Source organism: Sus scrofa, chromosome 7 (genome assembly GCF_054392235.1).
Source record: "Sus scrofa isolate SSC_HxYL_T2T_F1_AM1 chromosome 7, Sscrofa_HxYL_maternal_Yorkshire_Landrace_v2.0, whole genome shotgun sequence".
Lineage (NCBI taxonomy): Eukaryota > Metazoa > Chordata > Mammalia > Artiodactyla > Suidae > Sus > Sus scrofa.
The window spans coordinates 118,345,946-118,418,034 of NC_139389.1; positions in this window are offsets into that span (position 1 = coordinate 118,345,946).

Below are 72,089 nucleotides of genomic sequence, written 5' to 3' on the forward strand. Positions count from 1 at the left end.
TTACTTCACTTTTCCTCCCTTTGGCCATGCCTGCAGCATGTGGAATTTCCCTGGGCCAGAGACTGAACCGGTCCCACAGTAGTAACTCTGGGAACAGCAGTGACAACACCAGATCTTTAAGCCGTTGAGCCACTGGGTACTCCTTGACTTGAGTTTACTTAGAAAATCTAGACTTAATTACAGCCCAAGTCTGAAAACTCTGCATTTCCTATGCCGTTTGATAGAACTTTCACTTGCACTTCTGCTATTGCCTCACCCTTCCCATGTTTTTGTATCTGCTAATTCTAGCCCTAAATAGTTCTCAGATTTCTTCCCTGCTTTTCCTTTCAACCACCTCCACATGACTCCTGAAATTCATCCCCTCCTATACAATTTCTTCTTCTTCCTAATTCTTACACAGCAGCATTTCTTTACCCAGCTTGGAGCTGAGGCAATTATGCCATGCCCATGGTGCAAGGAATATTCTCGACCTTGTCAGTAAGCAAAAGGCCCTTCACAGGTGGTCTCTGGATTTTCTCACCAACTCATCTCAGCTACTCTAGCTTCTACCGTAGTTATCTTGTACCCAAGCCACTCTGAAGTTTTTAACAATTCCTACACACACTTGACCCTTTCATGCTACTGAGCATGCTTGATAAGATATATTTCTCCTTCCCACGTGATGAAATCCTACCAAGATAGTCCTTGTAAAGCAAGGACTATAATAATAGGACTGTTTTTCTAGGAGTGGTATACTGATAAAACACTAAGTTAGTACATATGTGATGCTTACAAGAGTGTTTTGTACTTAGTCTATGTTTAATAAATTATTACAAGATTCGGTTCTCTTACCTCTCTATAAAGTCTTTATTCAACCCCCCTGGCCCAAGGCAACCAGAAGAGCAAGTGCCTCTCACTTATGTTCCCATAACAATCTGTTCATATATCTGTTGTGACACTTATCAGATTGCACTCTAACTAGCTATTTGTGTGTTTAGCTTTCCTAAATACCGTGAGCTCCCTTAGGTCAAGAATTGTATCACATTCCTCTTTGCAAACAATCAGACTGGAAACAACTACGGTGCTTCAGGACAAGGTAGCATTCAGTAGCACGTGTTTGCAAAAGAAAAGAATAATGATGAATGGGTAGATGCATCAATGGACGAAGAAATGATGGGTAAATCAAACACAGACCCTAGATTTTGTATCTCAAGGTCACCCTGTAGTAAGAAATAATTAGGAAAGTTACCTAAGCCCAGCACTGTAGAAGAGTCGCATATAGGATATAATCTCAGGCAATCAAAGAGGCTCTTATCCACAAACACCTCCTTGTGAGTGCTTTGATACTTGTAAGTCTTTAAAATAGAGCAAAGGTTTTCATTAAATAATTAGGAAAGAAGTTAAATTTAAAAACACCTCAGTCACCAATTCACAGTGTAATGTCCACAATGAAGTTAATCTCTACCCCTTATAGAATATTACTATACAATATACTACAGATTTTTTTTTTTTTAGAATATTACTGCCTGAGTTTAAGACTAAACTCATCAAAGTACTGACTTGACTAATTCGTGGATCTTTCTGTGCCTTGGTTTTCTCATATGTAAAGCAAAGACTATAATAATAGGACTGTTTTTCTAGGAGTGGTATACTGATAAAACACTGTTAGTACATGTGTGATGCTTACAAGAGTGTTTTGTACTTAGTCTGTGTTTAATAGATTATTATTTTTAGTTGTCAGTAATTTATAATTGATATAAGAGCTTCTCTGGAGGAAAATTTATAAAGAGAGATAGAATTAGTTTCTTTGTAGTAGTAGAATAGTGAGGGATGCTACAGAAGGGAGAAAAACCATCAAGGAAGATAGAACCAAAGTGGTCAAATGTACTCTTTCTCCCCATAAGTATGCTAGAGACTCTATCCCAATTCATAATAATGGCACAGTAATTATTATTTCATTTGATTTTCAGGACCTAGTAAGATGCTTTATTACAGTAATAAGGTTGGGTATTGCTGGAAAATAAAAAAGACCCAGTTTTAAAGTACTTTGTATTTTCTGGAGAAAACAATATTGAAGAAATATTTACAAGACATTCATCCACAGTTGTAAAGGAAATAGACACTATTAAAAGCAACACCAACAAAACATGTACGATAAGATGGAAAGTAGGAAGAAAAAGACCTGAGTAACTCTGCGTGAGTTAGGAAGAGCGAGGAATGCTATTGAAAATGTCAAACACAGGTGTAATTTTGTAAAAGGCCATTAACCTATTGGAATGCTGTGGAAGAAGGCAAAAAGTCCCTCACCCAAAGAATGAGAAATCTATGCTCAGGTTTTATTTTTAGTGTTAGAGATGTTCAAATGAAGCAGAGGGAAGAAAATAAAAGTGGATAAATAATATTGAAAACATTCAAAAGATAAACTCAAAGGCTTTTTGCAATCAACTGGGCTGGTTTCAGTCGCATGGATCCTATGGCAATAAAATAACCTGCCATTTATTTCTCTCTGCCCCATTCTCTTCAAACAAATGAAGATAAGGAACAAGACATAAGTCCCCCCACCGCCAACCTTCGCGTAAAAAAGACCAAAATAGTTGTACAAAGGACCTAGTCCATGTCTTCAGTTTGCGTTCATCCCAATAGGAAAGATTTTCAGGGGACAAACAGCTTTAATTTTAGATCCTTATCATGTGAACATGATTCACTCTGATTGGCCCCCTTCAGATTAGCAGGAAATTAGGGCCAGATTGGTGGAAATATATAAATATAATCCATATACTATTTATTCAGTATAAAAGACTATGTATAACTAAATGTAATATAATATATTTTGAATGTAAAATTCTGAAATGTATAAAGGGGAAATCTGACAGATTAAGTCAAAGGAAAAACAGGAAAAAGTTATAAGAGATCAAAAACAAAAATTCAAGACACATAAGCAGACTGAGACTAGTGAGAAAACAGGGACATCTCTAGCTGCAGAATGACAATACTGTATTATCTTAGAGACTAATACAATAATAGATATCCACACTTACAAAATTATGGCTTCACAGAAAGGTTGAATTATAAAGAATAAATGCAGGAGTTCCCATTATGGCACAGAGGAAACGAATCTGACTAGTATCTATGAGAGTGCAGGTTCAATGCCTGGCCTGGCTCAGTGGGTTAAGGATCTGGTGCTGCTGCGAGCTGTGGTGTAGGTTGCAGATGTGGCTTGGATTCCGCGTTGCTGTGGCTGTGGTGGAGGTTGGCAGCTGTAGCTCTGATTTGACCCCTAGAGCCTGGAAACTTCCATATGTCCTGTATACGGCCCTAAAAAAAAAAAAGACAAAAAAAGAGTAAATGCAAAATATTTGTAAAAGATGTCTGCTTTTTATTGTTAGATTTTGTATTGTCTATGTAGAAAATGCATCTATATGAAATATTCCATTTGAAGATAATAGAAACATGAAATACTACTCTATTTATCGGTACTATTATGATCATGGCAAGATTGTAAATTGCCTTTCTCATAGTCTAAGTCATCAAAACAGCTGAGCTGCTACTGATCTCTTTCTATTCGGGCCAGTTTTAATGAAGAATATTAGGTTAGGGATAAGTGAAAAACAAATAGGCACTACAGATTATCATTTCGAAATACCTAAATCTTGAAAAATCTTTCTTTCATTTAACTTAAACAGAAATTCACTGAAATTCAATGAGGAAAAAAAAAAAAGGATTTCAGTATAACTTCTAATAATAAAGACCTTCAAAAGAGTAAAAGGAAACCTAGGTGACAGGCTGGGGGCAAAAACCCTTGCATTTCACCACTTCCCCAACCTCTGAATGTTTTCTTCCATTCAGTATAAAAAATACATGTTGTGAGAAGCCCTTCACACTATTTGGATCAATCAAGGAACTCTTGAAGGCAAAGAAACACAGGACAAAATGCTGTTATAAATCTGTACTGTGGGCTAGGTATGGGCTAGCTATGGCTGAGACAAATAGTCGAAGCCCACCCACAAATCACTGAAGGTCTAATCTAAAAGTTTCCTATCAATCACTAACCCATTAATAAAATATACCAAACAACAGCACTAAAGAGATGGCTATGTGTTCACTAAAATTCCTTCTTCCCTGTGGTCAAATAACTTGATTACTTTACTAGCCTCCCTTGAGGCTGGGAGTCTTCATGCAACTAGGTCGTCTCTAAAGGAACATAAGCAAAAGTCAAATTCATACCTGGCTTGTGATGTCCCCTCAAGGATGCTCCCCAAATCTCTATCCTTCCTCTGGAAGTAGGGACCATGGTAAGATCCTACCTAGGTGGTGGCTAAGCTTCAAGACCCAAGGAGCCGTGGTCTGTGCGTGATCATCATACAGGAGGAGCAGTCCAGCCCATCACTCTCCTTGAGTGAAAAATAGCCAGTGGGTTAAACCACTGACATTTGCTGTCAATGAGTCCTGATTGCCTACTTACCCTAATTAATTCAAATGGTTAAGTAGAGAGCTTGCTAGATAAATCTAACTTTCAGTCACCACTCTCTATTTATTGAACGTGTGGATTTAGGTAAGTCTTTCAAACTTTGAAAGCCTCCATTCCTTCACCTTTCAAAAGAGAAAAAGTAATACACCGTATGCACGTCCAGCTTCTCCATCATCACATAGACACTCAGAGTGTCATTGTGATTATTAAATGAGATAATAATATATGATAAATTTTTAGCATGTTGTCTACCAAAATATTTAGTAAATGAGAATTATGATTTTGTTTGGTAATAAAGTACCATAAGTACTATTTAAGATAAAGAAAATGAATTCCTGAATAGCTTTTAGGTTTCATATATGTAAGTGTAGACTCTCACCTCAGTTGCCAAATGGCAATTCAATTTCCTTTGTCAGAAAATTGCATAGCAAAGTCATCCTTATACGTTGATAGGTTTAAATTATTATTTTTTTTTAACAACTGCACCTGTGCACATGGAAGGACGTTCTCCAGCTGGTGGGGCTGGGGGGAATCAGAGCTGCGGCTGAGGCTTATGCTACAGCCAGGGCAACACCAGATCTGAGCCGCATCTGCGAGCTATGCTGCAGCTTGTGGCAACACTGGATCCTTAACCCACTGAGCAAGGTCAGGGACTGAACCCACATCCTCATGGAGACTATGCTGAGTCCTTAACCAGCTGAGCCACGATGGGAGCTCTGATTTAAATATTTTTAAATTCAAAGTCACAATATCAAACATGATCTAGACTCCTCAAAGCAAGGAATTAGGTCCATCTTTATGGGTTACCTAACACACAAATGCTCACACACACACACACACACACACACACACACACAACCTATTTAGTGAAGATCTTTCCAAGAAGACACCCTTATTCCATTTTATTCAGTGAAGCTAAAATGCCTTAAAAGAGATAAAACAACGACTTCACTGTTCCTATGAGGAAAAGCCGTATAATATATTTGAAGTTCATGAAGGTGAAACCCTAGTTCTTAGTTGTGTTCTGTTTGTTCCACAAACTAAAAAGAAGAAAGGGAACACACAGACCACTAAAGGCAAAGAATCATCCCATATCACCCTCACATCAACAACACTTTAAAATAACTGTTTCTATAAATGGGAGACTCAACATTATAATTTTATTGCTCCTAGGTCTCATGTACACTGGAATTATGTTCAATTCCAAAATGTAAGAAGAGTGAAATAAGCAAGACCTTTCTCCTCTTTTTAAAAATGTTTCTATAATAAATTGCAACATGCCATTGTCGTCATCTTTCTTTAGTTTTATTAGTGCTATTTTGGATTGTTAAAATCTTTATCCCAGCCCACCAGCTCCTCTCACCCCCACCCCTTTGCCTTTTCTTTCTTCACCATTGTTCCTCTAAACTACAAGACCATCTGTTCACTTGGCAGATGCAAGTCAGTTCTATAATTGTTGTCATTCTTAGCATAGTGCAAACCCTGCACAATCAAGAGGACGAGAAGTACTACATTCATGAGTTAGCCAAATGTATATTGTTGTCGAAATTACTTGTCAAAACGTCAAAGGGAACAATATTTGATTTTCAAAGCACAGCATACATCTACCCAGATTACAATGTGAGGGCTCTATTATGCTGTTCCTTATGCAATGCATCATTCAGATTTTGACTAAAGTAAATGGCACGAGCTCTCACAGGCTTTGATTTCTATTGTGTTAAAGGAGTATAGAGTTAGTTACAAAATCCTTTGTTCAAGCAGTGAGTTGAGGGGTTTTTCTGAAGTATATCAAATGCACACATTTGGAAGACAGAAATCTCTAGTCTCAATGCATGTCACTTTTAAACAACGCCAATGTAAAATAATCAGGATTTAAATATAGAATATATTAAAATGTGGAATTGGGGGATTTTTCAAGATGAAAGGCAATAAGGTATTGTATCAGATTTTTACTGCTACTGTAACACATTGCCACAAACCTAGTGGTTTAAAACCACATGAATTTATTATCTTAAATTTCCGTCCAAGAGTCTTCTTGGACTAATATCAAACCCCAGCGAGGCTGCTTTCTTTTTAGAAATTCTAACAAACAATTCATTTTCTTGGGTCTTCCAGCTTCTACAGGGGCTATCCATTCTTTGGCTGGGATCTTCTTCTGTCTTCAAAGCCAGCAACGTTGTCTAATCTCTCTGACCATTCTGCCATAGTGGCATCTCCCTCCCTGACAATAGCCAGGGAAGGTTCTCTGCTCTTAAAAAAATCATGTGATTAGATTGGGCTCATCTGGATAAACCAAAATAATTTCCCCAACTCAGAGTCCTTAACTTTAATCACATCTACAAAATCCCCTTTTCCAGTGAAGATAATATAGCCTCAGGTTCTAGGGGCTGGTGTATCTCTGGGAAATATTATTCTGCCAACCACAGCTATGATCCATCTCAAGCTCATCTTTTACAAATGACAAAATATATAATATGGGTCATATTATCTCTCAGTCAAACAAATACTGAAAAATTAAAACTATAACCCTAAAACCCCAGTCCCTGCTCTTGTAACTAAAATATACCATTTTTCTTCATAATTTGACATGATTCATCTTGTGAAAAAGAAATGAACCTAAAGGTCCTCTAAATAGCATTTGCACGTCATGACTCTAATAGCAAACTTCGACTATTATTTGAGGATCCAAAGGATCCAAATCAATTTTACATGCAAATTTTCAGCAATGAATAGACCTCCCAGATTTAGAGTAGGTGTTTGATTAATATATATGTGTATATACGTGTGTGTGTGTGTGTGCGCGCATGCGTGTGTCTTGTGGGTTACCACAGTGATTTCATATTACAACACACTCCCTGAGGCTCTAGAAATGTTTTTAATTTCCAACTGATTTATGAAGTAATCTTAACATACACACGCTGAGGATAGAAGAGTGAGAAACCAACTGATTAGAATGTCTGCATATGTAAACCTTTTAGAAATATTTATTAATGGCAACTTCATGCTATATGTTGAACTAGATGCTGGAAATAAAGGATAAATAGGTCATGGAACTGCCCTGAATTAACTTGGAGTTATCATGTACCATGGTCTCTCATAAGAGTGCAAGAAAGATGAATCATGGAAGAAGTAGCTATAGCCAGAAGGGACATGAACAGAGAAAGTGGCATTTGAGATTAATTTTGAAGGATAATTGAGATTTTATACATTCAGATAGATAGTAAAAGGCTTTCCTTTATTTTCTCAGGAAACATAAAATGTTATCAGGTTAATCAAATCAAAACTCCAGCAAAATTAGCCTTGAGGAAACTGACTTGCCTCACATCATATTTTCCTCCCAACTTTTCTTCTATATTTAAAAACTTAAGTCTGTAGTTCCCATTGTGGTGCAGCGGAAATGAATCCAACTAGTATCCATGAGGATGTGGGTTGGATCCAGCATTGCTATGAGCTGTAGTGTAGATCGCAGACACGGTTCAGATCAGGATGGCAGCTGTAGCTTCAATTCGACCCCTAGCCTGGGAAATTCCATATATCACGAGTATAGTCCTAAAAACAGAAAAAAAGAAAAAATGTAAGTCTGGAGTTCCCTGACTGTGCAGCAGGTTAAGAATCTGGCGTTGTCACTGCAGCAGCTCTGGTTGCTGCTGTGGTATGGGTTCAATCCCTGGCCCAAGAACTTCCACATGCCATAGGCACTGCCAAAAATAAAATAAAATAAAATATAATAAAAATAAAATAAAATAAAATAAAATAAAATAAAATAAAATAAAATAAAAATAAAATGTAAGTCTGAAGATGGACAATAGCACACTCTGCAAGCAGACCATCCAACTATTTTCTGCAGTTAGCAGTCTTGAGCTCTTGAGATGAGTGTGTATCTTCTCTGCTCCATAAATGCTTTAGGGCAGATGTAAGGCCCTCATCTGCAAATTTGCTGTCACATGAAATACAAGTTTCAGCTCTGGAGAATTTCCAAACAGATGCCCTTTCATAAAATGTTGACTTGTTTTCAAGAACTGTTAAGTGACATCAAAGCTAGGCACTTTAATTTGGGAATATTCAACAAATAATAATATCATTAATAATGACTAAGAGTTTGTGGAATTTGGGAAAAAGTAACAGTATTTCAGTATATCTTTAAGTATTCAATAAATAATTTTTAACCTGCCACTATGTGTCAGGCACTCTTGAAAGAGTGAGAAAACAAAGTCCTTCCTCTCTGCAAAAGGTGCTATATAAAATAGCAGATGATAAAAAGTGTTATAGAGAAGGTTAAAAGTTGGATAAGGTAATAAGAAAAATGGTATCTCTGTGTTTTTATTCCTTGGTTTTTCTAGGGAAACCCACTCTCATGGAATACTTGAGCACATTAATGAGTAAGGTAAATGAAGAATCCATGAAAAGGAACAGAAAGTACAAAAGCCATGGAGAAGAAGAGTACAGTGTTTTCTGTTTTTTTGTTTTCTAATTTTTTTAAAAAAATTATGGTTGATTTTCAATGCTGTGCCAATTTCTGCTGTACAGCAAAGTGACTCAGTCATACATGTATATAATGTTATTTTTCACCGTGGTCTATCCCAGGAGATTGGATGTAGTTCTCTGTGCTATACAGAAGGACCTTGTTTTCCATCCATTCTTTTTTTTTTTGTCTTTTTGCCATTTCTTGGGCCACTCCCACAGCATATGGAGGTTCCAAGGCTAGGTGTCTAATCTGAGCTGTCTGTGACCAACACCACAGCTCATGGCAATGCTGGAACCCCAACCCACTGAAAAAGGCCAGGGACTGAATCCACAACCTCATGGTTCCTAGTTGGATTCGTTAACCACTGAACCACGATGGGAACTCCCTCTATCCATTCTAAATGTAACAGTTTGCAGATACTAACCCCAAGCTCGCAGTCTATTCCACTCTCTTCCCCCCGCCTTGACAACTACAAATCTGTCCTCTATTTCTATGAGTTTGTTTCTGCTTAATAGATAGGTTCATTTGTGCCATATTTTATATTCCACATATAAGTGAAATCATATGGTATCTGTCTTTCTCTTTCTGACTTACTTCACTTAGTATGAGAATCTCTAGTTGCATCATGTTGTTGTGAATGGGATTATTTTGTTCTTTTTAATGGCTGAGTAGTATTCCATTGTGCATATATATACCACATTTTCTTAATCTACTCATCTGTCTATGAACATTTAGATTGTTTCCATGTCTTGGCCATTGTGAATAAAGTTTTGATGTCTATCAACAAAAGCAGTGAGACAAGAACAGTGTAAACAGGATAAATGTGAAAGGAAATGAAGGCAGAGAAGTGGCTGCAGATGTTCCATGTAGGGCCCTAATGGATTTTATTTCGAGTCCTTTTGGATGTTACTAATAATTTTGAACAGAATTTGTCTGGCTTCTGTTTTGCAAGGGGGTCAGCAAAAACATGATTAGGAATCCATTACAAATTTATACCTGCAATTTTTCAAAATGGAGATTATAGATCTATCTGCCCTATGGTACTTTAAAAATAAAATTAAACCCATGTGGCCAAAAAAAGTTGTAAAACTTGTGGAATTTTGAATAGCTAGATGGGATTCTTAACCATCACAAAGACTTGAATAAAATAGTTGGAAAACTATTGTCATAAATCATTACAGTCATCATTTGTAAGGCATTGTTTAGATAATATTATCTACAGTCAATTAAGTGTTACACATTCAATAAGTTCCCTCATTTTACATATTTGTGCCGAATATTGGTTATTTTTAGTATACATTCTTATTAGTCTTCTTACTTATATTTATCTGCTATATTTAGTAACAGACACATTAGAAAAATAGTGTCTCAGAATTGCTACAACTTACATATGTTGCTAAATAACATTTTCAGATACAACAGTATTTTCTTTGGAAAAGTCAAGATTTACCACTTATTATCATAATGGCCAAAGTCTAAACAACGGTTAATGTATATTTATACAAATAAAATCACATCCCAATACATACACTTCTAAGTTACTAAGAAAGTCTTTAAAAAGTCTATATGCTTAAAATCCCCCATTCTAATGAAACATTTGTGATATTTAGTTTCTGGGCCATATGCAGAATCACTTTGGAGATTTCTTGGTACACGGATAACTTTTTTGGGGGGGGGTGTTGGGTATTGGTTGCTAAGGCAAACTTTTTTCTCTGCTATTAATGGACTATATTAGGTGTGTAATCTGAGTCTCCTGGGCACTCAGAATCTGATCACCCCAAGTCACATTTTCTAGGCCTTCTTTGTATCCAATGTCGAATTTTTAGATTCCTGCCCTGTGTCAGCTGATACTAGTCCTTTGCTAACTGTATACACCCTTGTCCTCCATGAATAAGGGCTTGTTTGTGCATCAATTACAATGGCTTATTTTACTGTTAAAGTAAATTACACAGAAATGGTATTTCCTCCCAAACAAAGAAAAATAATACCATAATAACACAAACTTGACACTTCACTAATGCTTTAATCTGACAATCTTGTCACACGTAACAAAGAGCAATTAATTAACCCTTACAAAATTCCCTTCAGGAAAGTCTGATTACACCCATTTTACAAATGAAATGCTAAGAAGTAATACAACTTGGACAAGGTTACAGAGTTTGCCTGTGGCAGACCAGGGACCTTAACCTAACAGACTTGGCCCTGGGCTCCCAGGCAGTCACCAAGCAGTCAACAGGTACTAATCAAGAAAACATACTGTTTCTGCTTATACAAACTCCCTGTTTCATAAGACTCTCTGAGTGGCTTATCACACAAAGACTTTAATCTATTTAGTCATGTTCTCATTCAAGTTTATCACTAGGAGGAAAAATTTAACTATCCCTAAGTATATCTTGTCAAAGGTACTTGTGCCTTAAAAAAAAAAAAAAAAAAAAAAAAAAAGGCTGAATCAAATGTTAACTAGTGAAATATGACCAAGAAGAGGTCTAGAAGACTGCGAGTGCCCAAAGGTGCCATCCAGGTGAGCTAGAAAGTGCAGCAGTCAATGCACTTGAACTCAATTTTCCTGATAAATTTACACCATGCCTTATAAAACTAGGAAGAGGAAGAGTTTTCTTGTGATTCACATGCACACATGGTTCAGTTTACCAGCCTCTAAAAAAGATGCAAAGCCATTTGGAAACACTGCTGGATACATCCATCCAGTCAGGAAGACTTTTTCTTTTTTCTTTTTTTTTTTTTTTTTTTTTTTTTTTTTTTTTTTTTTTGGTAAGCAATACATTTTGTGCCTCCACTTTCAGTTATGTGGCCTCATCAAAAGCTATGCCTGAAGTTAATTTGCATCCCCAAACATCGGCAGGGATGGCTAGCGTCACACTGACAAGGAGGCCGCTAAGTCTGTAATCACCAAACTTCAGTGGGTTCTTGACATCAAGGGCAGAGATCCCACATCACTCCCCTTCTCATGCTGTTCCAGAGAACATAAGCTAATCAAGCCCTTCATTAAAACTGACATTTCCTTAGAAGTGTCCTTAATGAGAATACGATTTTAGTAAAATGTATATGTGGCACCCCCTGCCTGAGACACCAGGCTTATTTAGGCGGTGGGCGATCAACAGCTGACTTGCACTTGGGCCATTATCAGAAACACTTAGTAGACTCCAACACTGCCCTTCTCCTTGACTACAGCGTCATTTCCACCTACCCCCTCTCTTGACCTGAAGGAGTCTGCTCTTCTGCCCCTCCGTGACTTTGATCCCCATTGTACTTTCCTGTCTTCCAAGTTCATCAGTCCCTTTTGGGGATCCACACCTTTAGACCTAAGCCCAGTCATCGCAAGATGTTCTCTTCAACACCCCATATTCTCTCCTTCTCCAGAGGTTACTGCTCCAGCTACTTTCCCCATTTCTAATCTCAAAGTAAGACCACAATCTGCTTTCTGCTTCTTGTCCTTATCTCTCTGCCCTTCCATTCTGTGACCTTTCATCAAACATGTGTTGATCATCTTTTACATTGTCAGGCTCTGATTTGTGACATGGGGATTCAGGGGGAATCTGTCACAGGCTGCACCCTTAGACAGCTTATGATTTAGTGGAATCACAAATGTGTTCACTCACTTTAACTACAAGATAAGAATATGCACAATGCAATAGGAAGGCATAGAAGAGGGGCAGACGATTCACTTAAGGCAAGTGGTAGGAGGAGCCAGAGGAGTAACCCCACATCTATTGACCCACATGGGCTATTCCAAGTATTTCCCACTTTCCTCAACCCTTTCTCTGCCTACTTATGGATGCTTCCTAAATGTAGATAAAAACCAAAGCCATCTAATGTGAATCCCCACAATATTTTTCCTTCCTATTTTACAGTCTCTCTCTTTGTTACCCCCTTCTGCTACTACCTCTAATACAGGGCCTTGTGCTTAGTAGGCTTTAAATAAGGGTGTACTGATGTCAACTTCACCATGAAGCTTTTCCTAATAATGCTGTGAAAATTGTAAACTCCAAATCTCCCCAATTCCCATACCCACTATTTTTTCCTTGGCACCTCTCAAAATTTAATGTACCAAACTTATTTATTTTGCAATTCTACTATCTCTTCTGACTAGAATGAAAGTTTCTTACGGGCAGGGACTTTGGACTGACTTCTGCACTGTGTGTGTAGGGCCTGTAGTAAAAGTTCAAGAGGGGTCTTTGCATAAATAATTGATCTGATTTCCACTTGTGACCTTGAGCCAATCTTGCTTTCCGGATATAAACTCCTAACAATTTTCATGACCAGATAAGACCATTGACTAAATTCCTCTGAATGCAGAGAGAGCAATATATAATAACTAATACATGTAAGCTATCAGGTTAGATAATGGTTCAGTGCTATGGTGAAAAAAAACAGTTTTGCTGTTTTATCTAGGGCAATCAAAACAGGTGCCATAAAGAGGTGACATTTTTGTAGACTCGACTGATGTAATTCAGTTCAGCACAAATTAATGTTGATTCAAGCTTCTTAAAGCTCTGGCTAAAACGCAGATTCTGTTTCAATAGGTCTGAGGTGGGGTCAGGAATTCTCCATTTTGATCAAACCTTCAGGCATTGCCCATGCTATGTGCCTGGGGAAGCAGGCTACAACTTATAAATTAGAGAAAAGTGAATTATTAAAATACGGAGATAATGTTCACATAAAAGCTGAAATTCTTATTAGATATATTAAAAAAAAGGAAATATAACGATATCTATCAGAACAAAAAGGGACTATTACAATTACTTAATAGCTATCTGGTCTCATAAGCATTTGATCATATTTTTAAAATAACGATTTTATAACATATTTCATATCCTTTATTAAAATATTAAAATACAAATGAAAAGAAAAAGAGAAATCCATTCACTAGAGATAGCATTTTGGTTTACGTGTTCCAGCATGATTTCGTTTTTGTTTTTACATCTTAGAATTATGCTACATGTGTTTTGAAACTATCATTTAAAATTTATTTTGGCCTCCACTTCTCGTCAGTAAACATTAATTTATATAAACTTTTTTTGCAATAGCAACTAACATTTTAATGACCCCCGAAAAATGCATGTTCACAATTGGAAAATTGGAAAAAGGATAAGCATAAAAAACACAGCAATCATAATATAACTGCACAAATATGTAATACATGTATTTGCATTTTTCTAGGTATATATACATATAAATATATATATAACTTAACCTTTAAGAAAAAAATTTGATAAAAAAAAACTTACTGTACAGATGATTCTTAAGTTTGCTTTGTAATTTCTAAAACATCGTTCTAAAAGGAAAACTATCCCATCACACGAAAGTACCATTCTTATTCAAACTTTTATTCAGAGTGACTCTGACTTTGGAAAAAATATCTTTGCACTCTGTGCCAATATTTTTAAGACTAAATTCTTAAAGGTGAAATTGTGTCAACTTATTTTTAAAGATTTTTTGTTTTTTTAATTTTAAATATACATGGGCAATATTGCCCTCCCAATTTTTTTTTTCATATTTAGAATTTTGCCACCAGCATATGTGGGAATGATTTTCCTATATTTTATCTAGCAATTTCCTATATTTTATCTAGCAATTTACCTAATATTTTATCTAGTCTTTTTAAAAACTCACCAATATTTTACCTAAATGATGCATTTTTATAAACTACATTTGTAGGATGGTTTATATGATTTAAATGTCTTCATATTTATTGGTCCACTGAACTTTTTCAGCGTTTTCCTGTGTATGCCAATTACTCGATTTTTTTGGAAGATTGTTTATCTTTTATTTATAATGCCTCTAACAAAATAATAATTGCTTACATCACTGAGCAGTTACTCTGTATACAGTGCTAAGACTGAAATATACATTAGTTACCTTTTCCTCTGCAATACCTGACATTGCTCAAATTTACAAATTTGAAATATTTCTTCATATAATATAAAATATTTACCATTTTCCCATCATATATGTTATTTCCCCCAATTTGTAATTACTTCTATTCTTTCTTCCTTCTTTCCTTCCTTTTGTTTTGGGAGGGTCATATAAAATTTAGAATATGTTATACAGACACAATTTTCAAAGATTTTGATGTTAGGCACAAAAATATTTTTTCAAACTTGAAATAATTAAACATTAGCTGCATTATCTTCTAGCTGGTGCATGGTTCAATTGTCTATATTTTATTGGGAGATGGGAATAACATATAGGGAATAAAATACTAGTGTATAAAATAGTATTTTTACTGTACAGCACAGGAAAATCCACTCAATAGTTTGTAATAACCTATATGGAAAAAGAATGAATATATTTATATGTATAACTGATTCACTTTGCTGTATACCTAAAAGTAATACAACATGAATTGAAATAGTAAAAAACATATATATGTTTCATTAGGATTTATTTCAGTATATGATGTAAAGAGAATTCTACATATTTACTTATAAATAATTGGTCCCAAATCTGGGTTTTCAAATAATTGATCCCATCTCCACTAATATGAGGTGACCAGATTTATCATATTTATAATTTAAGTAATAATTTTTATTATTTTGAATAATTTTGTCATTCAACTATCTTTATAATTTAATATGTAGTTTACTATAAAGGAGCATATTTGTCAATATGTTACCTTTCTTTTTTTCTGAAAAGTATTTTGCTATTACTAGAAATTAATTATTAACTAGAAATTGCTAATTTTATTCATTTATTTGGAGAAAAATAATACATTTTTATTATTAAACTTCCAATCTAAGAACATGGTTGATTTTTCTACTTATTCCAAATCCAGTAATATATTACTTTTATTATAAAACACAGAATATAATTTCATATAAAAACCATATGTATTTTTAACTTTTATTATTTCTAAGCAGTCACATTTTGGGTTGCTCTTGCAAATACCTTTTAAAATTTACTTTATGTTGTTATAGATAGCATATAGCAGGACTTAATTTGTTTAAGTATTTTACAACTAGGAGTTCCCTGGTGGCATGAGGTCCAGCGTTGTCACTGCACTAGCCCAAGTCACTGCGGTGGTGTGGGTTTGATCCTGGGCTGGAAAAGCTCTACATGCCATGGGCACTGTGAAAAAAAATTTTTGTTCAACCAGCTACCACTTTTAAGGCACCATTATAGTACTTCTCAGTTGGTTTGTTCAGTTTTTTCAATGTAGACCATAAAATTTGCCTGTGATGATAAAATATATTTCTTTCCTTCTGTCCAATTCTTATTTATTTCATTGTCTTATTATATTGGTTAGAAGTTCTAATGTGATGCCAAAAACTCAGCAATAGACATCCATAATTTATTCATGTTCCTAATGATAAAATGTTAGATTTTATAAATATTGAACTACTTTAGAATTCTTGAAATAAAATCATATGTGGTAATATTTATATATATTCCCTAATATAAAGTCTTAGTTTAGATATTTGGGTTGTAATACTACACTTAAATTCTTTGCCTTTATATTTCTATGAGGTTGTTTTTCATTTTTTTGTTTGCTTTATTATTTGACATTGTCAGATTTATCTGTAAAATGAATTGATTGAGAGGTTTTTCACTTTTTTCCCAAAACATTTAAATTATTACAGAGTATATTTCTTGAAAGTTTATTAGCAGTAGCCTGAATTAGTTTCCAAAAGCTGCTGTAACAAATCACACACACACACACAAACAGATGTGTGGCTTAAAACAACAGCAATTTATTTTCTTAGTTCTGGGGCTTGAAGTCTGAAATGCTCCCTCTGAGGATTCTAGGGAAGAATCCGTCCTTTCTTCTTTTTGGCTTTTGGTGGCACCGAATAATTCCTGACTTTTTTTTTTTTGGCTGACAGGTGCAAAAACCAATCTCTGCCTCCATCTTTATTTGGCCTGCCTACTTCCCTGTATATATCTTCATTTGTCCTTTCCTCTTCTTATTAAGAACACTGTGTTGACTTTAGGGCCCACCCTAAACCAGTATAATCTTTTCTTCACTAATTACATCTGCAAAGGGCCTATTTTCCAAATAAGATCGTATTCTGAAGTTCCAAGTGGACACTGATTTTGGATCAAGCACCATTCAATCCAGTACATGACCCATTAAAATCTCATGAATCTGGTGCTTTTTGCCTATATGTAGATGAAAACACATTATTGAAAATGAAAAGAAAATCAATTTGAATCTGTATAGTTGCTCCAGGCCTCCTATGTTTATTGTATTTGCAGATTGAGTAATTAGTCAAAAGATAGTTCAACAGAACTACGATGACTTTTTAAATTTATTACACAGTCAAGTATATAAAAGTACTTGCATTTGTTTGTAAATACAAATGAACCACGGTCAAAAATACTTTAAAGGTATGCTTAGAATTTTTCCATTTTATCTGCTCAAGAGTTTGATCAAGAAAACAAAAGCTACTCATTGTATCCTGGATAGAAAGATATTGACATTAATTAGAGCTTATGTGATCAATGGAAGAGCTGAGAGAGTAGAAGTCTGGGACGCTACCATTCAAAGTCATGGGAAAACTGCCATCAATGGTCACACAAATTGACATTAAAAATCTCAGTTGGGGAGTTCCCATCATGGCTCAGCAGTAATGAACCCAGCTAGTATACATGAGGATGTGGGTTTGATCTCTGGCCTCGCTCAGTGGGTCAGGGATCTGGTGTTGCTGTGAGCTGTGGTGTAGGATGCAGATGTGGCTTGGATTCCACATTGCTATGGCTGTGGCATAGGTTGGTAGCTGCAGTTCCAATTTGATGCCTAGCCTGGGAAATTCCACATGTTGCAGCTGTGGCCCTAAAAAGCAAAAAAAAAAAAAAAAAATTTCAACTGGATTTTAAGACCTGGTTGGAAGCCTCTCTGATTTTTTTTTGTCTACCTGCAAATATGGCTGTGATCACCTCCAGAAAATAACGGCTCTGGTTTAGTTCTTCTTTCTATGTTTAGCATGAGCACTTCTCATTGGGAATTTTCAAGCCAGAACTTCATAGGAAAGGCAACTCTGGGAAACGGTTTCGATCCTTTAAAGGAGTGGTAGTGGTGCCAGGCTGATGTTAGGTAATCTAGCATATCAGGCATCATGTAGATTAAACATCATGCAAAGTGTGGTCAGGGAATTACATGGGCAGGAATATTGGTTATTTAGCTATTGATCATTGTCTTAAAAACTGTAAAGAAAAAAAAGTTAGAATCTTACTTTTTGGTAGATGATTCACACAGACACATGCATTTTAGATCTTCAGCTCGGTCTTTGATGTTTGAAATATTGCTTGAAATGAAACATCGTTAAAAAGAAAAAAAGGGTCCTAGGACTCTTAGACAGGAAATTACATTCTGTATTCTTGCCATTATATTTGCAGAGAAATAATGTAGCGATAAGCCAAATACATTAGTTATGACAAGTGCTATATACATGAAATTTCATTCATTTCTTTGCTTAAGCATAAATATTATCAATAATATTACAGTCAATATTTACTTATGGTACACTTATATGTACCAGTCACTGCCTTAAATCCAGTAGCTTATATAATGCTCTGAGCAACTCTATTAAGAAGGTACTAAGTGTCAAAACATACCTTTTAATTATGATGATTCTGAGGATGATAAGAAATAAAGCAACTCTTAGAACTCAAAGGGTAGAATTTATCTTTCTACTGGTTGGACATATAGCTACTACTACTCATTAAGTTGCAATGAGTTAAAGGCCTAAGTAGCCCCACATGATTTGACAAAATTCTTCTTAAAAAAAATTATATGGTGAATTTGTCTGCAATATTTACATTAGAATTTATTGGTCTAAGAGTTTGTTCATTATGTATTCATCCTTTTGCACACCAAGCAACTAATTTTGCCTTTCCTAGACTAAGAACTCTTCCATAGTCAATTTTATCACTAGTGAGCAAAGGAGAAATTAAAATCATAAAAGAAATTCCAAACCTTATTTTGAAGTCTTGACCTCTTTGGAGGATAAACCAAACTGCTTTTAGCAAAGGAAAGAAAGTAAAGAGCACTCATAATTTAATGTCAGGTGTGTCAGTTTAATTGGAAATGTTCAAATCTTAATAGACAGTAAATCAGGAGATCCCATGACACAGTAATTGAGTGAACATTAGCCTTTCACCTTCATGAGATTGGGGATGAATCTGAGTTAGGTTAAGGGGAAAATTTTCTATTAATATTTGGTGTCCATTGGTCTGTGACTCAAAACTGCATTGGCCCCCTCTTTGGTTAAAGGCAGCTGACAGATGATTCTAAACACCTTGTGTCAATTTTTTCAATCACCCATAGATGTACTGACATTGGGAAGTATTAAGAAACTGAGGAGTACTAATTCAAAAGTCAGCATTCAAGTTTTAAGATTATTTTTTTCTTTTTAGGGCTGTACCCATGGCATATGGAATTTCCCAGGCTAGGGGTCAAATCAGAGCTATAGCTGCAGGCCTACACCACAGCCATAGCAATGCAGTATCCAAGCCATGCCTGCGACATATATCACAGCTCACAGCAATGCCAGACCCTTTTTTTATTTATTTTTATTTTTTTATTACTCAAATGAATTTATCACATCTGTAGTTGTAGAATGATCATAACAATCTGATTTCACAGGATTTCCATCCCACAGCCCAAGCATATCCCCCCACCCCCCAAACTGTCTCCTCCGGAGACCATAAGTTTTTCAATGTCTGTGAGTCAGCATCTGTTCAGCAAAGAAGTTCAGTCTGTCCTTTTTTCAGATTCCACATGTCAGTGAAAGCATTTGATGTTGGTGTCTCATTGTATGGCTGACTTCACTTAGCATGATAGTTTCTAGGTCCATCCATGTTGCTAAAAATGCTGGTATTTCATTCTTTTTGATGGCGGAGTAATATTCCATTGTGTATATGTACCACATCTTCTTGAGCCACTTCTCTGTCGATGGACATTTAGGTTGTTTCCGTGTCTTGGCTATTGTAAATAGTGCTGCAATGAACATTGGAGTACATGTGTCTTTGTGAGTTGTGGTTTTCTTGGGATAGATGCCTAGGAGTGGGATTGCTGGATCAAATGGTAGTTCTATGTTTAGTTCTCTGAGGAATCTCCATACTGCTTTCCACAGTGGTTGCACCAATTTACAATCCCACCAACAGTATACTAGGGTTCCTTTTTCTCCACACCCTCTCTAGCACTTATTGTTTGTAGACTTTTGGATGATGGCCATTCTGGCTGGTGTAAGGTGGTACCTCATCGTGGTTTTGATTTGCATTTCTCTAATAATAAGTGAAATGAAAAGCTGGTTCTTTGAAAAGATCAGAAAAATTGATAAACCCCTAGCCAGACTTATCAAGCAAAAAAGAGAGAGGACTCAAATCAGTCAAATTAGAAATGAAAAAGGAGAAGTAACAACGGATGCCACAGAAATACAAAGGATCATAAGAGACTACTACATGTAACTATATGCCAATAAAATGGAAAATCTAGAAGAAATGGACAAATTCTTAGAAAAGTATAATCTTCCAAGACTAAACCAAGATGAAATAGAAAAGATGAATGGACCCATCACAAGAACTGAAATTGAAACTGTGATTTAAAAACTTCCAACAAACAAAAAGTCCAGGACCAGATGGCTTCACAGGCAAATTCTATCAAACATTTAGAGAAGAGCTAACACCTCTCCTTCTGAAACTATTTCAAAAAATCGCAGAGGAAGGGATACTCCCAAATTCATTCTATGAGGCCACTGTCACCCTGGTACCAAAACCAGACAAAGATTCCACAAAAAAAGAAAACTACAGGCCAATATCACTGATGAACATCTATGCAAAAATCCTCAACAAAATACTAGCAAACCGCATCCAACAATACATTAAAAGGATTGTACATCATGATCAAGTGGGGTTTATCCCAGGGATGCAAGGGTTCTTCAATATCCACAAATCCATCAGTGTGATACAAACTGAAGAATAAAAACCATATGATCCTCTCAATAGATGCAGAAAAAGCCTTTGACAAAATCCAACACCCATTTCTGCTAAAAACCCTTCAGAAAGTGGGCATAACAGGAACCTACCTCAACATGATAAAGGCCATATAGGACAAACCCACAGCGAACATCATTCTCAATGGTGAAAAGCTGAAAGAATTCCCACTGAGATCAGGAACAAGACAAGGATGTCCGCTCTCGCCACTACTCTTCAATATAGTTCTGGAAGTCCTAGCCACAGCAGTCAGAGAAGTAAAAGAAATAAAAGGAATCCAAATTGGAAAGGAAGAAGTAAAACTATCGCTATTTGCAGATGACATGATACTATACCTAGAGAATCCTAAAGACTCTACCAAAAACTGTTAGAGCTTATCCACGAATTTGGCAAAGTTGCAGGATACAAAATCAATACACAGAAATTGATAGCGTTTCTATATACTCACAATGAAAAAGCAGAAAAGGAAATTAGGGAAGCAATCCCGTTTACCATTGCATCCAAAAGAATAAAATACCTAGGAGTAAACCTACCTAAAGAAACAAAAGACCTGTACTCTGAAAACTACAAGCCACTGATGAAAGAAATCAAAGATGACACAAAGAGATGGAAAGATATACCATGCTCGTGGATTGGAAGAGTTAATATTATCAAAATGACTATTCTACCCAAGGCAATCTACAGATTCAATGCAATCCCTATCAAATTACCCAGGACATTTTTCACAGAACTTGAACAAAATATTTCAAAGTTTGGAAGTACAAAAGACCCAGAATAGCCAAAGACATCCTGAAAAAGAAAAATGGAGCTGGAGGAATCAGGCTCCCGGACTTCAGACTATACTACAAACCATCAGTCGTCAAAACTGCACGGTACTGGCACAAAGACAGACATATAGATCAGTGGAACAGGATAGAAAGCCCAGAATTAAACCCATGCACTTACAGCCAACTAATCCATGACAAAGGAAGCAAGACTATACAATGGAGAAAGGACAGCTTGTTCAATAAGTGGTGCTGGGAAAACTGGACAGACACATGGAAAAGAATGAAATTAGAACACTCCCTAACACATACACAAAAATAAACTCCAAATGGATTCAAGACCTAGATATAAGACCAGACACTATCAAACTCCTAGAGGAAGACATAGGCCAAACACTCTCTGACATAAACGACAGCAACATCTTCTCAGATCCACCTATCAGAGTATTGACAATAAAAAGAAAAATAAACAAATGGGACCTACTCAAACTTCAAAGTTTCTGCACAGCAAAGGAAACCCTAAACAAAACAAAAAGACAACCCACAGAATGGGAGAAAATCTTTGCAAATGAATTGACTGACAAGGGATTAATCTCCAAAATTTATAAACAACTTCTGCAGCTCAATACCAAAAAAACGAATAACCCCATCCAAAAATGGGCAGAAGATCTAAACAGACAATTCTCCAAAGAAGACATACAGATGGCTGAGAAACACATGAAAAGATGTTTAGCAATGCCAGATCCTTAACCCACTGGGCGGGGCCAGGGATTGAACCTGCTTCCTCATGGACATTGGTTGAGTTTGTTACTGCTGAGCCAAGAGAGAACTCCATTGAGTGTATTTTTAAAATAAGATATATTTTAAAATTTAATCATTCAACAGGATTTTTTCAAAATAAAATTTCAGCAAATACAATGTATTTTTCTTTTATATTGTTTCTACAGTGTTAAAATCTTTTAAGTAATGTAGTCTTCAATTCCATGTGTTGAGCATGTCAAATATGTGCCCATAGCAAAGAACATGAACTGACTCACAAGTAAAAAGAAAATAAAATGGACTAAAACTACATGCAAATATATTCAAAGTTATATGTAATAAAATATACATAAATAAGCTGAAAGGGATATTATGTTTTTCCTACAAACTGACTATAGTATTCACCATTATCTGGGATTATAAAAAATTACTTTCATAAATGACAGAGATAGGTATAAGTTGGTGAAACTCTTCCGAAAATTTGTTTATCAGTATATACCCACGTAAATTACAAATTACATATTTTATACCAAGTTATTTCCTTGCAGGAAATTTTCTTAAGATAATTATCCAAAATATGTGTGTATATATATATATAAATTATATGTATGATATATTTAATTCAACATTATTATGATAAAAGTTTAATCTAAATATTCAACTAAAATTAACATAAATTACAGTACATATACATAATGAAATATGATGCAGCAAATAACAAGGGGTTAGAAAATCTTTCAAGAAAAGGAAAACATTGATAAAAAAATCATCCTGAAAAATGTAGACTAAAAATTGCTTTAAAAATATTGTCTTGCTAAGGTGGATGGATCTAGAGATTTTGATGGTAAGTGAATGAAGTAAGTCAAACAGAGGAAGACAAATAGCATATGATCTCAATTATATGTGGAATCTACAAAACAAACATATAAGACAAAATGAAAACAGACCCATAGATATAGAGCAAATGGGTGGTCGCCAAAAGGGAGGGAAGGTGGGGTAGGGAGAAATAGGTGAAAGTGAGTAAGAGGTACAAGCCTCCAGTTATAGAGTAAACAAGTCACAGGCATGTAAGATACAACATAAGGAATGCAGCCAATAATACTGTAATAACTTCGTGTGGGAACAGATGGTTACTAGACTTACAGTGATCATTTCATAACGTATGTAAATGTCAAATCCCTATCGAGTACACCTAAAACTAACATAACATTGTACATCAACTGCATTTCACTTTTAAAAAAAAGAAAATGATCTCAAAATTGTAAAATTTTAATTGAACATCTTTAGAAAATATTCAAAGGGAATTGAACAAATTTTAATAGTGACTATCTCTAACTCATTAGCTTGTGGGGATGTTTAAATTTTCTACTCGTGACATTTTGTTTTGGAAAACAAACACATGAGTATATTGCACTTTATGTTCAGAAAATAAAGACCTACCTATTAAAAATGTTTTTATTTCCCATCATTTTGTTTCAAAATGGCCCACTGGCTGAACCAATTGTCAACGGTTCAAGTATGATATTTTTAAAAATTAATAGGTAAAGCAGCAGATAAAATTACAGCAAATTGGTCAACTCAAGAGCTATCATACCATAAAGAGTAAACACAAAATGTTATAAATAAGACATATTTTCTTTGGTTCTAAATTTATTATATAAACCATCTAAGTTAAACGTATAAACCATAAGCTAAATCTATAAACCACAAATTCTTTGGTTCATTATATAGCTTCAGATATGCTCTTTTATATGTCTAAGAGCATTCTCCACATTCCTTTCTTATCTCAAGAATCATATAACTTAAACTTAGAGTGAGCTTTGTTTCTAGGACAAAGGTGCTGATTATAAAAAAGAGTAATAATAGCACAGGGAACTATATCCACTCTCCTGGGAAAGACCATAATGGAAAATAATATTAAAAAAGAACGTGTATATATACACACACATATGTGTATATATATATATATATATATATATATATATATATATATGACTGAGTCATTTTGCTGAACAGCAGAAATTGGCACAACATTTTAAATCAGCTACACTTTAATAAAAATAAAAGTAAATAAGAATTAAAAAATAAATCAGGCTCCATGACTAATTCAACCATGTATATTTGGTAAGGCACAGGACAATTTTCTTTTCATAGAGCAAAAAATATATATTATAGTTAACTAAGGGCTATTATCCACAACTAACACTGGTAGAACACTGATTACGATTCTCACCATCAATGCATTTTATCCCTAATGAAAAGCTAACGAACTACTAATGAACTACTCAGGACTCTCAGAATGACATGTCAGAAGGTCAGAGGCATACGCCCATTTGTACACCCAGGCAAAAGGCTCTATAAATATTAAAAACTTATATTTATTCCTTTTACCTGTCTCACTCAATCATTCAAGAATAATAAACTCTATAAGCCAACCCATGTGATTTTTCCATACTTAATAGTCCCTGAAAATGTTAACTACAGAAATGATAGGAATGATGATGTTAATGGAAATACTTGAAGAAGGAAAATTTGGCACAGAAAATAGATAGAAGAAAAAGAATATAAATAAGAAAAGCAGCACGTGAATTTCTTTTACTCACTTCTTGAATTGAGATTTTGAGAATATGGATAAAAGGGAAGTAGGAAAGAGGGGTTACCATCACAGGAGAAGTGATAGAAAAAGGTCAAAAGATAGATTCTTTCAGAGAGGAAAGGAGTGGATTTCTAGCATATGTATATTGTAAAAGCTCCTTTTATCTTCTCCGTACCTGAGAGAGCTTTTCAAATAGCTCAAGAAGCTGCCTGGATGCACTTACCTGGTAACAGGTGGACAGAATTAAGCACCAGTCTCAGAATGTCATCTCATATTATGTTTCCAACATGCTCATCTACTTTTAGCAAGATGGCTGTGATCAAGGTGCAAAACAAACACATTTTAGTCTGTCTCTGATTAAACTAATGATAAACCAATAACTGCTGTTAGAAGGAAAAAAAAAAAAAAACAAAAACCTAAACTAAAGTTCAGGCTGTCAGGATGCATTCTATCTCCAGTTAAAGATTTTTCATGCCTGATAAGATTTCATTTAAAGCAAAGATTAAGCCATATGTAGCTTTAGTCATTGATATTTTAATTTGCATATGCCGATCTCATGTATAGGAAAACTGTTCTAAATCAGTAGAGTGGGTGGTACTTAGCAGTTCAGAGGAAATGCAGATTGGTAGTCAAATGATTTACACAGAATTGATTTTACAAAAACCCAAATGTTGCTGTGATTGATTCTGCCCTTCTGTTATACAAATGTGCTCTCTTTCTTTAAACTCCTTGCCTAAACACTCCCCACCAAAGCTGATCAGATTGGAGAATACACAGTGTTGACTTGCTTTTTTCTCTTACCATCCATCCATCCATCCATCTAATATGTATTGAGAACATATATATTCTATACACTGGCAGAGTCAGTGGTTTGGAATGGGAAAATGAATAAAACACAGTAACTTAAGGACTTTTTAGATTAAAGACTGTTTCTATGGAAGGTGGGACAATACAATGAGAAAAGGGTACCTATGTACCTATTTATGTATTGATGTTTATATGGATATACATTTATATATCTATGTTCATATGGATATATATTTCAATATACTTACCAAATATTTAATAAGCATTTATTTTATAAGCAGAACTGTTCTAGACATAAAAGAACATTACATATATATAATATATGCTTTTTTACACACATACATATGTACATGTATATACTAGTAATATGGGATGTGAAGTACACTAGAAAAAGAGAGTAAAAAATCAGAACTTTTTTCACAGGAGTAAATGATATTGCTATCTGAGGAATGTTGGTAGCTCACTGCTACCAGAAAATTGCTATAAATGTAGTGCTAAACTTCTGGTAGATAGAGAAAAATGAAGCATATATAACAATCTTGAAAATTATCCTGCAGTTGAAAAATTTTAAGAATTCTTGGAGTTCCCATCGTGGCTCATTGGTTAATGAACCTGACTAGCATCCATGAGGATGCGGGTTAGATCCCTGGCCTCTCTCAGTGGGTTAAGGATCTGGCGTTGCCATGAGCTCTGGTGTAGGTCGCAGACCCGGCTTGGATCTGGCATTGCTGTGCTATGGCATAGGCCAGCAGCTACAGCTCCGATTTGACCCTTAGCCTGGGAACCTCCATATGCTGCAGGTGTGGCCCCCCCCAAAAAATAAAAGAATTCCATAAGTATCATTTGAAATTATGTATTCACAATTTATTGCCATTTACTGAATTTTTTGATTTATCATTTTCAAATCTCTTAGTTGTAGTCTATAAATAAAATGTGGGATTTGTAAAAAATAGCTGGAAAAGAAAACATTTAGTAGTACCATACTTTTGTGTTTTTCATTTTTTGCATAAATTTTTGAAAAAAAAGAAAAAAATAAACAACTTTTATTCACAATGATTGAAGTACATGATTATTTCCCTGACAGTAAAGATTTAGATAACCAAAATTTTCCAAAGCATCATCTAAATTATAACAAATAAATTGCCTTAGAAGAGATTTATCCCACTTGATGAAAGCAAAAACCTAGAGGCTCTATTAATTCATAAAATCCATTTTATAATTTATCCAACATTTTATTGAAAAATGTGTGGACTATCCACCTCAGAGTAATGACAATAAAAACAAAAATAAACAAATGGGACCTAATTAAACTTTAAATTTTCTGCACAGTAAAGGAAACCCTAAACAAAATGAAAAGACAACACACAGAATGGGAGAAAATATTTGCAAATGAAGCAACTGACAAAGGATTAATCTCTAAAATATATAAACACCTCCTACAGCTCAATACCAAAACAAACAAGCAAACAAACAAAACCACAACCCCATCAAAAAATGGGCAGAAGATATAAACAGACAATTCTCCAAAGAAGACATACAGATGGCCAAAAACCACATGAAATGATGTTCAACATCAGTAAGTATTAGAGAAATGCAAATCAAAACTCCTATGAGATACCACCTTACACCAAACAGATTGGTCTCCATCAAAAAGTCTACAAATGATAAATGCTGAGAGGGTATGGAAAAAGGGAAACCCTATTACACCCTCCTACATTGATGGTGGGAATGTAAATTGGTGCAACTACTATTTAAAATAGTATGGAGATTCCTCAGAAAACCAAAATTAAAATTACCATTTGATCTAGCATTCCCACTCTTAGGCATCTATCCAGAGAAAACCATGACTCAAAAAGACGCATGTACTCCAATATTCATTTCAGCACTATATGCAATAGCTAAGATATGGAAACAACCTAAATGTCCATTGACAGAGGAGTGGATAAAGAAGATGTGGTACATATACACAATGGAATATTACTCAGCCATTAAAAGGAAAGAAATAATGGCATTTGCAGCAACATGGATGGACCTAGAAATTATCATGCTAAGTGAAGTTAGTCAGACAGTGAGACACCAATGTCATATGCTATCATTTATGTGTGAAATCTAAAAAGACACAATGAACTTCTTTGCAGAACAGATGCTTACTCACAGATTTTGAAAAATTCATGGTTTCGGAAAGAGACAAGTTGGAGGTAGGGGGTGGGCTGGGGGTTTGTGATGGAAATGCTATAGAATCGGGTTGTGATGATTGTTATACAAGTATACAACTACAAATGTAATAAAATTCACTGAGTTAAAAAATGTATGGACGGTCATGCTTTAATTTTTCTTTAAGGCATATTATTTAAAGAATTTATTAGTCTATTTGCCTTTACAAAATAATCTTGCAGACTTTAAAATTTCTCCCAGGGTTCAGGATCAAGGTGATGACATAGAACTCTCCTGAATTTCCATCCTCCCACAGATGCACCAAGTATACAACTCTACGCAGAGCAATTCCCTCAGAGAGAAATCCAGAAAACAGCTGAGTGAGTCCTATATCTCAGGCAAAAAGAGAAAATTCACACATTGAAATAGGTATGAAAGGCTGAGACAGACTGATACCATTTCCCCCACCCTTGGCAGAGTGTCGATAATCAAGAGAGAATAGCCAACTCCCAGATTTTCTCTGAGGAGCAAATGGTTAAACTTCATATTTTGTTCCTCGAATTTTAAGCCTTCCATCCAAGGACTGGACCCTAAATCACCTAATTCTGAAAGCCAATGGGACTTACTTTCAAGAGTCCCATAGGACTATACTATAACAAAAAACAGTCGTTAATGGGCATATTAGCACTCCCTTTGGCTCAGTACAGAAGAATCAAATGCAAATGCCCAACATCCAAGCTTTCTCTGGAAGGGCTTTGATTGAATATGTTCCCAGATCCTGCCTAAGGGTCCAGCTACTAATCAGTCTGAATCTAGGTGCTGACTTCAATCTTCCCCTTTGAGACCCTGAGGAGTCTAAGCGCAACCTCAATTACTGGCAACCATTAAGAAAAAGAAGGCAGCTTGTGCAATTACAAAGTTTAAAGAGCAGCCTGGAGCTTGAGCCAGACCGATGAAGTTCATTTCCATGAGACCAGTCTGTCAACAATGGGAGAGGTGACGGTTTAATATGCAGAAACTGATACAGAGAGTCAAGGGGAAAAAAAGAAACAGGGAGAAATGATCAAAACAAAAGAACAAGAAAAAGCTCCAGAAACCAACCTTAATGAAATGGGGATAATGATTATTAACAATGTTCACCAAGGTCAGGAGAGCAATTCCTGAACAAATTGAGATTTTAAACAAAAATTTGGACACTATAAACAAGTACCAAATGGAAATCATAGAGCTGAAAAATGTAATAACTACAAAAGTTCAATAGAGAATTTCAATAGTCTAGATCAAGAAGAATAAAAAATCAGCAAACTCAGACAGGGTAGTGGAATTAATCTAGTCAGAGGAACAAAGAAGAACAACAGAATGAAAAAGAATAAAGTTAGTTTAAGGGACTTAGAGTACATCATTAAGTACTGAATATACATATTATAGGGGTTCCAGAAGGAGAAGACAGAGAAAAGGGGGTAGGAAGCTTAATTGAAGAAATAACAGCCAGGAAATTTTCTAACTGGGGAAAGAAACAGATCTCATCAAGGAAGCCCCAAAATACCAGATGAGTCCAAAGGGAACCATGCCAAGACACATTTAATTGTCAAAAGCTACAGACAAAGAGATAATCTTAAAAGTAGCAAGAGAAGTAGAGAGTTTTCAGGTGGTCTTGTGGTTAGGACTTGGCATTTTCACCATTGCAGCTTGGGTTTAATCCTTGGTCTGGGAACTGAGATTTCACATCAAGCACTGCACACCACAGCCAAAAACAAAACAAAACAGAAACCAATGAATGAACAACCACAAAAACAACCAAAAATAAAACAAAAATAAACCAGAAAAAAAGCATCAATTTATTACCTACATGAGAACTCCCATAAGACTATCAGTGGGTTTTTCTGCAGAAACCTTGCAGGCAAGAAGGGAGTGGGATGATATACTCAAATTGCTGAAACAAATGAAACAAAACAAACAAACAAAAACAACCAACCAAGAAATCTCTACCTGACAAAGCTGACCTTGAGATTTGAAGGAGAGTTAAAAGAGGTTTTCAGAAAAGCAGAAGTTGAAGGAATTCATTACAAGACGAACTTCACAAGAAATGTTAAAGGAATTCTTCAAGCTGAAGTTAAAAAATAGCAATTAGTAACAGGAAAACTTATGAAAGTCACTGGTAAAGGTAATTATATAGTCAAATTCAGAATACACTAACATTGTAATGGTGGTGTGTACATCATTTATAACCCTAATATATATGTTAAAAGACAAACATATTAAAAATAACTATGACTACAATAATTTGTTAATAAATATACAGTATACAAGGCTGTAAATTGCATCATCAAAACCACAAAATATGTTGGAGGGAGTATAAAAATGTGTGTGTTCGAACCTAAATTGTTAGCTTGAAATAGGTTTTTGTTGTTTGTTTGTTTGTTTTTGTCCTTTTAGGGCCGAAGCCACAGCATATGGAGGTTCCCAGGCTAGGGGTCTAATTGGAGCTATAGCCACCGGCCTATGCCACAGCCACAGCAATGCCAGATCCAACCTGCCGTCTGCAACCCACACTGCAGCGCACAGCAACACTGGATCCTTAACCCACTGAGCGAGGTCAGAGATTGAACCCGCAACCTCATGGTTCCTAGTCGGATTCGTTTCTGCTGTGCCGTGACGGGAACTCCTAAAATAGATTTTTATATAATTTAGATGTTTGAGGTAAGTGCCATGGTAAGCACAAAGCAAAAACCTATACAAGATTCATACAAGATAAAGAAAAGGAATCAAAGAAAAACACTGCAGAAAATCACCAAATCACTGAAGATGGGAGTGAGAAAGGACAGAAGGATAAAAAGGAAATGCAAAACAACCAGAAAATAATTTAACAAATGGCATTAGTAGGTATATATCTATCAATAATGACTTTAAATATAAACTAAAATCTCTAATAAAAACATAGTGGTTTAATGTATCAAATGATAAATAAATAAATACAAACCATGAACCTGACTATATATTGTATATAAGAGACTCATCTCAGTTTTAGGGACATACTGAAAGTAAATGGTTGGGAAAAGATATTCCATGCAAATGGAAATCAAAAGAAATCAGAGTGGATATATTTATTTCAGGAGAAAGAGACTTCATGCCAAAAAGAGTAAGAAAAGACAAAAAGGCCATTATGGTCAAAATCATAGGAAGATACAAAAGTTGTAAATATTCATGCTACCAATATTAGAATGGCCAATATTGAAAATAAGAGGGCCAATTTTGAAAATGAATCCCTGTTTTGCTGCTATTTTGCATCTCTAAAAAATGCATGTGCAACATTAATATTATAATTTAAACAAAGAATGAACACTACTGGCATTTTTGTCCTCCTGTCACTATACTGAGATCATGAGTTTTGACATGCCCTTTTTGTATTATCTCCTCTAGATGAGGTTTGGTGGTTTTAACTTTATGCTTTTTTTTTGTCTTTTTGCTATTTCTTTGGGCCGCTCCCGCGGCATATGGAGGTTCCCAGGCTAGGGGTCCAATCGGAGCTGTAGCCGCCAGCCTATGCCAGAGCCACAGCAACACGGGATCCGAGCCGCGTCTGCAACCTACACCACAGCTCACGGCAACGCCGGATCGTTAACCCACTGAGCAAGGGCAGGGACTGAACCCGCAACCTCATGGTTCCTAGTCGGATTCGTTAACCACTGCGCCATGACGGGAACTCCTAACTTTATGTTTCAGTCTGCATAAACAAGGGGAAATGGTATAGGGTATTGACACTGATTTCATGAAAAACCTGAATTTTATAGGCTTACCCACAGTACCATCTGATGAGTTCAAATATATAGTCTCTTCATCCACAACCTAAAATGACACTGGAATTAGTAGGATTCACAGAATAAGTTCAAATATCGCTTCCCTCCCTAATCAAAACAACCCCCCTGGAAAAGCAAATTTGAAACAGGCTCAACGTTTGGTGTCTTTCAAAAGATGCCCCCCAAAAAGGAATGAAGGCCTCAGTTTGTCCAAAATATTTTTCCACCAAAATGTGACATAATCATCAAGGCATGAAAGAGTGCCTTTTGCCCACGACTCCCACACATGCTGTGCCCTAAGGAGGAAGATGAAAAGAGTGAGGGTGAGAAGCCCTGCGTCTGGTAGTTCCCTCACTTGGAAAAGCCTCAAATCAAGAAAATGACATGTAGCTTCTTTTACAGTGGGATCAAAAGAAACCTACAGACAGCTGTGTTTTTGTGCACATGTATTATTTTAAGCAAGTTTGTAGTTTGAATTTTCGGTCTCAAAGACCAGATGTTGATGATAATAGAAACTCCCACATGCACTTGAGAGGAAGAAGGAAGAAAGAGAAAGGAGGTGCTTTACCAATTGAAAACATGTTTATTTTAAAAAATCATAAATCATAACATTAAAATATCTCACAGCGAATAGTTGCTTTAAAACATTAGGATCCACCAAGCTCTTGGTTCCAAAAACCAATAGTCAAAGTAACAGACAAAAATGATAAAAAAAAATATTGCCCATAATTTAAGCAGGTGAGCAGAATGGTCAGTGAACTTGGCTTTGAACTTCTACATAAAATATGACACTTAAATTTTATTTATTTATGTACTTTTGTTTTTTTTAACTTTTTATTCACTATTTATTATGAAAGTGGGAAAAGAGTCTTAGGAACTGGCATGAAAGAAGCTGGGAAAAGAAAGAAAAAAAATAAAAGCACCAATTTAAAGCAATGGAGTTTACAACAGGGAGACAAAACAGGTGGAAAATAGAATGGAAGCAGAGTTTGGAAGGTAGGGGGGGGTCAAACCCCATAAGAGATCAAGGGGTGAGAACAGCAACAGCTTTGATGTATAACCATGGATAGTTTTTAAATGGAAACAAAAGAATATCTGTTTTCTGAAAACTTAACGGTATTTTTATTCCCTCTCTTAAAAATATTCAATTTATGTTCACTTAATTTGGTCAGCAGTAAAACTCAACAATGGAGAGAAATGTTGTAAAAAGTATTTCCACAGATACTGTGATTTTGATTAGCATCAGATCCTTAGATCTTCACTTTGGCTTTCACAGTTCTTTTCCTTGTAGACATATAAAAACATCTGTGAAAATACACCCTTTGGTAGACTCAAAAATTGCCACTTAAAAATAATTCCAAAAAGTTATAATATTTTCCTTGAAGGCCTGCACACTGGATAACTATTCACCAAAAACAAAGCCCTTGTTTCACTTAGAAGCTAGAGGAAAAACGTTCCTCTTCAAGGAGAGCAAGACAACATACTTGGTTTCAAGTGACTCGAGCATCATTAGCTTTGTTCCCCAAATAAACTGCTATAACCTTCTGAGTTTCAGTTTGGGTGTTTTTTATTTCCCTAGAAGGTTACCTTATATGCCAAGCAAGGTTACCTTATATGCCAAACAGGGTTTTTGCAAAGACTATAGATATATATGTATATATATGAGAATATGCCTTGGAAGCAGAAACCATTGTTATATTATTAGATGGAACACTTTACAGTTAACAAAGAAGGTCACTGGTATTTGAATACCTTTTATGGTATTCAACATTAAGAACTATATGAATTGATAGACAAACTGGAGGATGGAAGGACAACTAGATAGATAGAGAGATAGTAGCTTGATATTATTGATATAGATATATGTCATTTTATTTCCCATATGTTAGGTGATATTTTGCTGGGAAAACTGGGATTTGGGAAGACTCTAGTAACTTGCTGAGGGTCATGCAGCTATAAAAACTTCTTGTCCCTAAAGCCTACTGTCTTTCCTAAATAACATATAAGTCAGAGAGTAGCTTCAAATACATACATTGATTATTTGTTAGGAAACTGTGGGTCAACCAGGAGGCTCTTCTGGCTTGGGTTGGCTCAGCTAGCCCATGGCTGGGGTTCAGCTGGCACAACTGGGCACAGTGGGTTAGCTGGGCTATCTGAATACCCCTTCCTTGTGGTTTTAGGTCCGCTTGAACTTTTTCTATGATGGCAGCGGAGTCCCATCGAATAGTAAGAAAGGCAAACCCCAGGACATAAGCGCTTTTTAAAGCTCTGCTTGTGTCACATTTACTAATGTCTTTTTAATTTAATTTAATTTAATTCATTTTGCTTTTAGGGCTGCACCTGGGGCATATGGAAGTTCCTAGGCTAGGGGTCAAATCAGAGCTACAGCTGCTGGCCTATACCACAGCCATGAGAACATGGGATCTGAGCCTCCTCTGTGACCTACACTACAGCTCATGGCAATACCAAATTCTTAGCACACTGAGTGAGGCTAGGGGTGGAACTTGTGTGTTTATGGATACTGGTCAGATTCCTTTCTGCTGAGCCACAAGGGGAACTCCTACTAATGTCTTAACAACCAAATAAGTTATATGATTAAGCCCAGATACAAGGCCAGAGAAATAAACTCTACCTCTTGATGGAGGAAGTGGCAAGTGGATGGACATATAGCAATAGAAGATTTTAAGGTTTTTTTTTTGTTTGTTTTTGTTTTTGTTGGTTTTTTTTTAAATCTACAAGACTATGATATTTACAACACTACAGAAACCACATTTATTATTTGTATGTACATGTGGATGTGGTACAGTTATGTTTACCTATTATGTATTTCTATATGTGTTTTGCTTTGGGGCCTTGGAGGCAATGAAAGGAAATTAGAAAAATGTTTCTCCAACGTCTTGTCTTGACTTATATAAAAGAACAAAGACCAATAAGGAAGCTCAGGCTGAAGTCTCATGCGTGGTAGTTGATATGTCCCTGCAAATGTATGTGTGCTTTTCATTTGCTTATTTTTTTTGCTCCCCAGGAACTGACACACACTGTTTTAATTTTGAATTATTGCTAACATTGAAAAATAAGGAGAGTGCATGTAAAACTCTGGATTTCTGGCTTTATCGGAAACAATGAAAGATCTAGTAACACTGGCTCATATGGCCACATGACCAATATTCACTGAAGATGAGAGTTCTTTAAATAAGATAGAAGCTCCAGTTTACCAGCCTCTTCAAGCATCTTCTTGTATTTCCTTCCTCGTACTGAGGCTGAAGGTCTTAGAAAGAGAGGGCATGAAAGGATGACTAGTGATCATTTTTATTTTTATTTTGTTTTTAGAGCCACACATGTGGCATATGGAAATTCCCAGACTAAGGGCTGAATCAGAGCTGAAGCTGCCAGCCTATGCCACAGCCACAGCAATGCTAGATCTGAGCCACCTCTGTGGCTCGTGGCAACATCAGATCTTTAACACACTGAGCAGGGCCAGGGATTGAACCCGCATCCTCATGCATGCTGGTCAGATTCATTACCACTGAGCCACAACAGGAACTCCTAGAGAACATTTTTAAAAGCAGTATTTCCAGCTTTATAATTAACATCAACCACAAGTCCTTTACTTCTATTTAAGAAATATTACTATATGGTTAGTAATTAACATCATTAACATCTCTCGAATCTGACATCATCAATTAATTAAAGGTAAGTTTTTGTTCTCTTGGGAATTTAGTAAATTGCATATAATAACACTTGTATGTATCTGCCAGGGGGGTGAAGAAAATTCACTTTATATGGAGGCAGAAGATGAGAGCTTCAAATAAGTTGCGTCTCTGTCAAATCTGAGCAAATCACTTAACACCAAATGATTTCCCTACCAGTTAAAAAGGAATAATAAAAGAGACTTCATAACCTTCCAGGGCTGCCTTTGGTCTTAAAAAAAAATAAGACAGATGGAATGCACATATTTTTTGGGGGGAAAGGGAGGGGAGCTGGGAATCTTAAAAGTGTGCCTCAGATTCTGCTAGATTTAGTCATGTTATTTGGATTTAGTAGCAAAATCAACACCAAGAATCTTAACCAGTATCCTGGCTTGTCAAACCTGTACTAAGCAAAATACTCAGGCTTATCTGATTGCACCTAGATTCAGGTACACAGGCACCAAATTGCCAGACCAGATCAAAGAGATTTTTTTTTTTTCTCTTTTTTAGGCAGAGTGCCATATACTTGGCCAGACAGTTTCCCACCCCACCCCACCCCACCCCACCCCACTTTTTTTTTTTTTAAGATCTCTGTTTACTGTTTCAGCATTACAGAAAGATGGCAACATTCTAAGCTTAATGTGTATGAGCTCACCCTCTAAATCTATCTCAAGGGGGAAATGTATGCATATGAACAAACACTTAAAAGATTTTTTGAACAATGCATTCCTTCCCTGTGAAACTTACCTTTTTAGCAAATGTGTCTCAGTTTATCTTTTTTAAAGGAAAATGAAGTATCATTTATTTACAACATTGTATTAGTTTCAGGTTTTATATATATACATATATTTATATATGCGCGCACACACACACACACACATATTCTTTTTTAGATTCAACTAATATATATTGCTTTGGGTCCTAGAACCAAAGTATGATACATGATGACATACGGGATTTTGGGCTCTTTGGAGCATTCAGTGTTTAAACGGAGATCAAAAATCAAACTTGCGAAAGCAGGAATTTATTCTCTAGAGCGAATTTTTTTTTTTTTTTTTTTTTTTTTTTTTTTTTTGGCCATGCCCACAGGACATAGAAGTTCCTGGGCCAGGAATCGAAATCACACCACAGCAGCCATCTGGGCTGCTGCAGTGATAAACCCAGATCCTTAACCTGCTGCTCCACAAGGGAACTCCTGGAGTGAATATTTAATCTGGTTTTGGTTTCATGAGGCTGTAGTGGATTAAAGATGGCCCCAAACTCTCTACTATTCTTTTGAAAGGTGAGACCTATTCCTCTTCCTCTTGAATTTGGGCTGATATGATGACTGGCTTTGACTAACAGAATGAGGATTTAACTCTACAGAAGTGAACCTGTGTAACTCAGGAGGCCACGCCTTAAGCGATATGAAGTATCCACTTTCAACTTTCCTGAAATCTTTTTTTTTTTTTCTTTTTTGGCCACACCTGTAGCATATGCAGTTTCCTCAGCCAGTGATCAAACCTCCACTGCTGCAGAGATAATGCCAGATCCTTAACCCCCTGTGCCACAGTGGGAACTCCTGAAATACTCCTTCTTGAAGCCCAGCGACCACGTTGTGACGAAGCCTATGCAGCCAGGTAGAGAGGGTCATGTGAAGGCAACACAGACAGGACCTCAACTCCCAGCCAGCAGCCAGTGCTATCTGCTGGGTGCAGCAAAGGCCGTTTTCGACCTCCCAGCGGTCCTTGTCCCCAGCTGATACCACATGAAGCGAGTCATCTGCAAAGTTGGACTCTGCCCATATTCGTGAACCCAGCATCACGAACAAATACAAAAATTGTTGTGACCCAGCTGATACCACTCAGTTTAGGAGTAGTTCTTACACAGCAATAGAAAACCAAAATCCTCTTCACATTTCACTGGGGCTGGTGGGCAATTGGTTACAAGCGGCTTATTCTTCTTTCTGCAAATGCGATGGTGATTAAGTTTTAGACGTCCTCCTGATGAATGACCACAGAGTGGATGAGCCTCACATCCTCTGTCTTAAACTAAAGAATCTCACAGAACTGGTCCAAGGAGTTCTTGACTTATGAAGGATATCCTTTACTCAGTCTTTGAAAAGGCGTTCTCTTGTTCTCACGTGAACTAGCTTGTTTGGAGGGGAGGGTATGTGGAGGAGGAGGGGTCAGGTCAAGCTCACTTATTTCCAAAAAGTCACTCATTTTTTTCTTTTTTCTTTTTTCTTTTTTTCTTTTTAGGACCACAGCTGAGGCATATGGAAGTTCCTGGGCTAGGGCTCCAACTGTGGCAGGAGCTGCTGGCCTGCACCACAGCCATAGCAATGCCTGATAGGAGCTGCATCTGCAACCTATGCTGCAGCTTGTGGCAACTCTAGATTCTTAACCCCCTGACCAAGCCCAGGAATCTACCCGGCCTCTTCACAAAGACAACGTTGGGTCCTTAACCTGCAGGGCCACAATGGGAACTCCAAGTCACTCATTTTTATTTTTATTTTTTGTCCTTTTTTTTTTTTTTTGTTATGGCCAAACCTGCCACATATGGAGGTTCCCAGGCTAGGAGTCCAATCGGAACTGTAGCTGCTGGCCTATGCCACAGCGCCAGATCTGAGCCACATCTGTGACCTACACCACAGCTCACAGCAACCCCGGATCCTAGCCCACTGAGCAAGGCCAGGAATCGAACTTACATCCTCATGGATACTAGTCAAATTTTTCCCATGAGCCACGATGGGAACTCCTCCAAATCATTCATTTTTTAATGGTCTTCTTGGGATCCATCTCTAGAGACATGGCCGTGGCAAACAAATCAGAAATGAGCAGTTCTGTTTTACTATATAGTCTTTTGGCAGCAACTCATGAAACCAAGAGCCTTCTTAGTATCTTCTGTCTGAAATGTGTGAAGTCCACTAGAAGGAATTCAAAGCCCAACAAAGGTGGGCAGCAGCTCTGTGAACTCATACATTCTTTCTTGTAGCCAGTAAATGAATCACATCATTATCTTCCCTTTTATATGAACATTTCAACTGAGAATAAAAAATACAGGGCGTGCAGGCAGACATTCAGGATGTAACTTTTTTTTTTTCCAAAACATAGTATTTCCAGCCTACATTATGGCATCTGCATTCACCAACTCAAAGCATAATTTGGCAGAGAACACAAATGCATTCACAGAAGCAGATGAAGCCACAAGCACGGACAGGCTGATTTCAAAGCAGGGTTTTCAGTTAATGGGTGTATTTGGCATAATGTTGACATCTACATTGTAGTGGGAACTCTGGCTTTGCAATTACTTACCTTCCCTTCTGTTGTAAACTGTTTTACTCTGCAAAACCCTCAGAGTGACAATGCTTTTGAAGTAGTGTTCAGGTATGAACCGTGCCTTGTAAATAATGGAAAGCCGAATCATCTAATAAACCAGAAGGCTGAGGCACAAACAGACACTTGACACAAGGAATTGGTGCTCACGGCCAGGGCAAACTGGAGATGCTTCTAACAGTTCAGATTCCTCTCTTTTATCTATTAAATCTAAAAATTTCTCCCCATCAATCATTTCCCACTCAAAATTGTGCAATCATTGGTTGATGCCTAAAAATAACAACTTTCTTATTATTTCTTCCTTCTACCAAGTGATAAGCCATTTTACCTTCTCCACTCTGCAGGCTGAAATTCTCTTAACTTTCATCAACAAAACCAAAGTTAAAATCAAGGGTATAATTAGTCTTGAGTAATGTTTTAATTATAAAATAAAGCATGACAGCCAAGAAAAGAAAGAAAAAATCAGCCTAGTTTTTACTTTTATGTTTTTAATGTTTTAATAAAAAATAAATTAAAATGGTGTTCAAATCCACAATGGCATTTAGTCGTGTAGCTTAGGAGTGCTTTAGCTTAAGAACTTAAAAACCACATAACTTTCTGAGCATTTGCTAGTGCTTTCCTCCCTCATTAATTTCTAATAAGAACCCACTTATCTAGAAATTCTATTTGCCTGTTCTTATAGTTGAGGAAATTGAAGCTTAGCAAGTTCACTGAGCTTGGCTAGTTTGCTGTCAGGAAAGGATAGAATTGGGATACGAACCCAGACCTCACCAACTCCAGGCTTGTGGTCTCAAGCCTTTTATTTACTGCCTTCCCATTGCTGGTAGGGACCCTGTAAACCTCTTGCCTTATCCAGATTCATTTAGTAAGTGAAAGCATCTTTATTTTCCACCTAAGGTAGGTTAAAAAAAAAAAAAAAAAAGGATCATTGGCGTCCCCTTCATGGCTCAGCAGTAGCGAAACTGTCTAGTATCCATGAGGATGAGGGTTCAATCCCTGGCCTCACTCAGTGGGTTAAGGACCTGGCATTGCCCTGAAGCTGTGGTATAGGTTGCAGATAGAGTCCAGATCCCATGTTGCTGTGGCTGTGCCGTAGGCTGGCAGCTGCAGCTCCAGATTAGACCCCTAGCCTGGGAACTTGCATATGCTGCAGGTGTGGCCCTCAAAAGAGAAAAAAAAAGGGGGGGTCACTGATTACTTAGGAAAAGCTGAAGATATCTAGTCATGAGTGATTTTAGCGAGAAATCTTAAATTCACTAAGAGTGGGGTAGTGAGTAATTTGGAGACATTTAACTTGGGGAGTGCAATCTCAAAACTGTTGCAGCATGGGTGTATTTTCTGTGTCATTTCATGTGTTCATAAGGGAATTCCATGTGATGGGAGAGTTGAAGCTGCGGCTGGAGCTCCCACAGATGCAGTTTGCAGGCCCCATGGAAATGCTGCAGGTGAGACATCATTCTGACATGCCACCATGCAGTTCTGTGGGTGCTGACCTCCTTATTCCCGAGGCTAAGGACCACTTCTGTGTTTGACATCATCATGATTTTAGGCTTGGATATTTTCAGAATGATGGAATTAATCTGGGGAAAATGCTATTAGGCATTTCAGGAATCCTAGCATTTTGGGGCACTTGAAAGGAAGAAAATAGAGCAGCTTTGTGAAGACTGACTGGCCCAGTGATGTGTGTGTGTGTGTGTGTGTGTGTGTGTGTGTGTGTGTGTGTCTCAAGTGGAAGGCTTGTCCTTGTTTGCTCCTTTAATTGCGTCTCATCAGCAGCACGAGCTGTTGTTCCTCAGCCTCTTATTGTCATAGCTGGAAGTAGAGCATCCAGCTGGCAATTTCTAACACTTGCTGTTTAGAACCAAAGTTACAGTGCTTTTCGATAAAAGACAAAAAAAGGAAAAAAAGAGAATGACATGTGGAAAACTAGTAACTGAAAAGAAAGGATATTCATTTTAGTAAGAGAATATAGCCCAGTTCCTAATGAGTAGTCAAGGTAAAAAGGTCCTAGAATGCTTAGTTAAAAAGTGTATAATAGGCTATTTATTTTCCTATGTTGCACATTAACATGATTTGAATGTATTCTCATTCTTCATCCTTAATCACAAGATTAAGAGGCCCTGACCTGCCTCTGTGTTATCTAACCATCACCCAAACACTTATTTGTCTCCAATTTTACTTCTTTCCTCAGTCCTAAACACACACATGAACTCTTGTCACTGAGAATTAGCCCTTGGTCACTGGTTTGTTTGGGGCAGCCTGCAGCTGTAGGGCTTGCTAAGTACATTGCCCAATGTTCTTTGCTTTTGATGAAATTCAGCTCTACAAAGATATATTGTTGCTCAGTGCTTGAGGTATCCTGGTTTAAAAAGTCATGCCAGCTGCCATACCAGTTTCCCAGAAGCTCTTGTGGTCAGACAGCAACTGTGAAATGGAAAGATGCTCCTTAAGGTTGGTCCAACCAAATGTTCTTCATGAAGAGACCCTTTTTCTTGGAGTATTTTTCCAAATTATCTCTTTCCTTTCTTACCTTTGAAAAAGGTAGCACAGATACAGTTTTATAGAATTCATTTTCCCCTTAAAACTTATGAAGTTTTACCAATGAGAGGTGTTTGAAGGAAAGGTCACCCTGTGAAAGAAATAATTGTTCCCTTGAAAGATTTTTTTTTTCAGAATTCTTTATTGTAGAAAAAGCTCATTGAGCACTAGTTTCTCTCTAAAGAAATTAAGCTTCTATAGCTTCTGAATTCAAATGCAGTATAGGAGAGTCCAAGACATTTTAAGATCCATTAGGTTATCAAGTCTGTCCTTCTGTAGCCTACTTTAAATTCTCTCTGCAAGGTGATTAAAAGTAACATTTAATAACAGGTCAGTTGACAAGTAATTATTTAGCACGCACAAGGTGCAGAGTTCTATTCAAAATGCACAGATTTAAAACCTTTAAAGTTACATAAAAGGAAGAGAGACAATAACGTCTTTTTCTCTGAGCATGGGAACAATATTCAGCCCTATTTTCTCCCATATTTTGGGAAGATAGACTGTCAAAAATTATGCAAAAAGATAATAATAACTTACCTTTTTACAGTATTCTCTTCTTTGTCAAATTTCTTTTATAGTTTGTTGTAGGATCCAAACACGCTTTCTATGGAGACGAGAATGCATTATGTTCCTATATTTCATACGAGGAAACTGAGGCCCAGAATGATAACTTATAAATATGCAGTAAATTCCCTGGTCAGAAATCTCTCCATCCACAATACCCTACACATATGTCTAATCTAGTTCATTCTTACTCAACCTTCAGCTTGCGGAGCTCCAAAAAATGAGATCAGAATTCTTCTATTCCAAGTTGTAACTGTTGGCTTTTTAAAAATATTGATCACTGTAGGTAAACTTTATGTGATTAATCTCAGTATAAATGATGAAAATGCCAGGGCAGGGATTATCTTTCATATTTCACTTACTCTGGCCTCTCAGTGTCTAGCATAGAAGCGAAACATTGTTAAGAGTTTAATAAACATAATCTGAGGAGTTTCGGCCATGGCGAAGTGGGTTAAGAAACCGACTGCGGTGGCTTGGGTTGATAGGAAAGCACAGGTTCGATCCCTGTTTCAGCACAGGGGGTTAAAGGATCCAGCACTGCCAGAGCTGAAGCTTTAGTGTAGGTTTCAGTGGCAGTTGGGAACTTCCATATGCCACATGTGCAGCCGTAAAAAAATGAATAAAATAAAAAATAAGTAAATATCATTTAAATGTTAAAAACATTTTGGAGGCTCCATGATTTTCACTCCAATTGGGTTGTAGGTTACCCAAAGCAATGCATTTCTGTTGTATTGCCAATCCCATTGTGTTCAGCGTATTGAAAATACTCAGTAATATTTGTTTCATGAATGAATTAATGTTGAAGGCACTTCCACATTTGACACTCTAGCGACCCTATAGGAAAGGCCATGTGGCATATTTGTCTGTGGTGAATTTCCACTGATGGCTATTATTTTGTGGTTAATTTATTTACTTATATTGGTTTGAAACATACAAACTTATCTCTGTGGTAGACAAAAACTTAAAAACAATCCATTTCGTAGAATTCATCAACTTAATACTTTCTATCACCAACTTAATTTACTTATTATGGTATATTTGTTGATAAAATAGATGAAACATACTCTACGCATTTGTTAAGACTCTAGGACTACAGAGTGAAAAACGAATATACCAATAGATTCTGTTATTTATTATATTGTCATTGAAGTAGTCTTAGCACAGTTAAATTTAGTTCTAAACTTCCTGATGAGTAAGATAAGAAAGAAAACATGATAGATTCAGACTCATCTTAGTGACCAAGTTTAAATGCTTCAATTCATTCAATTAATAATGCATTATAGGCATTCCCATCGTGACTTAGTGGCAACAAACCCGACTAGTATCCAAGAGGATACAGATTCAATCTCTGGCCTTGCTCAGTGGGTTAAGGATCTGGCATTGTGGTGAGCTGTGGTGTAGGTTACAGACATGGCTTGGATCCTGCGTTGCTGTGGCTGTGACGTAGGCCAGCAGCTACCAATACGCTTTGACCACTAGTTTGGGAACTTCCATATGCTGTGGGTGTGGCCCTAAAATCCAAAAAATATATATATATATATAAAATGTTGTGATGTTTAAGTGTTAAGTTCTACACACATAACCTTTCCATTTCCATTGGGCTTTCTCCTAGAAATCAGGACTTTGGTTTCATTCATAAATGAATATCGTACTTGGGTTAATTACCTAGATCCATCAGTACTACAAAAACCCTTTTATGAGAAGTAGATTTATTTCCAGATGAGTTGATTTAGCTTCACGGTCCATATGCATGACATTCACCAGATGACTTTGAAGTTCTGTTTTGACTCATGATCTTTGCTCAAATACGTTAATATAGCTAGAAAATGTTTCCTAGCCTTCATGGACTTAAGTATCCTGAGCTTCCTTTTGGCTTCTCTCAGTATTCCCGAAACTTTTCTTTCTTCATTCTCACTAACATTTAAACTGATCAGTTTCTCCAAAGAATATTTAAAGCCTCTGGAATTGGCTCATTAGTAATGAACCCTGACTAGTTTCCATGAGGACTCAGGTTCTGCTCAGTGGGTTAAAGATCCAGTATTGCCATGAGCCGTGGTGTAGTTCACAGAGGCGGCTCAGATCCTGCCTTGCTATGCTGTGGCCAGCAGCTGCAGTGGTGAGTTGACCCCTAGCCTGGGAACTTCTATATGCTGTGGGTACAGCCTTGAAAAGACAGAAAAAAAAAAAAAGAGCGAGCGAGCGAGCGAGCGAGCGAGAGAGAGAGAGAGAGAGAAGATTTAAATCCTTGAGTTCCAATATTCTTCCAAGATTCTATTTATTTCTACAATAAGAAGTTAAAAGAGGTGGAATGCTTTCTAATTTCTCTATATTCTAAAACAAAATTCAATGTTTGTCTTGAGATAATCAAGCATAATAGAGTCTCAAAAAAAAAAAAATGGAGGAAACAGCAATGTATAGAGAGGATTGTATTGAGTTAAACAGTAGCTTCCCCAAATCATGTCTACTCAAGAATCTGTCAATGTGACCTTATTTGGAAATAACTTTTTTCTGATATAATCAAGTGGAGATGAGGTCCTTTTGGATTAAAGCGGACCCTAATACAATGGCTGTCATCCTCATAAAAGGAGGGAAATTGGGGCAGAGCTTACTCAGAGGAAAGATGGCCTGAGAAGATGGAGGCAGAGATTAGAGCTAGGCTTCCACAAACCAAGGAGCATCAAGAAATACCATGACCACCACTGTCTAGAAGAGAAAAGGAAAGGTTCTCCCCTGGAGACTTTGGAGGGAACCTGGGCCTGGCTGACACATAGATCTCAGACTTCCAGCCTCTAGAAATGGGAAAGAATACATTTCTGTGGTTTTAAGACACTCAGTTTGTGGTAATAACAGCTTTAGGAAACTAATACTGGGGGGATAAAGTAGAAATTATGCTTTCTTTCATTTCCATTAACTAAATTTCAAGGTAAAAACAGTTCTCAGGAACATCAGGTTTTTCTCAATCTCCACCCATGAGAAGAATCACTGAAATTTGGGAGGTGACAGAACTGTAACAATTTTTGAACTTGAGGTCAAGAGTGGGTCTCAGAAGCTGTTTCTTGGATTGATAATAATACCTTACCACTGTGTAGCACTGTCTCTTAATTTGACCCTCGAAGCAGCCTCAGATGTAGGTAAGACAGCTCATCAAACTTTCAAATGGCAGATGAAGAAACTTAGGTTCAGGGGGATTAAATGATTTAAGTTGTTCAACAAATCAAGATAAAAGGCTGAAGGGGAACTTAGAGGTTCTCACTGCTTGCTTAATTTTATGGTCCAGCCATGAATTCCCAAACAGGTGTGACTAGCTTACAATTCTCTGACATGATATTTGACCTTCTGCTTAAAACTTGGGACCAGTAACCTTGCAGGCTGGGCTGTTTAACCAGGGAGGCATCCAAGGTGCAATGGAGGGAAGGGAGGGAGATTCAAGTCCTCTGAACTAACCCATATCAAACATCGGTTATAACATATACTTGAAAACACTGGAAAATGTATATTGGTTGGGAATTAGATTCCTATGCCAGGAAAAGGGCATTGAAGAAAATGAGAATGTAAAAGAAATAAAAGCATAGAGTCCGAAAGTTGCTAAAAGTGCTCTTAGGAATATGATTTATGACAAAAAACATAAAAGGTCCATAACAAACAACATGAATAAAAACCAGGGGTTCCCAACTGTCAGGCCACAGAAAAGTGCCAGGCTAAAAGCCAGAGACTCCTCTAAAGAATTTATTAAAGACAGTAAGACCAGAGCTTTTGTACAGGAGATTCTGATTGAAAACTTGAAGCGTCGCATCCTTTGGGAGATTCTGATGCTGAGGAACGTTCTGTCATTATGGGTGCAGAAGAGGTATAAGGCTGCCCCAGGAGTTTACCAGCATTGGTCCCAAGTCAAACCCTTCCTGCCCTCATCAATACCCACCCATGACTGCCTAATACCCCCATCAGCCAGGGCCCAAGGAACATCAGACACATAATAGACAGCGATGGGAAGCTGAGGCTGAGGATTTCCTTCGATGCCTCTCACATCAGTTATAGAGGCAAAACGGCCTGGGCTTTTGGTATAGTGTTTTTTAAGATTTTCATCTCTTTTTCATGAGGTGACAGAACCTTTAGGAGGGTACTCTTTGATCTGAAATCAATGAGTGGGCAAAATTTTAAAGTAGGATCTAAGGAGGACTTGTCTATGACCTCTTTTCATTCACTCCATCCATCAAAACCTTCTTTCAGCCTGTTGTGCAATATCCACTAGGCCAGCAAAGCAAGTGCAGGGGACAGGATATAGTGGGATCAATGAAGGAGTTCAAAAGAGGAAGCAAAATATTGTTGGCCTTTGGAATTCACAAGATTTATTTCATAGTTATATTATTCATTCTGAATTATATATGACCGTTATAAATGCCATACTCTTTTCATTTTTTATGGCTTCTAAATATCCTAATCAAACTTAGTCTTTAACCATTTATCAGCTACCAATCACCCCATCTTTTGGGTCTCTCTTTTCAACCACTGTTGATGTATTCAAAATGTTTGCACTCCTTCCAAAATTCAAGTTGCTTGATTAAGATTTAATAAACTAATTCACCTGGAAGAAACGTCACAGACTACCTCTTGGAGAGATGTTTGCTATACGGTACTTTCTTCTCTCCAACAGCAGCATTTTAGGCCTAATTGTTGAGTCCAAAGTATAGCTATCTTGAAGTTCTTTTGCTTTCCCTGTTCCCTTCAAATCGTACTCAAAGACAGCTACCTATCTTAGCTATTCCTGAAGTCAATTCTGAGTGCTACAGCAAACAAAAACCAAACCAAAGTGTTAATCTCAATTTTTCTTCAGTTTTAATCTGTCTTGCTAATGAGCTAGCTCTCACTGTGTGTTGTGTTATTAAAAGCTTAAATCGCTCCAGTTAAAGATATCAACTACATTCTTAATTATTAACAACCTTCAATATTGCTTTTCCAAGGATTTAAAATGATTTGATAGGAGTTCTAATAATAATCCAGGGGCTTAAAAATCTGAGGAAGCTCTAAGGCTCTGATACTCTTCAAAACTTGAGGTCTACAGAACCTCTCTCACTTGTAATTTTTGTAGTATCCACCATCTCATTGGAAACCAGAATAATTTATCAGTAGATTTTCAAGGCCTTTGGTTGCTGGTCCCAGTTACAACAAGAAAACCAAGAACCAAAGTTTTATTAACTTGGTTTTGAGAGGTGCAAAAAGTGCAGGGTATGGGATTATAGAGACAGAGTTTTTTAAAATTTTCTCTTCTTTTCCTTCTTTCACTTAACACACACACATACACAACAATATGGCTGTGCAATCAGGGAAGAAGGCAGTTAATGTCTAACTATTGCATGGATTGAAAATCACTGTAAATATTAATAAGAGAATAAATTTGGATCCTGGATCTTTAGGTTTTGGAATCTCTCCAAGACAGAGTTAGCAACAGAACAATAGGTAATACTCTAATGATGGCTAATTAGCCCTTGCTTTGGAATTGCAGTTCCCTTAGGATGTCTCTAATGATTATTTTCCACTACCATTACCTGCAGAGGGTTGTATAACTTGAAGGGCTGAAGGCGATGAAACTAGCTCCTTCCAGACTCTCTGACTTTATTATTATCAATGGGTTTTTTTTTTCTATAAAAGCAATGAAGCCCCTTTTCCTAGCTCAGACTGAGAGACTATAACAAGGTATTTCAAAGGTGTATACTGATGCTTCATGCGAGACACACATAATTGGAAATAGTTAAAAAATTTTAGAAGAAACTATCTTTTGTGAAGAAGATTGGATAGCCTAACAAGTATAAAAGACAGGCTTAAATTTTGCCCAGTATTTACAATGGAATTTGCATCTTTAGATTGGGAGAGGCCAACATGGTTAACCAGAGACCCTGTAATTTACAGTAGTCGTCTTTAATGAGGCCACTGAGAGATTTGGGAAAGCATGCAGAAAGCAGGGAGAGTGAAAGTGGTTCTATAATAGAAAACAGAGATTTCTAAATGTAGTTTGGGAAGACAGAGAAGGGTATAGTAAAAATTAGCATAACAGCCATGTCTACAGAAACATTCCTCACTTCCAAGCCTTCATTAAATCAAATACTAAGTGGCAATTATTGAAATACAATAGGCACATTCAGACTCTGACAACTCTTAAATGTTCTGGGCTTTATAAACCATTTGTCCCAGGTCACATGGTGTCCCCATCACATGAGGCAACTGTTATACCACAGGCTTCAATGCCATGTGGAACAATCTAGAGTTGTTGAATGGCTCAATTATTTTGAGGTAATTCAAGACATCTCTATTGAGGCATCCAGTATTCAACTTGGGTTTAAATAGACTCTTGGGTCCTGAAAAGCATAAACGTATGCAATGTACAAGTTGTCATCTGTTTCAGAGGGAGTCAGGCTTTGCTTCCTGAGTTAGAATTGTTCAGTTCTAGGTACACACTAGGATAATGTGCACAATGAAAAGCCTGATGCTATAAATATTTATTATACAATGGGGTTCAGGGAGTTTCAAAAATATACAAAATATGGTGAACAGTAAAATCAGCGCCCCCCTCAAAACACACACACACACGCCACTCTGCTACAATAATTTTCAATTTGTAGGCAAACTTCTTTCACCTCCCAATCCTCCAAATTCATTTGAAGCAAATCTCATGTATTTCATCACTGCATCCAAAAACATATCAGTAGCTATTTTAGAAAAGAAATACTTGAAGGCAGTTACCTATTGTTATCATACTTAAACTTAGCATTAATTCCTTGATGTCATTTAATATTGTCGATTTTGAAATCAACCATATTACTTCATATGTATTATATATATATTTCATGTATATTATTTTAAAGTTTTGTTTGATCATGTCAGAATTAGAATAGGGCTATGTATCCTAATTGGTGACTGATGTATATCTCTTAAGTGTTTTTTAAAACATCTTTCCACACAATTTTTCCTGGTATTTTTTTCTTCCTCTCCCTCTGTCTCTTTCTGTCTTTCTGTCTGTCTCTCTCTTTCTTCTTTACTATTTAATTATAAAAGAACTGGGTTGTTCTTTTGTTGCACACCATCTGGAGTTTGCTCATTGTCTTCCCAAGGTGTTATTTTATTCTTACTCTGTGGCCTGTCTTTTCTGAAAATAAATCTAGACATTCCCTCAGTGTTAGGTTTGAGCTTCTTGAAAGAAAGAAGTCATGCCACGTTCGGTAGTCTTTCTGTGAGGTGAATAGGAACATATGATTATTACCTAGATTTACTGTATCAATAGGAGTTGCAAAATGTAATATTCTAATCCTAATGTTCCTTTTTCATTTATTATGTGGACTATTTATCTTAAAAGAATCTCCTTTATCCAACTAATGTTTTACTCTGGGTACAATGTTCGTGGAAAAGGAAAGGCTAAGTGCATGATGAGGGTCACTCTCCCCTCTGAGAAGTTTCCGAAATAATGACTTGGTGCCCTAGCATCCTTCCAGGGTGACAACCGAGGCACTGTTTTTTGTTTTTTGTTTTTGTATTTATAATTTTAATAAAGGAACCAAGAAACCAACTTGAATTCGGCCATTTCTGCAGAAGGGTCTTGGTTGGTTCCTTTTCCTGGAAAATGGTATTGAAAGCCTACAATGTGGTACTGCTAGGATTTTTATACGTTTTTGATAGAGTAACCAGAAGAATATATCTGTATTTCATTTTTTAACACCTCCAAACCCCTCTTCTGAAAGATGTAGTAATTATGCACTTACATTAGCTCAAAATGCACATGCAACAGTCTTAGAATAGCAGTAGCAGCCCTACCAGAACTGATAAGATTACCAAAAAATAGTGGTCCTATTAGGTACATAGAATATCTCACTTAGCTTAATCAGCTGTAACAAAATAACAAATGCTAGGTAGCTTAAAGGATAGAATTTAATTTTCTCACGATTCTAGAGATTGGGAAGTCCAAGATGGAGGTGCAGACTGATTTGGTTCCTGATGAGAGCCCTCTTCCTGGCTTGTAAATTATCTCCTCAGTGGGTCCTTCCAGGGAGAAAGAGAGCGAGAGAGGCAGCTCTGTTGTGTCTTCCTCTTCTTATAAAGGCACTAATCCTACCATGAGGACTCTCAAGACCTCATCTCAACTAGTGATCTCCCAAAGGCCCATCTCCAAGTATTATCACACTGGAAATTAGAAATTCAACATAGCAATTTAAAGGGTTGGGTGGGGGAGCACAATGCAGTTCACAGAATATAGCTACATTATATTCTAAAGTCACTGGGGGTGTTCTGGGGTGGCCTCGTATTTAAAGATTAGGTATTCTGACTCTTCAAGGTTCAATGCCTAGCCCGGGAACTTCCACATGCTATGGGCACAGCCAAAATAAATAAATAAATAAAGTCACTTGGGGCAGATTCTCTGTTATGCAAACAACTTAAAATATAGATAGGTGAATTATTTTATTTTGCTTTAGACTTCTAGGAGACACTATTTTATTTAGTTTTATAATTATGTAGAATATTGTCATGAATACAAACTGAATTCCATAAAACGAAATCTCTGTGGCATATGGAAGCTCTCAGGCTAGGAGTCAAATCAGAGTTGCAGCTGCCAGCCTACACCACAGCCACAGGAACATTGGATCTGAGCTGCATCTGTGATCTATGCTGCACTTTGTAGGATCCTTAACTCACTGGGATGGATTGGAAGGTTCCCGGGATGCAACCCGCATCCTCATGGAAACTATATTGGGTTCTTAACCTGAAAAACCACAAGAACTCCTAGAAGATTATTTTCAATTCTTGTACCCTCTATATTATTATTCCTTCTAAGCAGAAAACATTAAAAATATGTATTGAACATGTTTAAAAGGCATATTCTTAGGACTCACTTTCAGTTAACTAAATTAGAATAATAATAATTCTACCAAGTTAGAATATCTCAGAGTGAGGCCAGGTAATTCTGATGAACAGCTCTAATTACAAATCCTACATATTCTTCATCAATAATCGCATCTATCCCATGTTCTCAGCTCTAAGTTAAAAGCCAGTGATTCAAAACACCTATTTCTAACCTTCATCCTCTGCTGGATAACAGATTATAGGAGACCCCAGCCAGATAATATGATGCCATCCTGTTTTCTTATAATCAAAGTAATCTTATTTGCAAAGGTCATCTAAGTACCTATATTGACAAATTCTTAGAAGTCCTTGATTCTTTCCTTTTTTCTTACAATCTATATCAACCTTGACATGTCTTCAAAATTGCTCAAAGCCAATCTTCTTTCTCACTTCACGGTTGTAGCCTCTGTCTGGACCCAAGTTGCTCAACCTTGGCACTATTGACACTTTGGACTTGGATAATTCTTTGTCATGAGGAGCTTTATCGTGCATTGAGAATGTTTAGCAGCATCCCTGGCCCCCATCACATGCTGGCATCCACCTCCTAGTTGTGACAAGCAGAAATGTCTTCATACAGTGCCAGGTATTGTGTGTGTGTGTGTGTGTGTGTGTGTGTATGCGCGCGTGCACGCACACGTAGGTGGATGGACCAGGGGAAGAGGAAGATGGAGAGTCTCTCCCATTTGAGAACCCCTTGCCTAAGGCTTTACATTTAGCTCTTAGACAAACCCTCTTGCTTGGCCTCCCTGCTTCTAATATCATCAGTCTTCCATATTGCTGCTAAAGTAATACTTCAGGTTACAAAGGACATTCTTGTTACTCCCATACACACATTCCATAGTAGGCTCTAAACTGCGCTTCACTCTATTTTGCCTCTCACCTCCCTACACGTATCTATGTTATTTTCAATCTCTGCTGTGGAGACAGCCGACTCCTTCCACCTCTCCAAATCCTTCATTTATTTCCGTTTAATTCCTTTATACATATGCTTTTTCTTCAGCTCTATGCCACCTATTTCTTAAGATGGAAAACCTCTAACCACTCTTTAAGATGGTTCTTCAAATTTGTATGGTGAGTGAGGTTTTTTCCTGTCACTGCACATCTTGAAAAGAGTATCAGACACATTGTATCATAACTCTACTTACACTCTACTTACACTCCCTCATTTTTCACCCAGCTCCCTAAGGGTAGCTGGCGTTAGTCACAGTGCTTAGCACAGTGCCCAAAAGATGCCTCCGCTTTTATCCTCACCTTTACCCTTCTAGAATATTCCACATCAGTAAAAGTAGAAAAAGAACTTTAGCAATTAAGGCATTCCTTGCAGCTTGCAGGCTGCTGGGTTTAAAGGGTGATTGACTGACTGCCTGTGGTCCAGAGTCCATTATAAGAAAGAAAATACCACCCAAATCACTTCTCTTAGCATTACTCCTAACTTTTTAAATGCATTTTATTACTGCTAGAATTTGAAATAAAAGTTAGTAGTCCTTAACAGAATAAAATGGCACCCATGGCATTTCTAGGACTGACTGCAGAGCACACTGGTGGTGGCAGCAAAGGTCTGTTCCTCCTGGGAGCACAGCCTCTGATCTGTAACATTGAACCTCATTACTCACCTGTGCCTTTCAGGGGTGGCTGCTGACTACTGGCCCACGCGCGCGCTTGTAAGGATTCGGGAGAGAAAATCTGGTTAATATTGAGATGTTGGCAATATGAGCCTGTCTGGAGCGAAAGTCATACTTGATGAGATGGAGATTAGGTGACCAGAAAGACATAGAGAAGTGTGGAAAAATAAATGGTATTTGAGTCCCTAGTTAAGCTGTACATGGAAAAAGAACATTTGCAATTCTTAAAAAAAGAAGTAAAATAGGGATTGACCATTTGTTAAGAGCTATCTTTCTTTATGAAAGTTTATTCTTAATTTTAGCCTTTGCTATTCTTGGTATGATAGTTATATAAGCTTCCCACCTTCTAGATAAAATAGGAAGAAAGGAAAAATGAACATTAGCTGAATATATTTTATATGCCAGCTATAATGCTGCAAAGTATGTGTAATCTCTGTTTTATTTTATTTGGAAACAGGCTCTGAGACATTAGGAATGCGCTTATGAACACAAAACTGGTGAGACTTGATTGGTAATTAAAACATGATTCTTTCTGACTCTATAGTATATACACATTTTCGTTACCTCTTCCTTTCCCCTTTCTCACTTCGGAGGCTTAGAAATAGTTCTTTGTTTCTACCTCGGTGGGGTTCAGCACACATACCTGTGTTCACTATGTCACATGGTGGAAAAATCCCCTTCAGTGTTGATTAACTTTGTTCTTCACACTTGTCTGGGATGAGGGGATCGGGAAATGAGTAAGGATTACTCAAAAAAAAAAAAAAAAAGTTCTAGTACTTGTTACCAATTAGGGAATATTAAGCATTAAGAAACTCCAATTCAAATGTGGATATCCAAGGCATGGTTAAATCTAAAAGTAGATTATGTTCTTTGGGAATGGAATTTGGCTTTGTTAGCATAGTTTTTAAATTTTGCTCACTGAGAGAAACGGACATTTCTATTAAGGGCAGAATAATCCAGTCCTTACAAATCCTTTCCTGGTTCTGCAGGTAAGACTAGGCAATACACAGCCATTGTAGTTTGTAAAAACAGGGGCCCTAAAATCAATCTTGGAAGGAAAAATCTGACATTTGATGTGAAGATTTTCGATATGGCCCACTCCCCATTTCCACTACTTCTCTGTCTTTTGTCCACTGGAAATGTAGCTTTCAACAGCATTGGTTAGTTTTTCTCATATGTCATAATTATCTCAAATGCTTGTGAAAATTACAGAATCCTAACCTTCCTCTGAATCAGTCTATTTGATAAAGAACCCCAGGAATCTGCTTTTAGTAAGCTTCCCTGCTGATTCTAGAACATGCAACTCTTTTAGAGCTTCTAATTCCATTTGTATCTTCTCAGGGCTATTTCTAGCTCTATTATTTTTGAGGTGCAACACTTAGACATACACATATGACCTGGAGCTAACTTCATCATCATATGCCCATTAGGAAGTGGGAAAGATTTAGAAAATTCCATTTACATAGAAGATCATTTCATACCTGTGGGAGTATTTAGTGGACTTAGGAATACCTGCCCATGGCTAGATTCTAGGCATGCTTAGTAAGTGCCCAGGTAACTTCCAATGCCTCCAGGTGAGGCATATCCAAAAAAACAGAATAATTCGCTTGAGGAGAAATAGATAGACCCTAAGAGTCAATCAACAACACTAAAGACTCAATTTGGAAGTAGCCATGGAGATGGGATCTGAAATCTGATACTGCCCTTAGAAATTTATCTGTGCAGATTCATAGAAATTCCTGTGGAGTAAGCAAAATTAGTATAATTATCTCTTTTTTAATAAAAGCAGACACAGAGCCTTAGAAACAAACTGACATTTCCAGAAATACAGAGTGACCATGGAGAAGACTCCAAGTCCAAGGCCATTTCCATTTGGACACTGTGATTTCACATGATTGAAAAATAGTATTTCTATTGGGTCTGGATCTTCCTGATGGTGCCTGGTATTGTATGAAGGCTACAGTGTGTTAACCAAGAAATGGTTCCTTGCTAAATTACATTTTTGGGAAAAAATAAGGTTAACCTACAAGAAATAATAGTGACAATAGGGAGTTCCTGTTGTGGCTCAGTAGTTAACAAATCCGACTAGGAACCATGAGGTTGCAGGTTTGGTCCCTGGCCTTGCTTAGTGGGTTAAGGATCTGGCGCTGCCGTGAGCTGTGGTGTAGGTTGCAGACGTGGCTCGGATCCCACGTTTCTGTGGCTCTGGCTTAGGTCGGTAGCTACAGCTCGGATTTGACCCCTAGCCTGGGAACCTCCATATGCTGCGGGAGCAGCCCTAGAAAAGGCACAAAGAAAGTACAACTTGTGGTCATTGGTAAGCCTAACAGTGATGTTCTCGGACACAATTCTTTTTTAATTCATTCAGAATTTGATGAAAGTTCTGTTGAATCTTAATTAATGCTATAAACATAACATTTAACAAGAGCTCTGGGGTAGCATTTTAAATCTACCATAGCTAATTAACTATAACCATACAATTTACCAAGACATCTATTGAAAACTCGAAGCTCTGCTGGTAGATATATCCATTTTTCACATGTACTAGCTGTTACCTCATGAAATTATTTTGTCATTTGCTAATATTTTAAGACTTTCATTATAGTTAAATCATCTGCATAAGATAAAATTTTTCTTCTTTTAAAATGACAAGAAAAGACATTTAAGGTTTGATAAATGTTACTTTATGATACTTGAAAACTAAAATTGACTGGGGATATAAAATGCTTATAAAATTCAAGCAGTTAAGAAAGTTTCCTCCAGTGACTAGCAGTCTTTCCCAGTGTGCAAAGGCCCTAAATTTTAATGATACCAACAGACAGAAACACACACAACATATATTTATTCTCTGGGGGAAAAAAATGCAAGTAATGTCTCTGCCTTCTACATGCTAAGTGTTACTATAAGATGCTCATTGTTTGTGTGTGGGTATGTGTGTGTGTATATGTGGTTTCAGTTGCTTGTTTTACTGTGTTTTCAGCATTTGAGAGCAAGAATTTTGCCTACTTTTTCTTTATAGGCACAGTTCCTAACATGTGTAGGCTCATAGTTCATATTGAATAAGTGTGTGATATTTGATTGACTAGTTCTCGATTTGGCAGTTATTATAGCTGATGGTGACATTCAGGACCACTCGAAAAACTCATGTGAATGGAGGCAGAGCTGATATAGTAATGGCAACATATAGGCAGATTATACCCGTACAGAAACCACCCTCTTGTATCTTCCCTAAATTAGCTGTTTCAAACTCTTTTTTCTTAAGGATGAATATTGATTTATTCATCTTATAGCATGTATAAAGGCCCTGAGTGAAGGGTGCTACATATGTCATGCCATTTAAATCTCAAAATAGGCTTGCCTGGAAAGTATAACATCCTCAGTTTTATAGGTAAAGATGCTTATATTCAAAGGGGCTAAGCAATTTGTCCAAGGTCAAAATCACTTCATATAGGGAAAAAAAAAAAAAAAGATGACAGCAAAGGAAAATTACGATTGCATGGCCGGCCCACAGTTCTCTTTACAGCCCATCAATTCCACCTCTTTATGTTAGCATAACATTTCCAGGCTGCAGTCCTGAAAGGAGAGGTCAAAGGAAGAGTCTATAATAAAGCAACCTGAGATTTATAAATTCACTCTGACTTCTGCTGATCGTTCTTTCCGATCACATGCTACTCTTTGAGGGAGCACAACTCCTTGTGTTCCTGAAACCGTGTCTCCTAGGTGCCTGAGCTCATTTTCCTGTTACATCATCTGACTCCTTTCACACTCCATTGTCCCAGACCTTTCCTCATTGCCCTGACTCTAGTCCATTTTTGCAACTTTGATTTGTTTATGTTCCTAACTTTGATCAATGGACCAGCTACAGGGAACTCAGCCTTTGCAACTTGAAAGAATGTCTGAGAGTATTTTTCTCCTAAAACAAAACAGAGCACCTGACTCACACTAGAGATGAATCTCGATGTCCAGGGCATCTGGATCCTTGTTCTTGATTTTGTATCACTTGAAGGACCTTCATGCTTCCCTTTTTCACTCTCCCTAACATTTCACATGTAACCCTTATGGTTCGTTCCCATTTTTATCTCTCTTGTTTCCATGTGACTTCTTCCTTTCACTGTACCAGTCACGACAATTTACACTATTCCATTTGACAGCAAAGCGCATAGGACCAGGGGATGGTTTCGTAAGAAGTTCCTCTCCAGGAGGAGTTCCAGATTTAGCAGTAAGAACTTGTTGACGGTGATCATTTAATAAATGACAACAAATACGTGTTTTGTGACTTTCAATATGCCTGGCAATTTGCTAAATGCTTAATATGCATTATGTCTTTTTAAGTTTTGTGATACTTCCAGATAGATAGTACCTCTACTATTAAAAAGTAGAAAATTGTAGCTGAAAAACACTAATTACTCAAGATCACACAGCAGAGTCAGAACTCAAACGTATGTTTATCTGAATCTAAACACCAAGCTGTTAGTCACTGAAAACTCCCTCCTTCCTTAGTATTTCTTTAAGCACTCATACTTTTCCTCATTTTACTGGAGAAAAGCACTATTAATATACTTCTAATAACATGTACAAGGCCACACAGCTGTTATGTAATAGGGTCAACATATCACCATGCCTGCCCGAATCTTTTTATGTCAGGTGAAAACATTCCAGGTAGGTGATAAGATGATACATGAAAGTATGATTGTCTTTATAAATTTGAGGTATGTTGCAATAAAACATCATAAATTCCCTAAGAATATCTAGCCTTGGTTCAAAGAAACAGCTTTTATCTCTCCCTAGAGCCACTTTACTCCACAGGCAATCTGAGTTGTCATTGCCAGCCTGGCGAATCCAGCCATTCCCATGCTTGTAGCTCTCAGTGTCTTTCACAGTCTCACTGAGTGCTTAAGTCAGAACCCTGCAAGACATGTTAATAGGCAAAGCTTTTTGGTAAAGCTAACAGGAGATATGTGAAAGGTGGCAAAGCCTCCCATGGTTCTAAGTCGTCTGCCTGTCACAGGGCTCCAGCCTCATGTTTCAGAACTGTGAGAAACAAGACTTAAGGAGGACATTATGAAGTCTTATCCCACAAACATGGGATATAGCATTTAAAGATCAATATTGTTTATTGCATTTTCCCTTGGTGTTTTGCATCTAGGCCCTCCAGAAAATAGTTCTCCTAGGCTAAGGCATATCTGCAAAAATATACAATTGCCTTTGGAGATACCTTTTAAGGGTAAGTGGCCATATGAGTCCAAGAAGAATTTGGAGGGAGCTGGCTGTTTCAGAGAACAATAGGAACATTAAATAATCCCACACTGAAACCAAAAGGCGGTTGGTCCTGGTATTGCGTATGTTTTATTTTAAACAAAACACTTGACTCATTTCCAACCTGAGAACTTTTCATTTTCTCATGATGCTTAAGTAAAGTGCAATAAAGTTTAAAAGGCAGTGGAAGATCTTAAATTCAGTAAAGGGCTAGTGAGGCTCTTTAAATATTAAGATATTTTAAGATCTTGGGCAGGATGTTTATTCTCTCAAAATCTGTTTCTTTATCTAATGTAATGAAAAAAATAATACTGTTTTCTGTTGAGTTTAAGGATTTGTACTCCAAGGCAGGCTGTGGTTGATTGATTGATTGATTGATTTTTGCTTTTTAGGGTCACACCCATGGCATATGGAGGTTCCCAGGCTAGGGGTCGAATTGGAGCTACAGCTGCCAGTCTATACCACAGCCACAGCAACGCATATTCGAGCCGTGTCTGTGACCTACACCACAGCTCACTGGAACACCAGATCCTTAACCCACTGAGCAAGGACAGGGATCGAACCTGCAACTGCATGATACACAGTCGGATTCGTTTCCGCTGTGCCACGACAGGAACTCCAGCAGGCTGTGATTTTTTTGTTGTAATGCTCAACTCAGGCCTGGCAATTCTGTGGTTCTACAGTCACTGCAGTTATAGTGACACCTGTACAGCTTATGATAGAACACCAGATCATCATTTCTTGGGCAAATGACCTTGGACTAGATCCTGAACCTCTCAGTGCCTCCATTTTTTCATCTGTAACATGGGGATAATATTAACTATCACATAGTTTCGCTATGAAGCCTAAGTAAATTAATATGTATAAAATACTCATAATAGTTTCTGGAGAAATGATGGCATATGTGCTTCTTACATAAATGTGAGTTTTTGCCCAATTTCAGGGAAAGAACTGTAGAGTCCATGCTGTGTTGACATAAGCAGAAGTGCTTGGGAGCTCCCACGAAACACAGACCCTCCAACATCCAGCTCACCTGACTCATTCTTGTTACCTGTCTGATCCTTGATACGTGCAGGCTTTTGACTTTGTGGCTCCTATCTGATCTGTTATACTTCCAAAGTCATTGCATTTTAAGTAGAGGAAGTATGTCGATTTGGCTCACATGAGAAAAATGAGGCTGTTATATTTTCATCGTTTCTAGATGCAGTGTAGGGCCCCATGCCCTAACTTGCAATTCATACACTGGCAATAGAGTCAGTCCTGCTGACTTTAATCTTGGTTTTTGCTGAATGCTGGGAGTGTAGACCATTAGCATCCAGCCATCTGCCATGAAGGTTTTAGAAATGATGCATTGGGAGGGGGTGAGAAAGGAGGAAACTAAGAAAGAATCCCCGTTTGGCTGTTAGATCTTACTTCCAATCATAATAGGAACACTTACAAGGTATCAAGCTTCATTCCGAGCGATCAATTTCTTATATTGATTTTCACAATTCTGTGAGTTAGGTACTATTATTATCCTGCTTTACAGAAAGAAGAAACTGAATCATAACAGTGTAATGTACTAAAGTCACACACTACTGAAAAATGGTAAAGCAAGATTTTGAACCCAGGAAATGCGGCTTGCACACATGAGCACACACACATTCAAACACACACAGCAAGATAGAAGTGAAGAGATAAAATGGGTATCGTCTATATATTTGGTGCATAGTCTATGGTTTTAGGGTCACCAACTTAATTTAACCCAAATATTCTTCTTACCAGCTGTAGACCTTGTGGAGGACACAATCTTTCTAGAAATGGAGAAAAAAAAATTGTGTCTGCATTTATGATATGAGACATTGTATACGAAACACACAGTAAATGCTCAAACAACTTTTTGTTATGACAATAATAATAAAGGTGTTAATAAGTAAATATGATGACTATAGTGTAAGCAAAGTGTCTAAAACAATGTTCAACTCTTAGCTAGTTACCACTATGTTTTCATTTCACCTCCTTCCAAAATGATGTGCTAATTATCCTTGTGACAGATATATTTCTGGATTACAGAATAACCTGAGGAAAATAGACTAAGACTCTCAAGGGAAGAAAAGCAGATGGGAAGGCAAGAAAGGATCACTTCTCCAGAGAGAACTCTTCGGCAGTGGGACTATCAGAGAAAGAAGTTACTTTTCATATTTAATGGATGCAAACAAATCTTCAGGATGATGATGCAATATTGAAGTCAATTCCTCTGGTCTCTTAAGGGGTTTGTATTCTTTTCCAACTGTTAAATTCTGTTCAAATACTTTCTTTTCAGGGATGAGAAAATCTAATAAGATTTTGGGTTTGGCTGATTAATAAATTCAGCAAAGTGGCAGGATATAAGATTAACATTCAGAAGTCAGTTGCATTTCTGTATACCAGCAATGAAACATTAGAAAAGGAATACAAAAAAATGATACCTTTTAAAATTGTACCTCACAAAATCAAATACCTCGGAATACACCTGACCAAAGAGGTAAAGGACCTATATGCCGAGAACTATAAAACCTTAATCAAAGAAATCAAAGAAGATGTAAAGAAATGGAAAGATATCCCATGTTCCTGGATTGGAAAAATCAATATTGTGAAAATGGCCATCCTACCCAAAGCAATCTACAGATTCAATGCAATCCCTATCAAATTACCCATGACATTGTTCACAGAACTAGAACAAACAATCCAAACATTTATATGGAACCACAAAAGACCCAGAATCTCCAAAGCAATCCTGAGAAACAAAAACCAAGCAGGAGGCATAACTCTCCCAGACTTCAAGAAATACTACAAAGCCACAGTCATCAAAACAGTGTGGTACTGGTATCAAAACAGACAGACAGACCAATGGAACAGAATAGAGAATCCGGAAATAAACCCTGACACCTATGGTCAATTAATCTTTGACAAGGGAGGCAAGAACATCAAATGGGAAAAGGAAAGTCTATTCAGCAAGCATTGCTGGGAAACCTGGACAGCTGCATGCAAAGCAATGAAACTAGAACACACCCTCACACCATGCACAAAAATAAACTCCAAATGGCTGAAAGACTTAAATATACGACAGGACACCATCAAACTCCTAGAAGAAAACATAGGCAAAACACTCTCTGACATCAACATCATGAATATTTTCTCAGGGCAGTCTCCCAAAGCAATAGAAATTAGAGCAAAAATAAACCCATGGGACCTCATCAAACTGAAAAGCTTTTGCACAGCAAAGGAAACCAAAAAGAAAACAAAAAGACAACTTACAGAATGGGAGAAAATAGTTTCAAATGATGCAACTGACAAGGGCTTAATCTCTAGAATATACAAGCAACTTATACAACTCAACAGCAAAAAAGCCAATCAATCAATGGAAAAATGGGCAAAAGACCTGAATAGACATTTCTCCAAAGAAGATATACAGATGGCCAACAAACACATGAAAAAATGCTCAACATCGCTGATTATAAGAGAAATGCAAATCAAAACTACCATGAGATACCACCTCACACCAGTCAGAATGGCCATCATTAATAAATCCACAAATAACAAGTGCTGGAGGGGCTGTGGAGAAAAGGGAACCCTCCTGCACTGCTGGTGGGAATGTAAACTGGTATAGCCACTATGGAGAACAGTCTGGAGATACCTTAGAAATCTATACATAGAACTTCCATATGACCCTGCAATCCCACTCTTGGGCATCTATCCGGACAAAGCTCTACTTAAAAGAGACACATGCACCCGCATGTTCATTGCAGCACTATTCACAATAGCCAGGACATGGAAACAATCCAAATGTCCATCGACAGATGATTGGATTCGGAAGAAGTGGTATATATACACAATGGAATACTACTCAGCCATAAAAAAGGATGACATCATGCCATTTGCAGCAACATGGATGGAACTAGAGAATCTCATACTGAGTGAAATGAGCCAGAAAGACAAAGACAAATACCATATGATATCACTTATAACTAGAATCTAATATCCAGCAGAAATGAACATCTCCTCAGAAAAGAAAATCATGGACTTGGAGAAGAGACTTGTGGTTGCCTGATGGGAGGGGGAGGGAGTGGGAGGGATCGGGAGCTTGGGCTTATCAGACACAACCTAGAATAGATTTATAAGGAGATCCTGCTGAATAGCATTGAGAACTATGTCTAGATACTCATGTCGCAACAGAAGAAAGGGTGGGGGAAAAAACTGTAACTGCAATGTATACATCTAAGGATGACCTGACCCCCTTGCTGTACAGTGGGAAAATAATAAAAAAAAAAAAAAGAAAATAAAAGAAAAAAAAAAAAGATTTTGGGTTTGGAATGCCAATGCTGCGTACAGAAACCAAGCCCAGGTAACTGTCATATCCTGAGGTGAGGCCTCCAGGACCAATTAATGGCAGAGTACTTCCTCGATTCTCATGGAATCAAGAGACAGGTAACTTCCTTATCCTCCAAAGCCCTTTAGGAAATGATCTCTATTTAAATGCAGTTTGGTGTTCATTGTTCATCCCCTTTTCTTGGTGCCTGTCACAATGCTTTGTCCAAAATGTGTGCCAGTAAATCATATTTGTAGTCATCATGTTGAGAAGAGAGCCAATTGTAGTGAAAAGCACAATTAACCAGGACTTTATACCAAGATTGCATGTTAAAAATATATCTCAAGCCATTTTCTATTGGGAATTAACATTTAGGAAGTAAAGCTTTGTTCTCTGCTGAAGGTCTTACAGTGCTGAAATCAAGATGTCACCTAGGCTGTGGTGCCTATCTATTGCTTGAGGTCCTCTGCCAAGTTCAGATGGTTTCTGGATGGAATTCTGTTTCCTTGTGGCTATAGAACTGAGGTCCCACTTTGTTCCTGCCTATCACCTGGAAGGCATTGTCAGTTTCTAGGGGTTTCTCACAGTTTCCTGCAGAAGACCCTCTCATAGACCCTTTGCCAGGCACTGTCATAACATGGTCAGTGAGAAAATTATTATGTTTATTTCCAAACTCTTTTCAGCAGAGGACCCACCTTCTTTTAAGGATTCACTTGATTTGATGAAGCCCACTTAGGATAATCTCCCTTTCAATAAACTCAAAATCAGCTAATTAGAGACCTTAATTGGACTGCAAGACCAGTCTACCTTTGCCAGGGAAGAGTAGCAAATCACGGAAGAATACTGCTTTATAAACATTGTTTTGTAGAGTCCTATGGGAACTGGAATGGAGGAGATTGAACAGGATATGAGCACCAGAGGGGTGGACTCTTGGAGGCCAATTTAGAATTCAGCCAGTTCCAGGTAGCAATAGAGCTTTGCCGGATTCAGGCTTTAAAAATCAACTAGTGGATTTTTATTTTTTTACATTATAGCTGGTTTACAGTGTTCTGCTAATTTTCTGCTGTACAGGATGGTGACCCAGTTAAAAAAAAAAAAAATCAGCTGGTGGAGTTCCCTTGGTAGCACAGTAGATTAAGGATCTAGTGTTGTCAGAGTCATTGCTATGGCTCAGGTCAGGTCTCAGCTGTGGAAAGCGTTTTATTTTTAGCCTAGAACTTCCGCTTGCTGCTGGTGCAGCAGCAGCAACAACAACAACAATAACAAAACACCTCAGCTGGTAAATATTGTGTAAGGATCCTTTACACAATATAATTTATAAATAAATAAAAACTCAATAATTGATCACAGCATTGATTGCATTCTGTTTATGAGATGAATAATTTGATCATTGATTTATTTCTTCTTTCTTTTATTTCTTATTGATTTTTATTTATTTTCTGATGTCAATTTTATTTTCTATCTTATGAAATGAAGTTTATAAATGTAGCTCTAAGCACAGCACTGGTTGCTTTACATACATTTTGTTATTTCCTAATCATTTAATTTCAAGTAATTTCTTATTTCCATTGTGATTTCTTTTGGATAAACAATTTAGAAATGTATCTCATTTCCAAATATATGGAGACTTTTTAGTCATCATTTTTTTTTGACTCACTGTAATCAGAGAATACATTCTGTATGATTTCAGTCCTATAAAGGGTATTAAAACGTGGCTTAAGTCCCAGTATGTAGGCAATTTTTATAAACATTACCTTTATATTTGAAGTGAATGTTCATGCTGCTTTCGTTACCTTCTATATATGGCAAACATATTTATATATATACAGCTCAGATGAAATATGTTAATTTAGCCATTAAACTCTTTCTTTTTCCTTAATGATTTTTGCTCTTTTATTCTATCAACAATTGTAAGATATTTCGTTTTGGATGTGGACTTGGCTTTTTCCTCTGTTTTTTTTTTTTTTAAATTCTGTCAATTTTTGCTTTATCTATTTCGAAGCTCTTAGTATGCCCACCCAAATTCAAAATTGCTAATGTTCTGGGTGGATTAAATTGTCATGTTTATAAAATGTTCTTTTGGAGTTCCCGTCTTGGTGCAGTGGAAACGAATCTGACTAGGAACCATGAGGTTGCAGGTTTGATCCCTGGCCTCACTCAGTGGGTTAAGGATCTGTTGTTGCTGTGAGCTGTGGTGTAGGTCACAAACGTGGCTCGGATCTGGCATTGCTGTAGCTCTGGTGTAGATGGGTGGCTACAGCTCCGATTAGACCCCTAGCCTGGGAACCTCCATGTGCCATGTATTATTAACTCCAGTAATTTTTTTATTAGAGTTAACACCATAAACTCAACTTCTATATTAGTTTAGCTTTATCAACTTTTTAATCATTCACACAGTATCTATATTTTCCCATTCTTTTTCTTTCAATCTTTAGTCTTATAATTTACACATATCTTATAAATAGTACGTTACTTAATTTTAATTATTAAGTAATTTATTTGATATTTGAAACATTTAAAGTAAATATAAATGATTAATATGATAAATACCCTAATTTATATCATTTGCTTTTTATTTTTTTTCTTGCTTGTTGTATGAGCTTTCTTCTTTCTTCTTTCCTTTTGAATTGTGTAAATGATGATGATGATGATGATAATTCAGTTTCTCACCTTATTAGATTTTACGCCTCTGTGATTTTTTTTTTGTATTTTCATAATGATTTTTATTTTTTCCATTATAGCTGATTTGCAGTGTTCTGTCAGTTTTCTACTGTACAGCAAGGTGACCCAGTTACACATACATGAGTACATTCTTTTTTCTCCCATTATCATGCTCCATTGTACAATGCTGGAGGGGGTGTGGAGAAAAGGAAATGCTCCTGCACTGCTGGTGGGAATGTAAGCTGGTACAGCCACTGTGGAGAAGAGCCTGGTGGCATCTTAGAAAACTATACATAGAACTACCGTATGACCCAGCAATCCCACTCTTGGGCATATATCCGGATAAAACTTTCCTTAAAAAAGACATATGAACCTGCATGTTCATTGCAGCACTATTCACAATAGCCAAGACATGGAAACAACCCAAATGTCCATCAACAGATGATTGGATTAGGAAGATGTGATATACAATGGAATACTACTCAGCCATAAAAACAACAAAATAATGCCATTTGCAGCAACATGGATGGAACTAGAGACTCTCATCCTGAGTGAAGTAAGTCAGAAAGAGAAAGACAAATACCACATAATATCACTTATATCTGGAATCTAATATATGGCACAAATGAACCTTTCCACAGAAAAGAAAATCATGGACTTGGAGAATGGACTTGTGGTTGCCAAGGGGGAAGGGGAGGGAGTGGGATGGATTGGGTGCTTGGGGTTAATAGATGCAGACTATTGCCTTTGGAATGGATTAGCAAAGAGATCCTGCTGTGTAGCGCCAGGAACTATGTCTGGTCACTTATGATATAGCATAATAATGTAAGAAAAAAGAATGTATACATGTTTGTGTAACTGGTTCACCATGCCTTTCAGTAGAAAATTGTAAACCAGCTACGATGGAAAAAAAAATCATTGTATATATATATATATATATATATATAACTGATTAGCTATAGTTCCCAGTGCTATACAGCAGGATCTCATTGCTTATCCATTCCAAGGGCAAAAAGTTTGCATCTATTAACCCCACATTCCCAATCCATCCCACTCCCTCCCTTTCCCTCTTGGCAACCACAAGTCTGTTGTGATATTAATGGAAAGGTTAAGTCTAGAGGTTACTAATAATTATCCTACCAATAAGGAATAATTACTTTTTGCTTTTGCCCTGTTAAAAAACAATGACACTATTGTAAAATGCTAACTCCATGTTCTATTTAGTTTTGTATCTCAATTCTTTATATTTTCCAAATCTCACAGGATGGTACTGTTATTGTCCTATATCAAAATCCACTGAGTTTTGACCATATTTACCCTATTCTATCACCACTCTCTGCGTCTTACTTTTCTAACCTTTTATCTGGCGTCAAATTCATTCTGTGTTCAGAACCTCCTTAATACTTCCTTTAATGTGAGTTTCCTGGCGACTAATTCTGGTATTTGTTTGTGTGAAATGTCTTTATTTTACTTTTATTCTCTTAATGTAGGTATAGATTTCTAAGTTATTTCTTTTTAGCACCTTCCAGATATTTTATGTTGTGCTAGTTTGAGCTACTATTCTTTCAATGTCAACTTACGGTAAACTGTTCTTTGAACATATTATCTGTTTCCTCTGGAAGCTTTTAATAGTGTTCTCTTTGGCTTTGGGTTTAGCAGTTTTATTACATGTGCCAAGTGTAGTTTTCTTTTCATTTATGCTTCTTGGGTTTTGAAGGCCTTCTCGAATCTGAAAGTTAATATCTTCCTAGATTTTGGAAAGTGCTGTGATTATCACTTCAAATATAGGTTCTGCTCTATTTTCTGTCCTTTTAGAATCTGGATGTCAGTTATACAGTGTGTAAACTTCTCAGGTATCCTTCTTGTCTTATGCATTCATTTATATTTCTCACCCTTTAAATTCTCATGCATCATTCTGCAAATTTTTCTTCATATTCTACTTTATCTTTTTTTTGTGTGTGTGTGTTAAGTCTGCTTCAAAACATATCCTAATTAAGGTTGTTGGATTTAGTAGATAAAAATAGAGGATACCAAGTTAAATACAAAATGTAGTTAATCAATAGATAATTTTAATATAATTATGTCTCAAATATAATGAAGGAAATTCATGTGCTGAAGTCCTAAGGACCACAGGCTGCGACTGTATTTGGGGGGGGGGCTTTTAAAGTAAAATGAGGGGTGGAAGGGTCTACAGATTATCAGACTAAGTGAAGAAAATCAGACAGAGAAAGACAACATCATATAACATCACTTCATTTGGAGTCTAAAAAAAGGATACAAATGGACTTATTTGCAAAACAGAAATAGACTCATTTCAAAAACAAACTTCTGGTTAATAGAGGGGACAGGTAGGGGGAGGAATGGATTGAAGGTTTGGGATTGGCCTATGCTCACTACTGTAGAGGAATGGATGGTCTTTGGGGACCTACTGTATAGCTCAGGGAAACCTACCCAATACTCTATGATAACCTATATGGGAAAAGAATCTGAAAAAGAATGGATGTGTGGGAAATTCCCATTGTGGCGCAGTGGAAATGAATCCAACTAGTACCTATGAGGAGGCAGGCGGGTTCAATCTGTGGCCTCGCTCAGTGGGTTGGGGATTTGGAGTTGCCGTGAGCTGTGGTGTAGGTTGCAGACATGGCTCGGATCCTGAGTTGCTGTGGCTGTGGTGTAGGCCAGCAGTTGTAGTTCCAATTCGATCCCTAGTCTGGGGAACTTCCATATGCCATGGCTGGAGCCCTAAAAAGCACACACACACAAAAAAAGATGGATATCTGCATACATGTAACTTAATTACTTTGTTGTACTGTAGAAATTATCACAATATTGCAAATCAACTACATTTCAATTGAAATTTAAAAAAAGAAAAAATGGTAAAAAAGGTAAAATGAGGGATTATGAATGGTGCCACTTCAGCATGATTAATGTACATATATAAAGAGCAGACTGGACACAGACGCAAAGAAGAAGACCATGTGAAGATGGAGAGAAGATGGCCATATGCAAGCCAAGGAGAGAGACTTCAGAAAGATCAACCTTGCCACTACATTGATCTCAGACTTCTAACTTCCAGGGCTGTGAGAAACTGCATTTCTGTTGTTTAAGCCACTTAGTCTGTATTACTTTATTCTGGCAGCTCTAACAAACTAATGCAACCATATTTTAGTTATTTTATTTAGACTCCCTATGTATTTATATTGTTTTTTCTTTTCCCTGGTTTTCATTCAATTCTTCTTGCATGCCTCCTTTTTTCCCTGTCACTGCAAAACAATTTTATATACTAGTTAAAAACAGATTTCTTTGGACTTTAGTTTTTGAAATATCACTCTTGTGAATCCATAAATAGTAAACTTTTACTCAAACAAAATGGTTATAATATTTCTACAATAATGACAACTATACATTTAAGACTGCCCTGATTTAAAAAAAATGTTAACATGTAAAAATATCCTCAAGTCAATACCTCTGTACCAATCATCTTCTTTATGATATAGAATAATTACCAGCACCACTGCAGCACCTGTGTATACATACCTGGAGATATTTCACTCCTTTATGCCAGAGAAATCTTATTCATCTCTAATTTTGTCAAATATGTTACCCTAAATAACGTAGTTTGGTAGTGTTTTAGAACTGCTCTAGAAATTAGAGTACTCATATTCTTCTCTGATTTCAGTTTTTCCATTTGATTTTTTTGTGATCTGTCCATGTTAACATCCTTAGCTGCAGTTATTATATAGTATCTCTTTGCATGTGTGTGCATGCATGTGCGTTCATATATTCTATGCTATAATTTATCAATTCTTCCATTAATTGACATTAGAGGCTACTTATAGTGTTTTGCTCTTGTACGTTATTTTGTATCAACATTCTCATAGTTGTCTCCCTGGGAAACATGTATGAGTTTCTTCAGGGTTCCTTCCTAGGAATGGAACTATTAGGCAACATGAAAGCCTTTCCTAATCTAGATGAAATTGTCCTCAAACATCAGTGTGTACATGAATACAGTATAATATCCCTTGTGCAATTGCTGCAGTTTCCCTATGTGGGTGTTAAATATTTCCACTGCATGCTTTCAATCCTGCCATATGATAACAGAGATGGGCTGCCCATGGTTATCAGGACAGCACACCTTGCAGGTCATTTCATGTTCTCCTTACCTCACTATGGTGGGCAAGCAGTCACTCTCTGCAAGTCCCCTTTCTGCCTCAGCATCACCCAGAGAGAAGTTTGGAATGACTGACAACTGAATGTGAATGCTGCTGGTACCCAACCCTTCTGTTCATGTTGCCCCAAGCTCCTGTGCACCTGGACCCAGACTTGGCCTGACACCTTGATGGAGCTACTTTTAAACCTCTCCCGCCCTCTGTGATCTATCACCACCGTGCATCACTCTGTCTTCAGCGCCCCAGCCAGCCCTTCAAGGCAAGGACACTACCCTCCCCCTAAAAGGCAGCACCACCGAGCAGCAGAGACCCCGATGAAAGCTGACCTTCTTCTTTAAAAATTAATGCCATTGCCATTAAATTTTGGACACTGTGTCTGAAAAGATGTAGAAATGATTCAGGGCTCTGTCTGTTCTTTTCCCCCAGAGACGATTCAACTTCGCTTCTGACAAAGGGTCAGGCTGAGGGACTAGTGTTCTGAGATCACTTCCATTCAACTGCAGTCCTTGCAAGTATGGCTCTACCTCCATCTTCTTTCATTTAATCATTATTATGTAATCCCATCCCAAAGTGTATGGATTTATCAGGCTCTTTCCAGTCTTGGATGGCCCTGATTATCAATTCTTGTCTGCCTCCTCCTATGAGACTTATGATAGAACTGCTCAGCTTTTCCACTTTTAAGGCAACTTTTCCAGGGTGAGAAAATGCCACCAGGGGAAGAGTCCTCCAAATCCCAGGCTTATCTCACTGCCCAGACTTCTTCTCCAGGATCCTGGCCTCAAGGGTCATCATGAATTTGATTTTCTTTTATGTGTTCGAGGACTTGGAGTTATATATCAAAATATTCTGATCATTCTTATTAGAACAAATTCAGAAGTTTTGCTTGAATTCACCTGGTTTAGAATTACTAAAAATAGAACTATCCCCAACTGTCTTTTTCATCTTAGAAAAATTAGGGAATTAAAGCACCCAGCTTGCCAGTGCAAAGCGAAATGTTAGAACTAAGATCTGCATGAGCCCCAAGCCTGTGTTCTTGACCTCCACACGCCATGGCCTAATGAGGAAGGTGAAGGTGTCAGGGAAATGTGGACAAGTGTAATTGAGCTCTGGACAAAGCTGTGATCCCACAGATTTCCTCAAAACACAGCGTCAAACAAAACTTTGCTACAAAGCAATTATGTCCTCTGTATGGCAGGAGTAGAGGCAATGATACTGACTATCTTTGCAGAAGCTACTGTTCTGTGGCTGTGGTGTATCTACGGATGGTAGGGAACAAGATGCTATTGCTGAAGATTCTGCAGACATTCAACTTGATCAGCACCCTTCCAGCTGGGCACTAAGACAGAAAGTTGCTCAAGACAACAGAGAAAATTAAAAAAAAAAAAAAAGAAAAAAGAAACGGGTATAAAGTTAAGCTCATCATGACAAAATAATAGACCTCAAATCCCTGTCACCTTCAAAAAGTTGGCAAAATGGGTATGGAAAAATAGCTAATGAAATATTAAGATAATTAATCTGATGCTCCGAGGGAACCAAATAAGCCAGAAAATAAGAGCATCCTAGAATACTAAGGGATCCCATTGGCATTATGTAAGCAAGAGAGGAATTTCTAATATATACTTTTTTCTATCTTTGGCTGCACCTATGGTATAGGGAAGTTCCTAGTTCCTGGGCCAGGGATTGAATCTGAGCCATATCCATGAACCGTGCCACAGCTGCAGCAACTCTGGATCTTTAATTCCCTGTGCCACAGCAGGAGCTCCCAAAAGAGGAATTTCTTTTTTTTTTTTGTCTTTTTAAGGCTGCACCTGCAGCTTATGGGGGTTCTCAGGCTAGGGGTTGAATCAGAGCTGCAGCCGCTGGCCTACACCACAGCCACAGCAACGCGGGATCTGAGTGGTATCTGTGACCTATGCCACATCTCACGGCAACGTCGGATCCTTAACCCACTGAGTGAGGCCAGGGATCGAACTTGGGTTCTCATGGATGCTAGTCAGATTTGTTTCCGCTGAGCCATGATGGGAGCTCCTCAAGAGAGGGATTTCATGAGGAAAGATTGGATCCAGATGGACATCACTATCAGGTATATTAATCGAATTAATGCAGATTGAAATCTTTCTGAGGCACAAAAAGGGAGAAATTGATAGGTGAATATTTGCCAGAAAGAAAACACTGGATCAAAGAAAGAAAGTGATATTCAATCTCTAAAACTATTCTAAACAATAAAAACTGAAAAGCACGAAGCTTAAAATACAAGAAAGAAAGGACTTGGCACCATGCACCAAGCTTTTCTCAAAGCCATGCTGCCCTGAGAATCAGCCTCACAGCCCCACATGTTTTTAAATACTAATTTAAAAAATTACCGAGCATAATATCTTAAGTTTCTGGTTAAATATAAACTGAATGGATGTAAAATTTACCAAAACAAGATCCCGCTATAAAGAATAGGACCTTTGATTTCTGTGCTCCAGAATAATGAAAAAAATAAAAATAAAAATCTTCAAAAGAATCTGCAAAGTGAAACCATCAGTAAAGCATTTTTCCTACATTTGTTGTGGTATTTACTTGGCATTTTAAACATTTTTCTCTTGGTGTGACACATCCATTTTGCACATGTGGGTTATTTTATTATTAACACATAATGGAACAGTTAGACAGCCAATAACATTTCATACATAAGCACGTGAAAATTAATCTAGCCTTTCGAGTAAATCTATACTTATTTCATAAATTCTAATTCCCAGACCTGCACTTTCTGTCGAGTTCAAATTTTTTTCCTCCTACTTTTACATACCACAAAATCAAAGTAAAAATTATTGTATTTCTTCCAAGCTTAAAAAATAATTATCTATTGGGCTATTCTTAGGCAAAAAGCCTATATATTTAAATTAGTACTTTTTAAAAACAGCGGTCTTTCTATCTAGCCTAAGTACCCTAACTTCTAGTCACTTAGTCTGCAATGTCTTCATCATTAAATATGAATGATACCAAAGTTAGTGGGAAAAAAAATCCTCCATCTTACTAGAAAGAATTGCTATTGTTTCATCCATTTCACTAACATTTTGTCTATGGAAAACCAGCATTTGAAAACACCTAGAGAAAGAGAACAAAGCCAACAAAGCCCTTAAGCCCCAAATACATTATCAGAGCAGTTTCTTGGATCAGCTACTATGTTTAAAAGGAAAATTCAGAGAGTGAGACTCAGGGCTTATACACTGTAATTGCCATGCCTTGAAATGACTGGATCCTGGGAGTTACATTTTGTTCCAGGTTTGGAAAGGTGACCTTGGACCTTTTATTCTCCTGCTGAAACTGCTTTAAA